Source organism: Solanum dulcamara, chromosome 10, assembly GCF_947179165.1.
Source record: "Solanum dulcamara chromosome 10, daSolDulc1.2, whole genome shotgun sequence".
Taxonomy (NCBI): Eukaryota; Viridiplantae; Streptophyta; class Magnoliopsida; order Solanales; family Solanaceae; genus Solanum; species Solanum dulcamara.
In genome coordinates, this window is record NC_077246.1 from 66,944,904 (window position 1) to 67,016,992 (window position 72,089).

The 72,089-nt window shown below is 33.1% G+C and overlaps 4 protein-coding genes, 2 long non-coding RNA genes and 4 other non-coding genes across 10 annotated transcripts in view; 5 read left to right on the forward strand and 5 right to left on the reverse strand.

The window, feature by feature from the left end:
- The window catches only part of LOC129870351 (microtubule-associated protein 70-2-like), a 7,334-nt gene extending 5,525 nt beyond the window's left edge, over positions 1-1,809 (forward strand). Inside the window, exon 11 of the mRNA XM_055945108.1 lies at positions 1,177-1,809. Coding sequence (XP_055801083.1) covers positions 1,177-1,216 — 40 coding nt within the window. The 3' untranslated portion in view covers positions 1,217-1,809. The remainder of the gene's footprint in view (positions 1-1,176) is intronic.
- Positions 1,810-3,267: 1,458 nt separating this feature from the next.
- LOC129870132 (two-component response regulator ORR21) lies at positions 3,268-14,052 on the forward strand. Its single transcript, XM_055944746.1, has 6 exons — positions 3,268-3,815; positions 7,006-7,158; positions 7,233-7,631; positions 7,716-7,792; positions 8,199-9,380; positions 13,704-14,052. Exons 1-5 carry the CDS (start codon positions 3,662-3,664, stop codon positions 9,378-9,380), a joined length of 1,965 nt encoding a protein of 654 aa, XP_055800721.1. The 5' UTR covers positions 3,268-3,661; the 3' UTR covers positions 13,704-14,052.
- Positions 14,053-17,212: 3,160 nt separating this feature from the next.
- On the forward strand, positions 17,213-17,422 carry LOC129871723 (uncharacterized). The gene has a single exon (XM_055946696.1). The coding sequence runs from the start codon at positions 17,213-17,215 to the stop codon at positions 17,420-17,422; it is 210 nt and encodes a 69-aa protein (XP_055802671.1).
- Positions 17,423-19,092: 1,670 nt separating this feature from the next.
- Positions 19,093-21,706, reverse strand: LOC129870469 (vacuolar iron transporter 1). Its single transcript, XM_055945276.1, has 4 exons — positions 21,365-21,706; positions 20,532-20,617; positions 20,319-20,433; positions 19,093-19,546 (listed from the first exon to the last, which is right to left on the reverse strand). Exons 1-4 carry the CDS (start codon positions 21,583-21,585, stop codon positions 19,249-19,251), a joined length of 720 nt encoding a protein of 239 aa, XP_055801251.1. The 5' UTR covers positions 21,586-21,706; the 3' UTR covers positions 19,093-19,248.
- Positions 21,707-38,254: 16,548 nt separating this feature from the next.
- Positions 38,255-38,337, reverse strand: LOC129871851 (small nucleolar RNA Z159/U59). The gene has a single exon (XR_008762321.1). It is a non-coding gene; the product is annotated as a small nucleolar RNA Z159/U59 (small nucleolar RNA).
- A 148-nt stretch (positions 38,338-38,485) lies between these two features.
- On the reverse strand, positions 38,486-38,570 carry LOC129871848 (small nucleolar RNA Z159/U59). Its single transcript, XR_008762319.1, has one exon. It is a non-coding gene; the product is annotated as a small nucleolar RNA Z159/U59 (small nucleolar RNA).
- A 1,721-nt stretch (positions 38,571-40,291) lies between these two features.
- Positions 40,292-40,364, forward strand: TRNAF-GAA (transfer RNA phenylalanine (anticodon GAA)). Its single transcript has one exon. It is a non-coding gene; the product is annotated as a tRNA-Phe (tRNA).
- Positions 40,365-45,944: 5,580 nt separating this feature from the next.
- Positions 45,945-46,522, reverse strand: LOC129871756 (uncharacterized). Its single transcript, XR_008762308.1, has 3 exons — positions 46,388-46,522; positions 46,198-46,261; positions 45,945-46,084 (listed from the first exon to the last, which is right to left on the reverse strand). It is a non-coding gene; the product is annotated as an uncharacterized LOC129871756 (long non-coding RNA).
- A 12,861-nt stretch (positions 46,523-59,383) lies between these two features.
- On the forward strand, positions 59,384-61,955 carry LOC129871470 (uncharacterized). The gene is made up of 3 exons (XR_008762259.1): positions 59,384-59,478; positions 60,867-61,551; positions 61,649-61,955. It is a non-coding gene; the product is annotated as an uncharacterized LOC129871470 (long non-coding RNA).
- Positions 61,956-70,607: 8,652 nt separating this feature from the next.
- On the reverse strand, positions 70,608-70,692 carry LOC129871850 (small nucleolar RNA Z159/U59). The gene has a single exon (XR_008762320.1). It is a non-coding gene; the product is annotated as a small nucleolar RNA Z159/U59 (small nucleolar RNA).
- Between the last annotated feature and the right edge of the window lie 1,397 nt (positions 70,693-72,089).

Genomic DNA, 72,089 nt, shown 5'->3' on the forward strand with positions numbered 1-72,089 from the left:
GGTGAACCATTATCCACTGAGTTTTGAACTGTGCACCATTGGCTTTAGTGATTTCTTGGTTATCAAAATTTTGTGTTGTTGAGGCATTAAACTATGATGGTAGTGGAAACAGATGATCGTATCACGTGTGAATATCTTTGCTTTAAAGTTATCTAACTTGTCATATTAAGCTAGCATTCGGCCATAGATTTTGGGGGTAGTTTTTGAAAATTTAACTTCAAATATCTATTTTACCATGAAATTTAAATATTTTCAAGTACCATTTTCTTTTTGGGGGGGACTTCCAATCACAAAACTTCAAAAAAAATTCAAGTAAAATGTATGTCCAAACACAATTTCAAAAACTCAATTTTTTAAGTTTCAACCTCAAAATATATGGCCAAATGGGAGATACTTGAGGCATATATTTGAAAAAATTATGGAATTGAAACATGTATGTAGACTTGTAGAGTGGATGGATAACACTGGAGAATATAACTCTTATGAACAATATTAAGATAGGAGCAGTCTAGTGAGCTTCTGTTGTGGTTTGCATATAGAGGACTTACCCATGTTTGCGCTGTTACTTCATCTGATTACTTATTTCCTTGAAGAAGTCTTTAAATGACAAACTCAGACTTGGAGTATAATTCTTTTTCTTTTTATAAATTTGATAAGTGATTTATAATCTTTATACCAGACAAAAGACTAACATAAGTTTTATCCCGGATGAATCCTTTTCAAAAGCAATTTCTGTTGCTAAAGTTGAATACAGGTTGGGGTTCTAAGGGCCCATAGTTTCTCTAAGATGGCAGTTTTAGGTAAACGTATAGTAACTGAACTGAAATCATGGATCTTCAATTTTGATCTGAATCATTTTTTATATGTTAAATGTTTAGTCTTTTATAGTTTTGGCAAGTTAAAACATGGTGCTTCTAGGCAATGCAGCTGCAGCCACAAGGGATAGTTGCTGTAGTTCCCAACTAGTAATTCACTAGCTAGCAAACTAAATTTCTCTAGGACTTCTATGCTTTCCATTCTAGCAACTCTCTATTTGCCGTAGTTCATTTTTCTCCTATTACTACTCACTCACCCTGGTAATAAGTGCTAGGAGAAGCATTGCAATGTAGAACTTCACCGTGCCAGTTATCCTAATTTAATTGATTTTAACTTCAAATAACATGTAATTATCTACAGGAATGTAGCACGGAATGGGTTAATGCGAGGCACACAATAAGATTCGAGGAAAAACCCATAGATGCAGCTGTAAGAAGCAATTCTGCATAGCCTTGCTGTGCTCCTTGCCTACTTTTACAATTCTCCTACTTCTTCTAATGGTTGCTTGTAAAATTGTAACAAGCATGCTGATGTCTGTACTCTCTGCGTTCTGGTTGTGGCAAGATAGAAATCTTTCCAAACATGGGAGGACAACAGGTGACATTTAGGCGTGCCTCTGACTTATGCTTGCAATCAGCAGCAATGGAACTCAAGCTACCAAAGTTGAATTAACAGTTTGGCAGAACATTTTGTATGGCAGTGGTTGTATAGATAGCTTGTTATTCTTTTCCATCTTGTTTGCAGTCTATATTTGTAATCTGCAGCTCAAGTGATATGTTATTGGTTCAGGTTTGGTAATATTCTAGTAATAAGATCAATACTAGAACTTTTTGCCTATTTAATTGCACGGTTTGCTCTTTAAATGGGTTGGTCTTTAAGTTTTGCCCTTCAAAATCGGACTTATGCCCTGCTACTTATGCCTAGTGGGGCATAAGTTCTCTGAGGGCACGTGACATGACTTGTGCAATATTATGATGCGAAAATTTAAGCTTATATCCCCCAAAACTATTTGTCTCGAAGGACAAAAATTAAAGACCAGCACAAAATTGAGGTAAAAGTGCAAATAACCCATTGCGTTGCTATAGCACTCCTCTCTATTTAGCCATCTATTTTATCTCTACAAAAATAGAACAAACTAAATGTGTTTAGAGAAAAATAACACGACAAAATCAATAATATGTGATGGAAGGATGACAATTTTACTAACCACGTATGAAAGGGCACATGAAAGTAAACTTGGTAAGTTTAAACAAACTACACGTTGAAGGGCTAAAAATATAAGAATTGCATAGATATGTTAAGTTTAAGCTTCGATTTCAAGAAGTGCGAAATAGAGGCATTTCAATATTTTTATTTACATTTCGTTATACAATCAACACTTAACATGAGATAAGGTAGGTAATGATTAGATAGTGGGCAATAATTGCTACGGAGCTATTGAATTTCAATTTATAATCTTCCAATTAAATTGTGATTTTTCAACATTTGAGTCACAGAAATTTGAATGTATAACTTGTCTTTATTTAAAAAAATACGAAATCTAATACTATATCAATAATATGTTTTAAGGAAATTATATGGCGGTTAATGATAATAATTGATAGCAATAGTGGTTATAAATGTCGATTGTGGATGACATTGGCTAATAATGACGTTGTGTAGTAGCTAGTGGTGATGGTGACTGACAATAGTGGTTGATGGTAATAGTTGATGGTGGATAATAGTAATAGTTAATGATGATAGTAATTGAGAATATACACTAATGATTGTTGGTGGTTGGTATGATAATGATGATTTGCTGTGGTGATTATAAATGAGATGGGGACAGCAACAATGATAATTATGGTGGTATGTGGTGTTAGTTGATAATGGGGAGGGGAAGGGGTGATAGTTGATAATGGTTGTGATAACTACAGTAGTAAATAAATGAAATTGATAAACCGTCATCTTTATATATCTTTTTGTATAGACATATATTAATCGTTCAGATCCATGAAGTGATTGTAACATATTAAAAAACATACTTAACAATTAAAATTTATAAATAAATAAATTTAATAATTAAAAATTGACTAATTAAGATTCGATTTTTTTGTACAAGCAAATGAGTTCCAAGGCACCCAAATACCATTATTCTTGACGCCTTGTTTGGATGGTTTTTACCCCCTATATTGTATTGTTAATTTAAATATAATATTTATTTTAGTTATTTTTAAATTTTATTATATCATATTGTATAAATTAATTCATCCTTAAATAACAATGACAAATCTTATTTTGTATGATGATTAATTTGATATAATCAAATTGATATCTTATCATTTTTTTTTCATTTTATCTTTACTGATTATTCTATAATCATCTTTTATTCTTTATGAAACCATTTTATTGTAACTATATCTTATACTTACTCTTTTGATACGTTTATCATTCAATAGTGCGGATACATAAGTGTGCGGATACTAAGTAAAGACTAAAGAGTTTTGTGAAGTTTACTTGTGCGTGTCTCTCGACTCCTCCTCGCGTCACACTTATCTTCCCCATTATTTAACACCTCCTTCCTCTTTACCCCCCCCCCCTCCGCTGCAAACCCCCGCACCCCCCTAGTGCTCTTCTTCTTCATCCTCCATTCTTCAGTTTATCAATAATCAAAACCCTAATTTCACCTTCCTTTACATTCCGTACACTGTATACCCTCAGCTCTGCTCTGGATCTGACATTCAAACACTACCATAGGATCACCTGTAAATGGAAGCAGCTGCAGTTCAGTGAAACCAGTGTCAAATTCTTTAATTTAAGCTACTCTGTGTGAAGGTGTGAGTTTTGTTCATTTTTGTGGACTTCAATGGTAAGTATGAGTAAAGACGGTGCAACGTGTAAGTCCGAAGCTACAGTAGTCACTGATCATTTTCCAGTAGGGTTAAGAGTCCTTGTGGTTGATGACGACGTCGTTTGCCTCCGAATTATTGAGCAAATGCTACGGAGATGTAATTATTCAGGTGTGTTTTCTTCAACCACTTCATTTCAATTTTTTAATTTTTTTTATTTAACCATGAATTAAAGGCCTTTACTTTATATTTAACTTAATCAAGTAGGCTTTGGTCTCAAACTAGAATTCCGTTTGCCGGTTTGCCATTTGATGGCTGCATTAATGAAGATAATTTGCATAAACTTGCATAGGTAAATACGTTGTTTGGTTGGTTGTATAAGGAGAATAAAAATAATCCTCTTTTACATTTAATGCAGTATTTGGTTGGTTGGATTAAAAAAAAATGATCTTGGCATTGCATTGTATCATTTGTTTGGCGGTGTTAAACTAATACTGTCATAATTTGTGAGAGAATTTATGTATTATTAGCGAGATGGAATATGGAATGAGAATACATGAATTAGCAATAGATGGATAAGAGTTTCTAAAGAAAAATAGGCAATCATTGCATAACATTTTTTTGCATTATTGTTCACCTCATAATAATATGATACAATCTCAAATTGAAGCTCACTGAAATTTAACAAAAGTTACAGTAGAGAAGGAATAATAAGCACAAGTCTTAAGAGTTAAACTAAACTAAGGTTACTTCATTTCTCAAAATATGATAACATTGGAATAAGAGGTTCGTATGTATAGACCTAACTAGCTGTATCAAAGAGGCTAAAATGGACTGCTAACCTAAGCCATGAGTAATTTATCTAAAATGAGCTAAACCACTTGGTGCTAAATGGCTGTTCATGTGAGTAGTCATGTGCTTGAAATTCATATCATATCATATCCCCTCTCCATCAAACAACCTTATCCTCAAGGTTGGTAACGTAGAAATGAAGAATCTAACTCCATCGGGATAAAATGGAAATTGTGAAATGTTGTTGAATGTAACAATGTTTGTCCTTGAATCCGGAATCAATCCTGATCCCCTGTTTCTCATTAAAAAAGTCCTTGAAGCAATATTCACCATGTGGGAACCGGGAAGCATGAATGCTTTCTCAATGTAATCAACAGTTCATTTGCAAAAGAAGATCCCAAGGGCCTTGTATTAAAAATAAAAAGCACTTCTTATACCTTGTGTAAGTTTTCACCACTGAACACCTCCAAGTAATCTAGGATGCCAATTTTCTTTAAATGAAAAAAAGGTGGAACAAGCTCCAGTGAATATTTGTAGGCTGTGAGAACCATCAGATCCATAGCAGAGGTCACTTTATGACGTATCGAGTATCCTAAAGGCCACATGAGTAATTAGTGCTCCAAGAACTTTCTGTCTTGAATGAGTAGCATATACACCTGCAGTTGGAATTGTAGTTACATTGGAGTGTGTTCACTAGTGTACAGGAGATGAGGTGGAGCAGAAGAGTAAAACACAAACAACTTGTACCAGCCACAACACTTCTGTTGTTCACTTGAGCAAAAGAGTTTGATACACCATGATAAAATTTATCTGACAAAGATACTAGAGAAACTGTAAATTTTGTACGCCTTCATTTTCCTCATCAGCATAAGAAATCTCACATTATATGAATAACATCTTCCCTGATCTTTGTCCTTGTTCTGATAGGTAATTATGTAAAGCCAAGCTAAAACAACTTATATACCATCGTTTTCAAGAATGTGGTTAGAACCTGTTCCAAAGCTTTCCTTGCCATAAATTGACAATTTTCAAGCATCCCTTGGATCACCAAAGAATTTCCAACAAGTTGGCACTGGCACCTCATAAAAGGGAAGGTTAAGCCTTTGAGCCACACAATCTAGAACCACTCGCATCGGTTGGGCTAGATCCTTAGGATCAGACTGGAAAAATGGAATTGCATCATGAATTAGCAGCAACATTTGAAACAAAATCTTGTGGAGTGACAAATTAATGACTTCCAAGAATCATGTTTATATCAACATCTCCATGAATTGCAGCATCAAAGTTAGGGGTGTGCATCGGTCAATAAAATATTTTTTTATCAGTTTTGATCCTTAACAGTTCGATTTTCGGTTTAACCAATAAGAAAATGCTCACAAAATAATTATATGACTTCTCCAACAGTTTGGCGAGACAAGACAATAATATAACTTTACGGAATGCTCATAAAATAAAAACAATAGTGACTAACATGAAAAGAACTCTACAAGTGCAACACAAATAAAAGAACTAGGATAATTATGTGAATTGAAGGCTAAAGGAAAAAGGTAGTAACCAATATGGTATTGATATTAATATTTAATATTTATTTAGGGTTAAAGTAGTAAATTACTATTGTCTTAATGGGTTATCGGTTTACCCAATAGCCCAATATTAAAAACCAATATCGAACCAATAACCCGATAATTTTTTATTGTAAAACCATTAAAAACCCATTAACCAATAACCCAATAGCAATAACCCAATAATATTTTTTTCGATTTGATTTTTGCACACCCCTAATCAAAGTCAGCTCCATTCTTGCCATACATGATATTCATGAATTCCTTAGTATATATAGGGTTAGGGTCTTGGAAACCATACCAACATCTTTGAGAGGCCCTCCGTTTGTTGTGGACTTCAAACTAGCTCCTAATTTCTCACCAAGAATGAGCTTTGCATAAGCCTTTGTAACAACCTTCTCTAAAGTTATCTCGTGGTTGGTCATAATAGAAAACTATCTAGAACAATGGCTTCCAGTTTTCTTGCATAAGCCCCTATGACAACCTCCTGAGACACTGAGAGTTGTTTTTCTTGGATTTTAACATTATGTTCCTTTAAGCCTACTTTCTCTGTAACTTTATATCTCCAACTCAGATATGCTAGCTTTATGTTTTTTTTTTGGATAAGGTAAAGGTTTAGTGGATGATAATAAAATCTCATGAGTCAACATATCCTCCTTTACCTGATAATAAAAGCTAGGCCTGGTCAAGCCCCTTCGCGGTCACGGCCTAATTCTTTGCGAACACGATCCCTCGCTAGGTGACCCTCTTCCGTGATTGTGGTCCAGACCTTGCGATCGCAACCCAAACCATACCTACAAGTTACAAATTACTATGTCAACACATGTAGATGCTCAAAACATGAATTGAAACAAAAATAGTCAAAACGAGGGGTCGGGTCTTTACACTGTGTTGGTCGAGTGTTATATTAGCTTAATGTTTGTTTTCATGCATATCTGTTGGTTATATAAATCAAATGTAATTTTGCACCTTTTGTTTAATACATTGACTATTTGAATTGCTTGCAGTTACTACTTGTACGCAAGCTATGGTGGCATTAAACCTATTACGTGAAAGGAGGGGGACTTTTGATATTGTACTGAGTGATGTTCATATGCCTGATATGGATGGCTTTAAACTTCTTGAGCTTGTTGGGTTGGAAATGGACCTTCCAGTAATAAGTAAGTGATGCCTCTTCTGCTGTGGCAACACGATGCCTCCCTCATCTGTAAACTAAATATTTTGTTGTCTACAGTGATGTCAGGTGATGGAAGAACCAACCTCGTCATGAGGGGAGTTCAACATGGGGCTTGTGATTATTTGATCAAGCCTATACGGGACGAGGAGCTAAAGAATATCTGGCAGCATGTTGTTAGGAAAAGATATAACTCCAGTAAAGAGCCTGAATGTTCTGGTAGCTTGGATGATAATGATCGTTACAAGCGAGGAAGTGATGATGCTGAATGTGCTTCTTCTGTAATTGAAGGCTCAGATGGAGTACTAAAACCACAGAAAAAGAAAAGAGAAGCCAAAGAAGAAGATGACACTGAAATGGAAAATGATGACCCAAGTACTACAAAAAAGCCACGCGTAGTCTGGTCAGTGGAGCTTCATCAGCAATTTGTTAGTGCAGTCAACCAACTTGGCATTGATAGTATGAACTTCGGTTTTTGACTTTTTCAGTTAGTTCAGATCTTGTTTTTTTATGTATTAATTTGCTTCCTCTCTTCCTTTGCAGAGGCTGTACCTAAGAGAATCCTTGAACTGATGAATGTTCCTGGTTTGACAAGAGAAAATGTGGCAAGCCATCTGCAGGTTCGAATCTCTATGCATGTTTAAGGTTGTCAATGTACCCTTTTTTTCTACCTAATGCTAGTGTTCTGGTTGCCTTTTCAGGAAAATCAGGTAAAGATGCTAGATACTTGGAACTAAAAGGCCCATATCTTCCTAATTCACCAAGACGAATCCACATCATGTAGATTTTGTGTTTATCACCCATAAACCTAAATATTAAATACTGTGTCCCCATGTAGTGTTTGTTTTAGTCACCCATAAACCTTGTTTGTGCCATAGTCCATTCAAGTCCTTATGGGCATGTCATGGTGCTATGTGATCCATCAATAATCTGTGTTAGGATGCATGCTGTTTTTGGCTTTCTGGTCATTAAATTCTAGTTTTAACAGTAGAATGTTTTAAACTATTTCTGTTGACTAATATGCAGAAATTTAGGCTATACTTGAAGAGGTTAAGTGGAGTAGTTCAGCAACATGGTGGCCTCCCCAGTACCTTCTGTGGGCATATAGAACAGAATTCAGAACTTGGTTCACTAGGGAGATTGGACATTCAAGCACTGGCAGCCTCTGGCCAAATTCCTCCTGAAACTTTGACAGCTCTTCATGCCGAGTTTTTAGGTAGATCAACAAGTAACTTGGTTTTACCAGCAGTGGAGCAACAGAATCTCCTACAAGCTTCCCTGCAGCAAGCAAAGTGCATACCTGTTGACCAAGTTGTGGCTTATGGTCAGCCTCTGTTGAAATGCCCTCCCAACATTTCTAATTATAAACATCTTTCTCAAGCTATCTTGTCTGCTGAAGATGTTCATTCAGGATTCGGAGCTCAGCGAGTAAAAAATATATGTATGGTCCCTAGCAGCAATCCCAACGGGCTAGCTGCTCCGAACAGCAACATGTTAATGGCAATGATGCAACATCAGCAACAATGGCAAAAGAAGCAGCAGCTGGAACTGCAACATAGACAATCTGGACCTCCTGAGGTCAACCATTCAATTAATGTGCAACCTTCTTGCGTTGTATTGCCCTCTCAGTTGCCAGGTAATTTCCAAGTGGGAGATTGTCCTGCTTCCATCAGCCGCGCTGGCAGTCTGAGTAAATCTTCGGCGATTGATTATGGAGTTCGCTCGCCAAAATCAAACAATTCATCAGGTGTGGTTCAAGTGTTAGACAGGGAACTCAAACCAGAATGTGGCTTAAACAGGCTCTCCAGTGAAGGTTCTCTCTCTCAGTCATGCTCGATAAATGCTGACAATAGTGTTGGTTTTCAGCTTCATAACTTGAGCTCCGCGTTTGGTTCTTCTAAACAACTGCCAGGCCTTATCCCAAACCATTTGGGCTCGCCAGTTTCATATGTTATTAACTCAAGCCAGGTTCTTGATCAGGGACGTATGAGAAATCCTGGGGTTGGTAAAGGTTCCTCCATTCCCAGTCGTTTTGCAGTAGATGAGTCTGATTCGTCAATGTGCAGTTTGAATACTGCAAAAATCTATCTTGAGGACACTAAAGTTAAGCAGGAGCCTAACATGAATGTCATGGAAAATGCTAAAGTTGGTCCAGCAAATTTTCAAAAATTTCAACCGGGTGATCTTATGAGTGTCTTCAATGACTAGGTAAAGCAATACCTTTTACCACCTTATGCATAGTTTGTCTCTAATGTCTAAAAGGAATGATTATCACATAAAACACATTATATTAGTTTCTTTTGGTAAATAAGAAATAAAAAATCGTATAGACTTATCAGTTTATACTATGATTGTATAAAGCTAAAGGGCAACACTGTTTTGGATGCCCTGAGGTTTGAAGTCATTTGTTTATCACAGAACAAGTCCCCTTCAGTCACTGCTTTAGTGGTTTAAGAGTTTCTCATTTTCCAAGTACTCCTCTTTCAATTTGTTTGTCTTACTTCCCTTTTTAGTTTGTTTAAAAAAGAATGCCTCTTTCCCAATTTGGCAACTCTTTAATTCCAACATCCCACATGGCATGTTTAAGACCACAAGATTAAAAGACATTTTGTTACATCACACATATCTTTTGTGAGAAATATAGGGGAAAAATATTATTGGATTGTGTATCTACATTATTACACAGAAGGGGAGTCTTGGAGTAACTGGTAAAGTTGCTGCCATGTGACCAGGAGATCACGGGTTCAAGCCTTGGAAACAACCTCTGGCAGAAATGCAAGGTAAAGCTGCGTACAATAGACCCTTGTGGTCGGGCCCTTTTTCGGACCCTGCGCATAGCGGGAGCTTTAGTGCACCGGGCTGCCCTTTTTTATCTACATTATTACACAAAGACCCTATTTATAGATACTACAATACAATCCTTTACCAAGAAGGATATTATTTACTATTTCTATTCCTATTAATATTCCTACTCTAAGTAGGATTGTATATACCTATTCATATTCTAACAGTCCCCCTCAAGCTTGTGCATACAAATCATATGTACCTAGCTTGTTACAAATATAATTAATACGAGGACCGGTGAGGGACTTGGTGAAGATATCTGCAAGTGGATCACTTGACTTCACAAACTTTATAACAATATCTCCTGAGAGTATCTTTTCTCTGACAAAGTGACAATGTTAATCAATCTCAATTTGCTTAGTCCTCTCATCAAACACTGGATTTGAGGCGATATGTCGATAAAACACAGAGTGATAAATTTCTGAATTGCAATGTTGAACTTCCCAAACTAAGCTTGAGAAGACTGTTTCAGACCATAGATTGAGTTGAGAAGACTGTTTTGGACCATAGAGTGACTTACACAATCGACATACAAAGGCTACCAGACTCCCCTTGAGCAACAAAATCAGGTGGTTGCTCCATATAGACTTCTTTCTAGAGATCACCGTGGAGAAAAACATTCTTAATGTCCAACTGATTAAAAGGCCAATGGAGAACGACAACTATAGATAGAAAAAGGCAGACATATGCTATTTTAGCCACGAGAGAGAATATCACTGTAATCTAGTCCAAATATCTGAGTATGCCTTTTTTTTTTGACGAAAGTAAATCTGAAACAGAAAGAAAACACTGCAGGAAAACTCAGATCTCTCAGAAACAATGTAATGACCGCTGAAAAATGCTCGAAATTTGGTATAAAATATGTGGAACGTCTCAAAATCAAGAGATGAGTAGATCTTAAAAATCGTAAAACTGGCCGGAACATGCTCATGCCCTAGATTATTAGATTTGATGGCTGAAAATGGACACAATCTAAGAAATAAAACTATATGGGTAGGGTCAGAATGATATGGGTAGGGTCGGAATGATGGCACGACTCTACTGGAAAACAGAGATTATATGGGTAGGGTCGGAATGATGGCACAACCCTATACAAATAAGAAAGTAGTCACTGAAAAGATGGCACGATGCTACGCAAATCAGACATGAAAAAGTAGTCACTGAAAAGATGGCACGGTGCTACACAAATCGAATATGAGAAAGTAGTCATCGGAATGATGCACGGTGCTACACAAATAGATATGAGAAAGTAGTCCAAAAAATGCATGGTACTACGCAAATTAAATATGAAAAAATAGTTACTGAAAAGATGCAAGGTGCGACGCAAATTAGATATGAGTAAATAGTCACCGAAAAGATATACGGTGACCCAGACTTTTGCTAACATAATCATTGGCCAGACGGGCGGCATATATGAGTAATAGCCGCCCGCCGGCAGCAGAAGCTCTTTAATTCTTTACCAAGATAGTAGAAGCTCTGATACCATGTGAGAAATATAGGGGGGAAATATTATTGGATTGTGTATCTACATTATTACACAAAGACCCTATTTATAGACACTACAATACAATCCTTTACCAAGAAGGATACTATTTACTATTTCTAGTCCTATTAATATTCCTATTTCTATTCCTACTCTAAGTAGGATTGTATATACCTATTCATATTCTAACATCTTTAATTTAAAACCACGAGATTCAAAAGTCTTCTGACTTTCTTAAACTTCGTGTCCCGTCAAACTATGACAAACAAATTGAAATGGAGGGAGTACCTTTTATATGTTACTATTACTACTTGGGGGTCACTTCTTTTTTATAACAAAATTTTCAAGCACCGAAAAAAAAGTATTTCCATGATTGTTGTGTAAGATATGTTTAGCTTTTAAATATGTACGTTTTATTTAAAACTGTAAAGAATTAAGCAATCGAAATTAGATTTCGCAATGCAGCTTAGATTTTTAGCCCTTGTACTAACCTCCCTCCCAACCTTAACCCCCCCTCCCAAAATAAATAAATAAATAAAAAAAAAATATAGAAGAGAGTTGCTTTGTTGCTAGTACTTCAGAGTTCAGACTGTCATTCAATTTGGATAGAGTGGGTATCAATTTTGTGTCAGGCCTTTTTGTTGCCCAAATATCAACTGATCGGCTCAGTCCTACGAGTTGAACATACTATTTTGACAGGATACTTATGGATTCTTATTTATGGGTCACCCTGCCCCATTAACCAATTGGTCTTCGTATTTTTAGTCTCTTCTGTTCCCTTAAAGCCCCCATCCCCTCAGGCCTCACCCAAAAGAAAAGAAAATAATGAACTTCTTGAACGTGATTTGAGAATTAAGTAGTTATCTGTGGTTTGTTTCATATTTACATTGCCATCATCCCATTTCCTCAGATTTATGGCAGATGCGCATTAATCCCTCATACGTATTACACACTGTTGCCAATGTATGATAATGAACTTTGTCATAGGGATGACATTGGTGCCTCTTTTGAAATGCCTTAATCCCCTTTTTCGGCCTCAATCCCTTTTTCTTTTCAGTAACTAATTTTTTTTATTAATTACCAGAGTATTTTTACAGTACCATAACTAACTAGATACAGTCAGTTACCAAAACTTTACAAACAAAGACAAAGAGCTAACAAACTAGAACATGAAGCTATGGACTTAATTCTGTATTGTAGACACTACAAATACTTGCAATATCTCGAGCAATGGGTTCCCAGTGTCTGCATTGTTTCTCAAAGATCCTCATATTTCTCTCTATCCATAGGCCATGAAAAACTCAGTGTAGATCATTTTAAAAACCTGAGCCCGTTGTGACTAACCTTTGCCTCTCTGAATGACTCCTGTCATGAATTGCTCTCAAGTATTCCCTGTGAGAGGCTGTTGATGGATCCAGTTTAGTAATCTATCCACCATATCTCTAGAGAAAGGACATGTAACATATAGATGTTCTCTATTTTCATCACAGGTTTGACAGAGGCTGCATCTGGATTCAAGCACCATTCCCCATTTGTGTAGTCTGTCAGCAGTTAATAACCTCCCATGCATTTGCAGCCATAGAGTAAATCTGGCTGTTGGTCTCACAGGATTAGAAAATAAGAGGCATTTCCATGGAACTCTTACGGTAGGGGCTAGGAGCTGTGTATATATTTGCTTTGTAAGGCTCATTCTAGCAGTAGAATGACAGCCCACCTGCTTGAACATTGTTCTGGACTCCAATACCTTCCTGAGCATCCAACAAGCTTGAGCTGGTGTTGAAATGCTATCCCACCGTCTCCCTTTGATGTAAAGCATGTACTCATTGAGTCCAGAGCTATGTTGTCGGATTCTTTAAAATGCACTACTTTTGGAGTATCCGATACTCATCTGTCAAACATTTTTAAAGAGTCCGAGCATAGGTCTAGAGTTTATCTTGTTTATGAGCAAGATCCAAACAGGTTTTAGCAATGGTTTCCCTGTTCCACGCAGTAAGATTGATCAGATTTAAGCCGCTAGTAGACTTAGTAGAGCATAACTAGTCCCAGGCAACTAATGCTTTCTTTGGCCTCAATTCCTTTAGAATAAGATCTTTGAGTATTGTTATGATGATAATTATTATGTACTATGGTTTTGGATCTTGTGTTGTCACATGCTTTATTTTCTAATGTTGGCAAATCGCTAATTTTAGTTTGATGTTCTGCAGGATTATTGTTTGTCCGTGGGAAGGTCTCAAATTCCCCATGAATCATAACATTTAGTTATGCCAGATAAGTCTGCAAGATTCCACTTTGAAGTCTTATATTTATCTTATGGTTGCACCTATAGTGCGAATTGCAGAAATGTAGGTAAAAAAGGCTATTTGCCTGTGTATTTATAATCTAATATTTAGGAAATGAATGTGAATGCAGTATAATATAATACTTTCTTTGTAAGTATTTGTAGAAGTTGCATGCATTCTTCTGCAATTTTTTTTTCCCTTTCCAGTACTTACTAGAAATAAATTGTGTTAAGAATTTCAACAGACTTCTAAAATATGTTATTGTGGGATCTCATTGGGTATGTTGTTCTAAAATATTCTCGACTGTACCATCACGTTATGATTGTGCAATTATTCAAGATTTAGTGTTGTGTAGTTTTGGTAATTGAGCTTTTGCAGATGAAAAGACTGTCAATTATGAAACTGAAATGCATGCCAATTGACTTTTCAGACTTCAGAGATTACACTGATTGATTAAGCTGTTGAAATGCATGGCAACTTCCTTTTTTCTTTTCATTACTAGCTTGCTATTAATTTCTTTTCATTATTAGCTTCTTGCTGAAACATGGAATTAATTACACTAGCACTATATTTGCAGAGAGCTCAGTATTCTGATAGGCATTTTGATTTACTGCAATGTGAAAGATTTGAGTCTGCTGAGCTTCTTGTTACTCCGTATTTTTAACTTTATATTAGAGATTATATAATCTTATCCAGTACAACTAGAAAAATAATAGAGAAATTGCTAGCTGCCTGCATAAATTTTCAATTGCAGAATAAGACAACAAATACCTGTGTAATTTCATAAGTGGTCACTGGAGAGAGTGGTGTTTGCACAACTTTCTCCCTACCTTTTGAAGATAGAAATGCTATTTCCGATAGATCCATGGCTTGAGTAAGCATATAAAAAATTAAAGTATGTAGGGCAAATCCGAATGTGAAGAAGTCATGTTGAAAACAATTAAGAAAAGAATGTGTAGCAACAAAAACAACAACATACTCAGTGAAATCTCACTAAGTAGAGCCTGAGAGGATAGAGTGTATCCTCAAGGCCGTTTCTGAACGATCTTAGGTTCAGGTGCATCAAATTCAAGTTAAAGAAGAACAAAACAATGAAGAAAGCATAGCCATTAATAAGAAATTCAGAGTAAAAGTCTACAAGAAAAAAACAATAACAGAAGAACATGTAGCAACAAGCCAACAACAAATAATATGCTAACTGAAGCAAAGGAAACAATAGATATTGATAAAAGAACTAGACGAACGCTTGACTATCTATTAACTTTTTGTCTTAATTTTTGACATTCAAATCTTCCAATATAGGGTAATGTTCTCAATAAGCTGTAGGCGTGTCGTTTAATTACTTCTCCTCCAAGATTTCTTTGGCCTGCCTCTACTTCTCCTGATAACTATAGTCGATCATTACACCTCCTCATTGAGGCATTCATGCATTTTCTTTTCACATGTTCGAACCATCTCAGTCTCGCCTCCCTCATTCTGCTCATCACGGTTGCCATAATCACCTTGTCTTGTATGTTTTTATTCTCGATTGGCTGATTCTAACTCTCTTATATACACATCCTTCTCAACATTCTCAATTCCACTAAGCTCAAAATCATTTCCAAAATACTCACCCAGATGCAGTCACAAATGAATGTTAATCTAAGGTACAAAAATGAGCATCTTGCAGCGGTATGAAACAAGACAGTTTTACCTGTGATGTAAAATTCGTGCAAAAGAACTCAGTTTTTGGCTTATATTTAGCATTTCAATAATTGCATCTAAAAAAAATGAGACTAAACACTTTGTTTGGATGGTTGTTACTTGTTGTGCTGTACTGTATTGTATTGTTAGTTTAAATACAATGTTTGTTTTGATTGTTACTTCAATGTTATTGTATCATATCGTTTAAATTCATCGTTAGATAACGACGAAAAGTCTCATTTTGTGTAACAGCCGATTCGTTGTGATCATGTCGCTACCTCAATATTTTCTTCTCATTATATCTTTATTTATTATTTAATAATTATATTTTAAACTTTACCGTACATTTCTATAGTAGCTCTATCATATATCCTATTTTTCTCATAGGTTTATCATTCAAATTGTTGATGTGTTATATTATGTAACGAGATAAAATGATAAAATCTATCCAAACATTATATTCATTAAAATATTACAGTACGATACATTATGAGACAATATATAACAACCATCCAAACAAAGTGTAATTCCTAAACTAATTTTAATCATATAGATTATTGTAGTTTAAATTAAAGATACGCAGATCTTGTGGCTTTAGTCATTGTCATGTGATGTCTTATTTATACTCTTCTTCAAAATCTACAAATTACGAGGTATAGGAATTCCCAACATCTTATAGAAAGAATATGCAATGTAGAGTTTGAAGAAGAGTATTTGCCTTTCATTTATATTGATTTCCCTTTTTTAATTTTTTTTTAGTGAAATAGTGTGACTATAACTACTGATAGATTTCATTGTCATAAAACGTAAAAGTTAAAATTAAAAAATTATCCAAAAAAATCGGAGAATACTAAAGAGTAGTAAATTAGAACGTGGCATTAAAGTTGGAAAGAAGCAAGGTTCATGTAGGGGAAATGGGACGGCTACCTAGTATCCAAGTTACTACTACATTTTGCTTCCCCACATTTCCTAATTCCTTTTATATTAAATTAATAATACTATATGTTATTTGTGTTTCAAATATTGAATAATATATCTTATTTTCAATATTTTAAATCTACATTTTAAGTGCGTTTGTATGTACATAATGTTTGGACGATTTGATAATTTGAAAAGTTTATTTACACCAATGATATATAAAACTCAAACTCTCATTTAATTTTACCATTATGGTGATTTACTCTGTTCAATTGAACCAATATATTTTTGACATAAAATTTAAAGATACACTAATAAACTAAAAATTTATAAAAAAATATTAATTTCAAAAGTAGAATAAACTGAATAGTACTTTCTTTATCTCATTTTACGTGAAAGTGTTACTGTTTGGAAAGTTAAATAATTTTTTTTTCTGATTTTTGTTAAAATTTTTTGAAATCATTAGTTATGTTAACTTGTACTTTAATATTTTTCGTGTAGTTTTTAAATGTATAAACCAAATTCATAATCACAATTAAATATTTTAACTCTCATATTCTGAATTCCTTCACACAAAAATTTAACAATTAAATTGATAAAATTCAAATCTTAAATTCGCTCGTACTAACACTCTCATTGTGAAGGGTGATGGTGTTCTTTTCTTCCATTCAAAGTCTCAAATTCTTTCACCTTAACATATATATATATATATATATAAGCAACTACTCCTATTTCCACTTCTCACATCATCTTCATTCCTCTCTCTCTTTTTTTAACTACATAAATTGACAATCTTTTTTTTTTTTTTGTCAACTAATTAAGGAAAAATAACAATGTTGGATTGGGGTCCTGTTTTGGTCTCAGTTATACTTTTCATCCTCTTGTCTCCAGGATTGTTATTTCAACTTCCAGGACATAGACATTGTGTTGAATTTGGGAATTTTCATACAAGTGGAGCTGCCATTATGATTCATGCTTTGCTCTATTTTGCTCTTGTTTGTGTCTTCTTTCTTGCTGTTAAAGTTCATCTCTACCTTGGTTAGTTAAAAAAATTTAATGTTCATTGTCTTCTCTTGGTGTTTTAATGTATTCATTTTGTTTGGATTGTTGTTACCTTTTTATATTGTATTTTATGGTATTTGTTACTGTGAGTAACGTGGTTGTTTTGATTGTTATTTAAATATTATTGTATCGTATTATTAAATTTGTAATTCTGTAATGATGAGAACTATCATTTTATGTAACGATCGAATATTTGACGTGTGACTGTATTGTTGTTTTATTATTTTTCCTCATTTTGTCTTTTACTTTTTGTTTAATAATTATATGTTTACCTTTTAATATGTTATTTTTCTAATGACTCTGCCACGGTACCCTACTTTTTCTTTGTAATATGGAAGTTTATTCTTCAGACTGGTTAGTGCGTAGTATGAAAGGATGGGGCACGATTTAATATGTTCAAACATTGTATTTATCAAAACAACATATTACATCTCATAATGAATCTCAACGAGCAATGCAGCCAAGTTGAACACTCTAAGAAGCCTGGTGTATCTAAAGTGATAGATGTAGGAAGGACCACAATGCCAATCACTAGAATAACAACAACAATAACATATCCAATATAATTCCGCAAGTGAGGTTTGAGAAGGATAGAGTGTATGCAGACCTTACTTTTATCTTGTAAGGGTAGGGAGACTGTTTCCAATAGTACACCTCATTCCGATTACTTCATCCATAAACCTTTTTTTCATTTCAAAATAGCGACTGTTTCCAATAGTACACCCTCGATTCAAGAAGAGATGAAAAACTACTTTTTGTTCCTCCGGTGAAAAGATTGTAAAAAAAGTTATTTGTTGCTCTACTTCAATTCTTTACCTCGGACAGATTGAAAAAGCTACTAGGAAGAACGATTTTCTTTTCTCATGCGACCTTCCAAGCAAAGGTGGGCTAAAGAGATCCATCCCAATACCTTAAAAGAAAGGAGGTGTCACCGGAAGTTCGTATTTTTGGAATTAAATGAAACATAGCCACCAAAAAACACTCTCTAAGATGGTGTAATATTGTCCGCTTATAGCCTGTCTCTTATCGTTTTCCTCAAAATGCCTCACACTTTTATAGGGATTTCCACACTCATAAATGTAACTTCTTTTCTTAAATGTGGACATTGTAGGTACATACACCAATACAAAAGCATGAGATGGAGCATTTGAACTTACAAACTGATAAAAACTTCCCCTTTTTGGCCTTTTATAGAACAAATATCAGATGCTCAATATCAGTAACCACAAGGTCATAACACATCAAGAAAATAAAGATGATGTTTATACAAATGAGCTTTGGGAGATGAGATATATACAATCCTAAGAAAAATGACATATCTGTGATTATAAGCACTGATTATATCCCCTCCAGGGACCCTCCGCGATTTGAGCGTACGGGCGGAGCTAGATAGGGCCGAGGGAGTTCATCTGAACTCTCTTCGGCAAAAAATTACACTGTTTATACATGGTTAAGATTATTTTCTAATATATATAGTAGGTGTTGAACCTCCTTTGGCTTCTTCGTCTACTTACTTTTCATATTTTGAAACTCTTAGTGAAAATTCGTGAAAATCCTAACTCCGCCATGGAAGGAAAGGTTGTCACAATTGAAATGGCCATTGGTATATGATGTGCTAAAATATACTTTTAACAATAAAAACAACAAAATGCACATTAACAGAAAGCACGATTCAAAATTAATGTCATAATATGTACCATATGACATGGTAGACAAAACAAAGCTAGTGAGAAAGAGCAGAGTTCTACATTGTCAAAGATGCAAACAAGAAAAGCTACATTACAAGAAACCATAAATGTCAAGTTCTCTAGCCTTGAACAGCCTTGGCCAAACCAAAAGCAGCAGCAGATGCAACTGCTCCAATTAGTGCTGTTTCAAAAGCACTCCTAAATGGCCTGTTTCCAGTGAAGTAGCCTTTGGCAAAGCCAAATATTAGTAAAGCCAGTATAGTTACCACAACAGAGGCGACGACAGCCTTTCTTGCAATAGGAATGAGCATGTATGGAACTAGAGGAACAAATCCTCCCAAGATGTAAGCAGTTGCAATGGTAAATGCACTCTGCAGCGCTCTCCTTGGATCCGGCTTCTCTAAACCAAGTTCAAATCTGTCATTCAACAACAAAAAAAAAATCTTATTATAGTTTGTCCGCACCATGAGAAGCCAAGGTCAAAGTAATTTCATCATATCCACAATTATGACAGATGGAATTTTTATCCAATTCCATCAAGAAACATAGAGAAGTAAAAAGAAAGAGAAATCGACAGTGACTATGTCCTTGCACAGACTTAAGGACCCTTCTAAGTCTAAACGACTTTACGGACAAATCTCTCAGTAAGTTGAAGGCATAGGATCAATGGTTAAATATTCCGAAAAGAAACCTTTTAACATGATCAACTTAATCAGACGTTTGATTCAACGATCTTTATGGATTGAAATTTACAACAACTTGCATAGATACCACATTTTAGCTATGATTGTTCAGACAAACCAGATAAAAAGTTACACTTATGCATCCTACTAAGTCAAATAAAGTTGAAAAACAGATCGATCAGCTAAATACTAAAATTAAATGGAGGGACCATAAAAGAAAAGCTAGAAACTATTCAAAGTGTTCGCTCCACTTTGAGTGGCCAACCATTAAGTAGGTCGCGATAAGGTTTCCCAAATTCATGATTTCTTCTGTGGTCTATGTTGATGTCAGACTCAAATGGTCTATTCTTTTCCTTCAACTCTCAAATGTAACTACGACAACTATGCCTCAATCCCAAGCAACTAATTGGTTTACAAGAGTTGGACATTGCATGAACAAAACAAGTATCATAGTATTGATAATAGAAAATCTTAACGTAGATGCACATTATGATAGCTAGACTCACTTCATCATAAAGTTGAGCCATGCCTGTGGATTCTTCCTCAAAGCACTCACCACCGGTGAATATTCATGTGGCTGGATTCCATATTGTGACAAAATTTCAGCAATCTCCGCTGCTTCTGCAATTTATAACCACGTACTAGCTCTGTTATGATAAAGGCCGACATTGCTTGCATAAAATTATGTGTACGCCACTGTATGCTATAAGAAGGTATACCTGTATCAGGTACAGAGATGATCTCTTCTTCCTCCCTCTTAAGCTCTCTCATATAGTGATCAGACTCACTCTTTGCAGCCAAATAACTGTAAAATAATCCATGTAAACAGAATGAATTAATGATTTGTATAAAACATTAATCAAGTAACAAAAACTCGATATGAAACAAGCACATGTATTATCTAACATATTAACTCCAATAAATGTCATGAAAAAAGAAACATTTGTTATTATTTCCAAAGATTTGTTATAACTAAAAAATTTAGACTAATCATTAACCAATCACAACTCCCACATTTTCGATTTTGAAGGTGGACGGAGTCTTACAACAGATGATGACGGAAATAGAATTTTCATTAAAGAAAGTAAAAAATAATAAATTAAACACACAAAAAATCCAAGATAACTCAATATTTAGTATATACACATTAAAAAAAAAATGTCTATCAATCTATACCGTATGATATTCCAGCGATTCGAACAAAGGTAGCTCCGCCACTACTTACGTCGCGATATTTTCGACATTCAACTTAAATAGATGTATGTGACATAAAAATACCTTTTTGGCACACATAATCACTAAAATTTCACCAAATGTTAAATTCTAATCATTAAAATATATGCATGAAAAAAATGATTTGTTAAAGATGTTCAAAAATTAATATATACACACCAAAAATAATTTATAAACTATAATGTAATTTTTTGATGAATAGTGTTTGTGTCACTGGACTCACTACAACCTTACGTCTGTAAATAGAAAGTTTGTTTCCGATAAAATCGGTTCAAAATCCCAAAAAAAGAAAGGAGAGAAAATAAAAATAAAAAAATACCCTCCAAGTCCCATGGAAATAGCACCAGCAGCAACTTCAGCAATTCCAGCCGTAAGAATAATAGAAGAAGACGCATTTGCCCCTGATAAACCCGCCGCTAATGCAAACGGCACCGTTAGTCCATCTGAAACTCCGATGATTATATCCCGGACAATCTCGCCGGCGGTGAAATGTTTTTCCTTGTGTTGATCCAATAAAGATTGCTCAGATTCATGAGCCATGTTAATTTTGCTACTATTCTAAAATTAATCGAAAAAAGAATGGAGAATTTTTTTTCTCTTCTGTTATATATTTTATTTTTTTTGGTTTCTGTTTAGTGTTGTTTTATAGGAGAAAATGGAAGATGATGTTTAATATTTGGAGCTTTATGGAAGCAGGTAAAGGTTCTGAGTATCTGTCAAAAATATTCTGACTTATTTTTAACGTAATCGAACTGAGATTCCTAAGAAAAACACATTTCTATATAATTTCAACATTTAATATTTTACTTTAAAAAGTTAATATTACCAAATAGAGTAATAAAGAAATTTAAAAATATCATCAAAGATGTGATACAAATGATCTTACTTCTTTTTTAACAGAGATTTTTGATTTGAGTTCTGAATATGAAATTTGTTTTAATAAAAAATAATTTTTTTTTGAATGAATATCTAATATTAATTTTAAAAAAATTGAATTAGTCATGCTCTAATACGAATATCGAATGAGATGATTTTTTTTTTATAAATGTTGTGAATATTTTTCTACCGTTTCATGTGATATTTCCACCTAAAAGATACTTATTGTAATTAGTTCCATATATTTGCACTATTTGTTTCGCTATCTTCGTTTTGTATAATATTATATTATATTGTACGATAAAATAATTTTTTAACTATCATCAAAATAAATAGTCGATTATATTATAATAAAAATACAATAGGTAATTACAACCATCCAAAATTGTCATGTATCACCGCCCCAAAAAATAATATTAATTATTAATTAAAATTAATTATCTGCTTATATTAAATTCAAAACTGAAAATTAAAAAAATATTTTTAAAAAAAAGAATTACCCCAATTAGCCAAGTGGCGAGTTAATAAAATGAGATGTGTCAACGTTAGGACAAATTAATTAGTTAAGTATTTCTTTGAATTTGAATTTGAATTTCAAATTCTGCAATACAAATTAAACAAACTGTAAACTCACAAAAATAAATGTAATATCCCACGTTTGCAATTTTTTAAAGGAAAATAAATTCAAACCTTTAAAATTGAAAAAGGTGTAGCCAAAAGAAAACTAGCAATCATTTTTTTTTTCATTAGTATCTTTTTAGAATAAGCCATTTAAGGTGTTTTTTTTTTTTTTTTTTTAAAAAAAGTTTCTTTATCCATTTGAATTTTGAGTTAACAGATTAAACTTTTGTAATTAATGTTTCTAATACCATAAATAAATAAATTTTCTAAATATCATATAGTTGATATATGATTTTTAAAAATTGAAAGTTAAAATTTTAAAATTTAAAATGCCCAATTGCCCACTATTGAAACGGTGAAGATAGTGAAATATTGATAAATGATAATGATTGAATTTATACATATAATTCGGAAAACACTTATTTATATTCAATATTCATATCATTAGTATATTTGTACATTTATTTTTTCAAAAAAATTATTATATTAGTTGGCAAAAACACCCAATATAAGTAAGTTTTTTTTGTATACAATCTATTAATTAATTTGATTCCAAAAATTTGTTGATTCTTCGAATATCTCTTGTAATAGGAGAAAATATTTTTCTTTTGGATTTTCCCTTTCTTAGACAAGTATGATTCTGATTACGTGTACGATGTCAATATTAATTATCTAAAAAACGTAAGTTTTGTTAAGATAATATTTATTTTAATATGTATATATCGTACAGATAAAGCATGGCGTGAACGTCTAACATATATTAGTAAAGAAAATAATATTTATTAATAAGGAAATAATAGTCCCTTCTTTTCATTTTACTGTATTACTTAGTTAAACGTGAAGCTTAAAAAATAAAATAAAAGATTAACTAAGAATATATATATGTGTGTGTTATTTCCTTTACTAAATATATGTTAGACGTTCACTCCATGTTTTATCTGTACGACATATATATCAAAGTATCATTTGGCTTTTATCATTTTAACATGATATTATGTGATTTACATAACTTGTTAAGAGTATATCACTTTAATTTTAGTTAATTAATTCACATATTCTCTTAAATTTAATCACTAATTATTGCCAACCGATCGTTTGTAGTGTAAAGCCATGAAACATAGACCTAACTCAATTTCAAAAATTAGGAGAACAGTCACTCATATTCATATAATAAGGAGAACAATTGTAAGACATCGAAAGTCGGAAAATTGGAATCAAGAGAAAATCCTCAAAAATGTTGACTAGACCCAAGTTTACAACCCACTCTACGAATCGTAGAGATTCTTACGACTCGTAGAAACAAGTCGTAGAGTGAGTCTCAAGGGACAATCCAGAAAAAACCTCAATTGACACCCTATGACTCAACACGACGAGTCGTAGAAGTGTCTATGATTCGTCAAAGCTAGTTGTAACACAATTTCAGAGGCTATCAGACCTGCAAAACGAGTGGTTTTGACGACTCGTAGAGATGTTTACATGTCGTAACCACGAATCGTAACCAAAGTTCAGAGACTCTAAAATTGCAGATTTTAAGAGACCTTCAGGACGAGTCGATTCGACGACTCGTAACAATGTTGACGAGTCGTAATCACGACTCATAGAGGCAATCTTCAGAGGCATAATTTTTCAGAGTTTTTCCAAAACTCCTATGACTCATAGAGTCATTTCGTAGGGTCAAATTTTGAATTTAATGAAGGGTAATTGTGTCTTTTTCCAAGTTCAGTTCAATGAACCTAAACACTCTTTTGACTGAATTCAAGCCTATAACTACCCAAACCTTTGAAATTTCCCTCATCCTAAATCATTCATCTAAATTCTCTTAAGGCAAGAACTCAATTCTCCCAAGGTTCCTCTTCAAGTTCCAAGCTAGGGTTTCAGATTTTCATCAAGGTTTCTTATCCAATTCTAAGTGAATTCAATCAAGGTATGTGGGGATTGATTCATGGTCTCCTTTCATCCATGGAGTTCCAAGGTTTACTCAAAGTTTTCTTCAATTTCAATTATTATTCAACCCTAGTTTTGATGAATTGCGTTGGGCTGTTTCAATTTTGTTTTAGATGATTATCAATGATCTGTATAAGCATGTTTTTATATGAATTGCATGATTTTAAGTTGAATTATGAATGCCCATGCATAAAGCTGCCTCAATTATGATTTACAAGGTTCAAAGATGATTTTCATGAGTTGATTATGAGTTTAATGATTTTCAAGGAAAGTATATGATTTAAAGTTGAGACTTATGATTTAATGATGAAAGTTATGGTAATCCAAGATAGTTATTATGGTGTGATAAGTATAATTCTTACACAATCATGTTTAAGAAGGTGATAAGGACAATTTTCACCGAGGTTATGAATTTCTATGAATCACTAAAGTTAATGAGTTATTCTTAATATGTTTTATAAAGATGGATTGATAGCTAATTACTATATTTCCCTATAATGTTATGATCATATTTTAATGAATTTTATTGGGATATTGACTAAGCACTAAAATGACTTCTAGGTGGGGTTCGGTCTGGTAGCGTAGTTGGTTACCCAAGAGAATCTTAGTAGCAACCTAAAGTCCCAAACTACGTTGCCCACATAGGTTGCCTTCATGGCTTAGCTAGTAGATCCACACATATAGCTATTGAGTTAAAGTTGTTTCTCACGGAGTCTACCTTGGCAAAGTAGTATCTCTCTTCTCGATGTGGGAGTTACATCAGATTCCATGTTATAGCTCGCATGATCTTAAGATGTCGGTTAAAAATCTTATCTCACACAAGTTGAATGTAAAGATATGAGATTTACTATGCAGTTTCATGATGCATTGACCATAAATTTTCATATGTTTTCAAATGCTTTTAAGCTGTATTCATGTTCATTATAATTTGTCATGCATCTCATGTCATATTGCTCACGTTCCTTTACTTATTCATGCATATCTCACATACTTAGTACCTTCTATGTACTAACACATATTTTGCCCACATTGTTTTATAATGTAAGGGCGGACGTCGACCATCCTATTCGTGGCTAGAGTTACTTTAAATATCAAAGAAGTTGGTGAGTCCTCATTCATCGAGGACATGACTTTTCTTTCATGTTGTTTACTATGCCTTCTCCTTATGTTTCGGGTGAGGTAGGAGCTTGTCCTAAGCACCCATCAAAGTCTAGAATAGAGGCATGATTAGACGCATTTGATGTAGTCCGTTTTGGACGTTGATTGAGTATTTCTACTTCATAGACTTACACTGTGCAATGTTTCTTCCGCTTTCTTTATCATGTTTACCTTATGTATGTGAATGTATGCTAAGATGGCTTGATTGAGATTCTTTGGGTTTTCGATCACCGTGTTACTGCTTGGCCCTAGTTCGGATCGTGACACCAATCAATCCATCTTCATCAATGTGAGAGATTTAGCACATAGGAACTATTCATAATAACGAAGGTGTAAAATGAATATGTTTATTTAGATGGATTTTGTTGATCAAATGGGGCCTGCCATGCGGCACTATTTATCATTTTACCAATACTATTGATATATATAATTTCTTTTGTCTCAATTTATATACTTATTTTTTTTAATCTATTAAAAATGATATATTTTTATATTTAGTAACAATTTAATTTTTAAATGCATATTTTATTCTTAATAAAATGACTTATTTATACCACAAATTTTAAAATATTTTTTAAAAAAATTTCATGTTAAATGAAACTACCTCACATAAATTAATACGATAGAGTTAGATAATGCCAACATCTTGCCTATGGCAAAGCCCACGATGAGCTAGGGTGGCCTGGGTCAAAGTCATGATCAAACATGACGCTTGCGTGGTGGACTTAATTAAGAAATAAAGTTGTGCCTTTGTTATCAGTTATAATTTTTGACATAATGATAAGCGTTGATCATAACAAGTGGTATCAGAGTCAAGGTTATGGATTTGATTTCCAAAAGCATTATGCTGTATGAGAAATTGTTAGATAATGTTAACATCTTGCCTATAACAACGAGGGACTTAGATGATCCACATTAAAGTTTCTCTATTATTATCTATAATTTTTGATATAATGATAAGCATTTGATGGTAAAAAATTTGCCAATATAGGAGGTGATAGCTAATGGAGTGAAATGGATGGATGAGTGGCAGGTCAGTGGCTATGTACTTTTGCTTTTTTATTCTGTTGTCTTTTTGTTAGTAGTAAGAGTATCAATCTTCATTTTGAATATGAATAACTTTTTATCTTACTTTTTTTTTGTCAATAATAATGCTGCGCATGATGATATAAGGACAAATCTAGACTTGCCCCAATCTTTTGGGGGTAGGGTGGAGAAGAAAAAAAAGGGACAAGACATAAAAATATAAGTAATTATGGTAAAATTGTTAATTATACTCTTTAATTATGTGGGGATTTATAATTTTTCTGAATTTACATTTTGTATTATTTATCATTTCATTAAATTTATAATAATAATAAAAAAAACTTGAATTAATCCAAATTTCAATATAAATACTAAACTCCAGTTCAACAAAAATTGCATCACCACTCACAAGCTACGAATGTATTTAATTATAATATTAGTACTAGTAATAAAAACTGGAGGTGATTAATTCACTCAAAGTCCAACTTCAGTAACAAAATGTTTTTCATCAAAAGCAATTTATTAGTAAGATTTTAAATTTAAGATCTCTTACTAAAAATAAATGAGTACCAGTAGGCGTTTGATCATGCGATTTCATATCATGATATGAAATTATGACATGAAATTAACATTTGAACATGTGATTTTACATTTATCTCATCTCATGATTTCATATTATGAGATGAAATCTCAAATTCATCAAAAATTATGATTTGAGAATTTCAAATCATAATATGAGATTTTTCAAATATAAAAATTGACTCACAAATTAATATTTTAAAAAAATAACCCATATTTAATTTATATATATCTACTAGCCATTTATTTCATATGTAAATAAAATTTATAATTCATATCATTACTTTTAAAACCGTGTATATCACATATAACGATTATTCTCTCAAATATAAAATTTATTTTTACTTCAAGTCAATTCTTAGTTTACCATTTATATTCACCAAATTCATTATTTTGATCAAATTTATTACTACTTCATTCAAATCAATGTTTAATAATAAAAAAGTTTCATCATTATATTGAATGAATAAGACCAATTATTATGATCTATGACATTAATTGCAAAAATATTTTTTTTAGCTATTAACAATTTGAACACTACAATTTATGCTTAATTTTATTTTTTTTGTTGAATTAATTAAAGTTTGATCAATAAATATTATATTTTTTTTTGATAATGTATAATGCAATTTTGTAAACTTTTTTTTTATTTGGTAAGATTGTATAAGCAATAGGAACAATTTTAATAATTTTAAAACTTATGAAATTTTTATGTTTATAAGAAAAACATACAACATAAAAAAGTCTAAATCATATATTCAAACAAAACTTTAACTTCATTTCATAATTTTATATCATAATTTCTTATCCCATATCAAACTAACCCTTACTATTTTATTGCAATATATGGATGGTTCCTCTTATCGGTTATCACAAACTCCTTTTCATCAGTGAAATCAGAAATGTATGCACATGAATAAAAACCTGCAGCAGATGCAAATGGATCTCACTTTTAAAAGTTTATATCTTGGGGAAATAAAAAAGTTTGAAGAAATTTAAAGGTCTAAATTTAAAAAATCTCTCAAAAAATTAGATAAATTTTATGACTAAATATATTTGATTTATTTTATTTTTTCTGAAAAGGATGCTTCCAAATTCTTGTTTTTTTTTTGAAAAAATGCGTCCCAAAATTTAAGCAACGCAGTTCATATCTTTTGGTTCTTTTTATCGAAAGTTTATATTATCTTTTAAATATATATTTCATTCTTCTTTAAAGAAAAGTATAAAATTAGTATTTTAATTCATTTTGAAATTTTAGGTGCTCTGATTCTTTTCTCCAAGGGCTCCAACCTCTTCATTATTTACCGTGGACTATTTACATTATTTTATTAGCTACGAGTAAATTAGTGATGAAATTTTTAATTAATTTTTTTAATAGTGAATACTACCGTAGATATTTGTCTGCATTAATGTTTATATTACACTAAACAGTTTAATCTCAGCATTTATAAATTAAAATAAAAATACATATCATTTAGTTATATGAAAACATGAATAATGGTGGAGAACGTTATAGTTACGACTTAGGATTCGATAGAACTCAATAATTTTAGTTCAAATATTATTATTTTTATTAAAATTTATTTAATAATATATAAATAATTTCCAGAATAAGGAAAAAAAATTATAATTCCAACGTAAGAAGTCGGGAAAAGAAGATGGATGACTAATGACTGCCGTATATTGACAAGGAAATAAAGTCCTTAATTGCGTGCCAAAATATTCATTATATATAGTATGGACAAATATATATACTTCATCACCAACAAAAATAAATACCGCCAAAGTCCAAAAAAAAAGTTCAATTTGAAAGTACAAAAAGACACGCAAATTAATCTACCAAGTCCATCTTCCGTATTCATATTAATATCCGATTAAATTTTTACTTATATTAAAATATCTCATATTACTTTCTGACAAATATAATTTTACACTCAAAAAGATTAAATTCGAGACTTTTGATCAAAGATGAAGGGACATATATTTATCAATACACCACCTTCTTTTTTAGTAGTAAATTAACAACCAAATCTTTATGCACTTGATGTGTAAATAAAGCTGCAGTATATGCACATGGACAGTGGCTCTCTGTTTTAGTATAGTCACTGCATTTTGGAAAACAACATTTCACTCACCAGAGGATAGTTTTATAAGTAAGATGTGAAAAAAATAAAATTTGTTTTTGGTATATCCTTAATTTAAAAAAAGTGCAACCAAAGCATATTGAAAGAAAATATAAAAAGATAAACAAAGCATAGGAAGCAAAATGTAATAATAAAAATTTAAAAATAAAATACTACGTAAATATTAACTAATATTACTAAGTAGACATTTGACTATAAGAGTTGGAATCTTAATATCAAATTTTGATTTTAAATCTATTTTTGTTTATGAATCTGCTCAAAATGTCAGAATTGTTCCATTATTACCAACAGAATAGAACACCCTTGTTCGGAAATAAACTTCACAACTTCAAATTATGATTTCAAGTGTGAGATTCTTTCAATAATAGAATCTGAAATTTAAATTATTTTTTGAATATAAAACTTACTCATAAATTTATAGTTTACAAACAAACAAACAAAAAAGATTCATAGTTTCAAATTTTGCAGGAAAAAAAACCGCACGCTCAACGTTAAAAGATTATTCATACTATATGAGAAGATTTTATCAAATAATTGATAGTCTATTGTTGAGTTATTGGACTAATAAATTTTAATAAAATTATATGTATTTGAAAATTAGTAATAACATATGATGGCAAATATTTATTTATAAAAAAATAAAAATTTGATTTATTAATTCGACGTTTTAGAATATTCTAATATCTTATTTACGAATATATGATTTATTAATTTGATTGTATAAGAGTTGATGAAATTTTGATAAATTATGAGGTTTTTATATATATACGAAAAAAATATAACTTAAAAAATTAAAATTACTTGTTCAAAAGAATTCGTAAATTATACTTTTAACTCTGCCCCAGGCTCTCTGTTTTAGTATTGTCGCAACATTTTCAAAAAATAATACTTTGACTCTGCCCAAATATCTAAACTCATTGTGGATCATCAATCGAGGTTTATATGAGTGATTTAATCGTTTTTTAAATAATATATAAATAATTCTGAGATGAAATTGAAATTTTAACTTCAAAGTTTTGAATTTTATAATAACGATTTTAAGTGATAATAATTGATTATAGATTTCATATTTGCTCATATTTAATTAATTTATTAACATTAATATATTATTTGAGCAAAATTTATTAAATTGGACTTACTTTGTATGCAGATTACTAGCTCGGCTCTGAATAAACTTTGCTCCCTCCCTTGTATTTTGTTTACAATCGAGACAGATTTTGTGTACATTATATAGATTATATTTTATAAATATTTGATTGTGTGAATCAAATCATTAAAATAGTTATGTTTGATAAGGTATAGGATATCATTTTGAAAAATAATTACTCAAACCTATTGTGAAAGAAATCACAAGAAGAAAAAAGTATTATATGTCATTGTTTTTAAAAGAATTTAAGGGAGAAGTTGATCCATTTTTCATTGTTATGGAGCAATCATTCGTAAACAAATATTTTTGAGTTATTTAGCTAGTTGAAGAGTATTTTTAAGTCAAAAACATATCGTATATCGTTACAAAATAGGTCTTAAGGGATCAAAATTTAAACAATAGCAACAAAAAATTATATTTGTGCCACTTATGAGATATGACTATACTTATTAGGAAAATCCGTATTGTCTACAAACTCAATATCTGTTCATAATTTCTTTAAAGTGGTGTTAGTTAAATGATTTTGAAGTTTTGATAAAATAAGCTATATGGTAGTAGCTCATTAAGTGTAAAATGAATCCTGATAAATGAAATATTAATATTAATAAATTTTAAGTGGTGTTGATTAGATATTCATGTGGAAGTAAACTATTTCGTTCTTTTTTCTCAAAAATCTTATGTGAGGGGTGCCACTGGAATGTCCGTAGTTGAAATTTATTTCTTTATCAATTATCAATTTTTTACTCAAATTAATTACAAAATTTATATAAATATCATCAACATTCAAAGTAATAAAACTATAACTAAGAGTATAAATTTAAAACTAAAAGGCATAGATAAAGTGGGTCACACATGTTCAAAGAATTATACACTAATTAAATTAGAGTGAAACAAAAATAAAATATTACTATTATTTTTTGCTTTTCTTCCAAAATATCTTTACTGAAGCAGGCAACGTCAACGCCCTATTTTCTGCTAGAGTCTCAAGAGAGGTATCAATCAAAAGAAGCCCATTCACGGGTTGAGTAATGCTTTGCATTGTAAATCACTTAGGCCCAGTTTACAGTGGCGCATAAATATTGGAGTTTTTACTATTAACAAATATTGAACGTAAAATAACATTATTATTGTTAAGTGGAGTGTCCACATATAAGTGGAATGCCCACCATATTTTTATATTAAAGTGGGGCCCACTAAAAGTGGGCATCCCACTAAATTAACACCTATATATACATTACCATGAATTGGTAATTGATAGTCGTAAAGAAAAAAAAACAAAATATTCTGTGCTTTGCTTCTTCTTCAGTTCTCCTATTTACTCTCTCTTTCAGTATTAAATTGTTAATTTAGTCTCATTTTACAACACGTTATCAGCACGAGGCTCCGACTAATTTTTCAAGGTAACAAAAAGTGGTAAGAAGTTTATTTAAATTTATTTTCATAAAATGGCAAATATTTCAAAAATTGAATTTGTTGCTTTGGATATCTCTGGAAAAGATTACTCTTCATGGGCACTAGATGCCGAAATTCATCTTGAATCGATGGGTCTGGCAGACACCATCAAAGATGATAACACGGCATCTAGTCAAGACCGTGCAAAAGCTATGATTTTCCTCCGCCACCATCTTGACGAGGGTCTTAAATTACAATATCTTACATTAAAAGATCCCTTGAAATTGTGGAAAAATTTAAAAGAAAGGTATGACCACCTGAAGTTGGTCATGCTTCCACAAGCACGTTATGACTGGTTAAATCTGAGACTGATGGACTTTAAAAATATAACTGAATATAATTCTGCTTTATTTAGAATTATAGCTCAGTTAACTTTATGCGGAGATGAAATCACGGAACAAGATAAACTTGAAAAAACGTACTCCACATTTCCACCCGCGAATATGCTCCTGCAGCAGCAATATCGCGAAAAAGGCTTTAAAAAATATTCTGAATTACTTTCTCACCTTCTTATTGCTGAAAGACATAATGAACTATTAATGAAAAATCATGATAGTCGGCCAGTTGGTTCTTTGCCACTCCCTGAAGTGAATCAGGCAAATTCTAACCAACGAGAAAGAGGCCATGGCCCCAGTCGTGGTCGTGGTCGTAATCAAAGAAGAAATTTTAATCATGATGCTCGGCTGGCACCGAGAAATAACCAGCAATATAAAAGGCAGGGTAAAAAGCCAGAAGCTTTACCGAAGAATAATTCAGAAACAATATGTCATAGATGTGGAGGTGTGGGGCACTGGTCGCGGATTTGCCGGTCATCAAAACGCTTGGTTCAGCTATATCAGGCATCGTTAAAGAGGGCAGAAAATAATCCAGAGACAAATTTTATCTCTGAGGACAATATTGAGCCCATGCATCTGGATGTAGCTGATTTCTTTAATTTTCCAGAAGTAAATATGAATGTTGATAAGCCAGATAATATTTAAACAATTATCTTTGTTGTTGTATTTATTAAATATTATGTTTGTATTTTTCTAGATCCATGTAATAAAATAAAATTTTGTATAATAAATTATGTATTAATTATAATATTTACTTTCTTTCTTTGTGAAGAAAATATGGAAATGCGTCAAATCTTGTTTGGATCAATGATAAATCACGAGGATATTTGTGTAATTGATAGTGGAACAACCCATGCTATATTTAAAGACGAGAAATATTTTTCCAATTTACTTAGAAGAAAAGCTAATGTTACTATAATTTCTGGTAATTCAAAAATGATAGAAGGCTCCGGAAGAGCTACTATAATTCTGCCTAAGGGAACAAAAAATGTTATAGAAGATGCACTATTTTCTTCTAAATCCTCACGAAACTTGTTAAGTTTTAAAGATATCCGCAGAAATGGATATCATGTTGAGACACTAAATGAAATGAATATTGAATATCTTGGTATAACCAAGTATGTCTCAGGCCAGAAATATATTTTGGAAAAATTACCAACTCTGTCATCTGGCCTATATTATGCAAAAATTAGTGCAATTGAAGCAAATATGATCGTAAACCAGAAGTTTACTGATCCAAATATATTTGTGCTATGGCATGATCGAATAGGTCATCCTGGATCAATAATGATGAGACGAATTCTTGAAAATTCAACTGGACATCCGTTAAAGAACCAGAAGATTCTTACAAATGATGAATTTTCATGTGCTGCTTGTTATCAAGGCAAATTAATTGCCAGACCATCGACCCTGAAGGTTGGCATCGAATCTCCTGGCTTTTTAGAGCGTATACATGGAGATATATGTGGACCTATTCATCCACCTAGTGGATTGTTTAGATATTTTATGGTCCTAATAGATGCATCATCTAGATGGTCTCATGTGTGCTTATTATCATCTCACAACCTGGCGTTTGCGAAATTGTTAGCACAAATAATAAGATTGAGAGCGCAATTCCCAGATTATTCAATTAAGGCCATTCGCCTTGATAATGCTGGAGAATTTACATCCCAAGCATTTAATGATTATTGTTTATCAATTGGGATAAAAATTGAACATCCTGTTGCTCATGTTCATACTCAAAATGGCCTTGCAGAGTCATTTATTAAGCGCCTACAATTAATAGCAAGACCTCTACTAATGAAAACAAAATTGCCAATTACTGTTTGGGGTCATGCTATCTTACATGCAGCAGCACTTGTACGTCTCAGACCGACTCATTATAATAAATACTCCCCGTCACAATTAGTATTTGGTAATGAACCAAATATAGCTCATTTAAGAATTTTTGGTTGTGCGGTATACGTGCCTGTAGCACCACCACAACGTACAAAAATGGGCCCTCAACGAAGGTTGGGCATATATGTTGGGTTTGACTCACCCTCCATAATTCGATACCTTGAACCGTTGACTGGAGATTTATTCACTGCTCGATTTGCAGATTGTCGGTTTGATGAAACAATTTTCCCGCCATTAGGGGGAGAGAAAAAGGAACCCGAAAAAGAAAAAGAAATTGCGTGGAAAGTTTCATCACTATCACATTTTGATCCACGCACCCGCACATGTGAGCAGGAGGTCCAGAAGATCATCCACTTACAGAAAATAGCAAATCAAATGCCAGATGCATTTACTGATTTGAAACGGATAACTAAGTCACATATCCCTGCAGTGAATGTACCTATCCGAATTGATGTCCCAAAAGGATCATCTACAAGTATCATAGCTTCTGAATCTCAAACACGCCAGAAGCGTGGTAGACCGTTGGGCTCAAAGGATAAAAATCCTAGAAAAAGAAGCGTAAGAAATAATAAAGATGATACTACACAGGAACTTCCTGAAGAAGGTCAAGGTTTGAGTAATCCTGATATTCCTGAAGAAATCAGTGAACCCGATACTCAAGTGAATGAAGAACTTTCAATAAGTTCTACCGGTGATGAGATAAATTTAGATCGATCAAAAATTACGGTGGATAATGTTTTTGCGTATAATGTTGCAATTAACCTCATGCAAGATAGTGAAAGTCTTGAACCTAAATCCGTCGAAGATTGTCGACGTAGATGTGATTGGCCAGAATGGCAAAAGGCAATTCAATCAGAATTAGACTCACTTGCTAAACGTGAGGTTTTTGGACCTGTAGTCCAAACCCCTGAAGGTGTAAAACCAGTTGGTTATAAATGGGTTTTTGTTAGAAAACGAAATGAGAGAAATGAAATTGTAAGATATAAGGCACGCCTTGTTGCACAAGGATTCTCTCAAAGACCCGGAGTCAACTATGAAGAAACATATTCACCGGTTATGGATGGGATAACATTTCGATATCTCATCAGTTTAGCTGTACATAAAAATCTTGAAATACACCTAATGGATGTGGTTACAGCTTACCTTTATGGTTCACTTGATAATGAAATTTACATGAAAATCCCAGAAGGATTAAAATTGCCTGAAGCATGTAAAAAGTCTCGGGAAGTATACTCAATAAAACTCGAAAGATCATTATATGGTCTGAAACAATCAGGGCGTATGTGGTATAATCGCCTAAGTGAGTACTTAATAAATGAAGGTTATATTAATGATGTTATTTGTCCATGTGTTTTTATTAAGAAAACGGAATCAGAGTTTGTTATACTCGCCGTTTATGTTGATGACATAAATCTCATTGGAACCCCTGAAGAGGTCCAAAAGGCAATTGAATATCTAAAGAAAGAATTTGAAATGAAAGACCTTGGAAAGACAAAACTTTGTCTAGGTCTACAAATTGAACATTTAGCAGACGGAGTTTTTGTCCATCAATCTGCCTACACTGAGAAAATCTTAAAAAGATTTTACATGGACAAAGCACATCCATTAAGTACTCCAATGGTTGTTCGATCACTTGAAGTAGAAAAAGATCAATTTCGACCTCCAGAAGAGGATGAAGAAATTCTTGATCCTGAAGTACCATATCTCAGTGCTATTGGTGCACTTATGTATCTTGCTAACGCAACTAGGCCTGATATAACATTTTCTGTTAATTTGCTAGCAAGGTATAGTTCTTCCCCAACGCGAAGGCATTGGAACGGTATCAAACACATTTTGCGATACCTGAAGGGTACGATTGATATGGGTTTGTTTTATACTAACAAAGGTTACGCAGACCTTATTGGTTATGCAGATGCAGGTTATTTATCAGACCCACATAAAGCTCGATCTCAGACAGGTTATCTGTTTACACACGGAGGGACTGCTATATCATGGCGATCTACAAAACAGTCCATTGTTGCTACTTCTTCAAATCATGCTGAAATAATAGCAATTCATGAAGCAAGTAGAGAATGTGTGTGGTTGAGGTCGATGATACAGTTCATCAAAGAAAGATGTGGTCTGGAAAATAATGTTAAAGTACCCACAATTATATTCGAAGACAATGCCGCGTGTATAGCTCAATTGAAAGGTGGCTTCATAAAAGGAGACAGAACGAAACACATTTCACCAAAATTATTCTTCACACATGATCTTCAGAAGAATGGTGAAATTGATGTACAACAAGTTCGTTCAAGTGATAATCTTGCAGATTTATTCACAAAGGCATTACCAACATCAACTTTTGAGAAGCTAAGGCATAAGGTTGGAATGCGCCGTCTCCAAAATATCAAATGAAGCTTTCATCAGGGGGAGTAAATACGCGCTGCACTCTTTTTTCCTTCACCAAGGTTTTGTCCCATTGGGTTTTCCTGGTAAGGTTTTTAATGAGGCAGCAATCAAGGCGTATTATCAGATATGTAGACACAACATCAGAATAACTTAGTATATTATTTCTTGTAAAGTGTTTTTATGTAAACACATTACACGTGGACATCCAAGGGGGAGTGTTAAGTGGAGTGTCCACATATAAGTGGAATGCCCACCACATTTTTATATTAAAGTGGGGCCCACTAAAAGTGGGCATCCCACTAAATTAACACCTATATATACATTACCATGAATTGGTAATTGATAGTCGTAAAGAAAAAAAAACAAAATATTCTGTGCTTTGCTTCTTCTTCAGTTCTCCTATTTACTCTCTCTTTCAGTATTAAATTGTTAATTTAGTCTCATTTTACAACAATTATGAAATATTGGTTGGATCAATATGTCAAGTGAAATATGGAGTGGAGTACTTGTTTTTATCGAGCTCAATCAATATTTTATTTTCTCGAGTTTGTCACGGAAAACTTACGAGAAATCTCACTAGTTTAGTACTAGTTAATTACTTAGACATATTCTAATTTACAATATTATAAATTTTATCAAATTTTAGTGCGTCCAGATACATCCAAATATATGTATTTGGAAATATATCAGGTCAAAATTAGGTGTAATCTGTTCTAGATACACCATATTCAAGTGGATTCACATGTATTTGAAATATATAGACAATACTCTCCTATCTATCTGGTATTCACATATATTTTGGTTATGTGACTATCTCGCTAGCCTCTTTCTCTATTTTAATATATCTGATAGCAAAAATACGTGTATCTAATTATATTTCCTCAATATATAAAGGACAACCCGATGCACTAAAGCTCTCGCTATACGAAGGGTCTGGAAAAGAATCCGACCACAAGGATTTATTGTACGCAGTCTTACCTTATATTTCTGCAAGAGGTTGTTTCCAATATATATGATAAGAAAATCTTAATTAGTGATAAAATGCATAATTATTTAAAAATATAAATAGAATTACTATATATGATTTGAATGTATGCCTAACAAATAGTTCCCCTTAATTTTAGTCCTGTTTTAATTGTGTTTTTGGTAGTTACTGTTAGTTCTCAAGTCTATTTTGTTAATTAGATCAAAGATGTTTCACTTAGCAAACTTAATAGACAAAAGAATTTTTTAGGTCAAGAGATCACCTTTATACATAATAAAGAAAAAAAAAGAAAAAAATTAGCTAATTGTGAGGGGTAAGGATTTGTTGTATGTAATATTTGTTTTTGATATTTAGAAAGTTTGTATTTTGGTAGTACAACTTTACTATGTTTGTTTTGTGTAAGTTTTTTTTTTGTCAATGATTCTAGTTAACTTTGTACAAGTGAAAGGTCAAGCATAAATTTGCTTGAACAAAACTAGATATATCATTTATCTTGGTAAAATAATTGATCTCTCCATACAAAGAATTGCCTAGTTATTAAATTTTGGATTGTGCCCAATGTAATATGATTTTCATTAGTGTTTTATGTATTAATTATATGATTATTAAAGTCTCAAAACAAATAAAGAATACAGAAAATGATCTTATTAGTGACTCTTCAGTTCAGGTCTCCAAAGATTTTTTTTCAACATGATTTAATATCAGTAAATGTTACTAATAATCATCATTAGAATACAAAAATAAGATCCATCTTAACAAATTCAACCACCAAAACCAAAAAAATAAAAATGATTTTAGTAATCTAAGATTTTGTCATTAAAAGAACAGACAAATTCAAATAAACAGAAGATTAATTTAAAATAGATTTTAAGAAAATGTGAATGTCTCTTCAGTTCAGGTCTCCATAACTTTTCCGCATGGTTAATCTCGGAAGAACGAAAGTTATATTTTTGATCATCATCAGAGACAAAATTCAGCAAGTTAGCATTAAATTGAACAAAGAGGAAACCAAATTTAACCGAGCTTCAATGAGAACACCATACGCTAAATAAAAAAAATTAAAATTTGCCTCTTCGGGTGTCCATAGATGAATTAGGATCATCTAGAGATAAAATTGAGGAAGATAGCATCAATCACACAAAAAAAGAGGGAAAAGGGAATTGAAAAACAAGGTATAAATTCAAATTTAATCGAATTTCAATCGGAAAAAAAACCTTATGCTGCAGAAATCTAAGAGAATTGAAGGAGAAAGGGCAATTTGTGTTACCCTGGCCGCCTATCGTAGTGCGGTAGAAAAAACTAAAGATTTGGTGGCTAAATTTATAGGCAAAATGACCGTGGAGAGATTATAGAGCCCTAGACAGTTTGGGCTTATTGGTTGTTTGGGCTCTTCACCTTCTTTCGGCCCATATTAGCCATAACCATATATATTTGTTATTCCTTTTTGTTTAACCTTTTAGATTTTGTTCCTATTTTAAAAAGTTGTACAAATATAGTTTTTTCAAATTGATAAATATTAGACCTTTATATATATATATATATATATATATATATATATATATATATATATATATATATATATATATATATATATACACTTATATATTTTAATTTATTTGTCTTATTCTTTTAATCCATTTAAAAAAATACTCTCTTTCCCTTTTAATTTTAATAGCTCACATGAAATGTTTAAGACAACAAGATTAAAAAATATTTTGATTGAGTATTTTTAATTTAACATCACAAAATTCAAAAGTTTTATTTGTACATTCTCTTCGGAGAGATTTCAATTATTTTACTACCCATGTCAAGTGAAAATCAGACAAATAAATTAAAATTACGGCAATAACATTTTTTTCATAAGTAACATTTTTTACTCTAAAAAAATATTTGAACAATGTATTAGGTGTAGCTCTATCCAGCTAACAAATGACCCCTAAAATTATTACTACTATATAAAAGCGGCTAGAAGCATGCTTTGATATGCATGTTTTTAGTCGAGGATATTTCTGTATATTTAATACTTTTTTTATTTTAATTTTTTTATCTAATTCTTTTTTTGATGTGTTATACATTCGAAAATTACGTTAAAAACATAATATTTGGTACGCTGACTATTCATAGCTTATTTTGTGCCTACCATGTACGTCTTCTTTTTGTTTGGAAATAATCTAACTTTTTGATGCATTTCAAATATTTGACTTATTGAGCTTTACCATCTCTTCCTTAAATCATACAAAAACAAATTAAGGAGTAAATTATTTAATTGGTCCATACTTCATCGATCAAATTTTATTATTTGATCTAATTTTTATCCTGTAATAAGCAATTCAATGATGATAATTGATATGAATGAATGAGCATCTTATTAAATTTGTCAAAAAATATGATAGACAATTATACATAGGTCTTTTAGAACAACCTCTTTATTTTTATAAGATAAGAATAAAATCTATACTTATTCAGATCTCATTTGTAATATTACGCTGAATATATTATTATTGTAAAACTTATGTAGAGTAGCTTAATTAATACAATATGTATATCTCCAGCTTTACAAACACCCTAAACATTTTCTCTTAACATGAGAAATTGGAATACTTGATGACCAGAATTACAAATTACATAAATTCGATACTCCAAAAATATTCAGGTTGTTTTAAGGAAATACAACTAAATGTTAGTAATTGCGGGGATAGCTCAGTTGGGAGAGCGTCAGACTGAAGATCTGAAGGTCACGTGTTCGATCCACGTTCACCGCATTTTTAATTTTCGTTTCCTTTACTTGTCTTTATTTCATTTCCCCCCTTTTTTTGGCTACGTCGACTATGATATTTTTTTATTTAGAATCAGTTCCTCGTCCAAGCAGCATAGATTAATAGTACTCTGTGCTTTTGATTTTATAAAAGGATTTTGACATATGTCAGAAACTAAAAATTGTAACATGATTTTTCTTTGTCTATAAGACCATACTATTAACAGTAGAATGAAAGGGAGAGACAATAAAAATAAGAATTAATTTCTCAAATGGCGATTGAACTTACAGTTCTGTGTGAGATTATTTCGTAGAACATAGTGGTCATTTCGGTCGTAGGTCTCGCTCCTATTGTTGTATTATCTTGTTTCTTATTTGATACTGCCTGCCAGTCGGAATCCATTTGGACATATAGATCTCTAGTCAGAACTAGGCAAAATGGGAAATATGGTTTGTGGTTGCTTTTTTCACTTAATATTCTATTTTGTGTGGAGGTCTTGACATCAATTGACTCTTTTGGAGTTTTCAAGTTAATGAAGTTGCCTGCTAGTGTGGTTGGCTCTCTGATATTGAGAGGGATAATTTCAGCTTGATTCAGTTTGTATGTCAAGTCCCACATTGACTGACGGAATGTGTTATGGTCTCCTTATATATTCGTGGATGGTACTTCTCTATTGAGCTTTTTTGAGGTTAAGTTAGGCTAAGAGTTATAATTGACATTGTATTAGGGCTATATCTATCCATCTCGTGTTGTGTTTCTCAATGTTATACCCCGTGATATACTATTCATGCTCCAATTATCCAGTCTTGGGCATGTGGGGAGTATCAAATCTCACATTTGTTGAGAGAATGAGTAGTTATGGTTTTGGCCATTATCTCCTCACGAGTTTTGGTGGGGTTGAGTTAAACCCAAGGACAGTATCTTTACATAATGAAATATGGAATTGAATTAAATCCAAGGGCCATTGCTTTCTTGCTGCCTGGTTACCTATAAAATTCCCTTATTTCACATAGGTACTTTTCATCTTTGTCCTGATTCTAGTATGATGTCCTAGAAGGTGGACATGCAATTATGAGCTTATTTCTTACCGAAATCGACTTGCAAAAAGTATTTTTCAAATATTAAAAAGACGGAATACTCTTTATATGGAAATTCCATTATTATCTTTGGATACACCTAATATGTCGAAACTCATTGCCCATGGATAAAGAAAAAATGTTTAAACATCCAAAACAACAAAGATTAGTGCAAACTTATAATAACGAATTCGGATTGTAACCAAACTTACCTTCTCTGGATGGAAGGGGTGATCAGGATAAGTGATATGCAAAATGCGAGATGCTTCTGGGACGTCACACCCACATGTTACCCGACTATAATGGTTGGGTTTTACAGAACTTTTCACTTAAATGTACAAAAGCAAGTATTATTAACAAACAAACTCATAGGGAGCTAAATTCCTCTTCCACTATGATGTGATGGATGCTTTAACAAATCCCTTTTTGATCTCTGAAATTGTCGGCTTCATGTTGCATAGTAGCTATGCCTACTACTCTTTTCTTTCTTTTTGGGGTGTTTGGAGGGAAGGCGAATTATCTTAGAAAGCTACTCATGTTTACACATTTGTTTCAATGCAGAATTTACTGGCATCTGTTGGTTATCCAGAAGTAACCATGTTTTCGGACATTAGTGATTTCAGATCATGCGTACTTAATGTTATAAGAAGCTTACGCCATCCACCCATTTTTAGTTATAACAACATGAGTGAAGACAAGATCCCTATGCAGGCTGGAACTGGCGAGTTGATAGACCTAGGTAAGAATGCCTTAAATTGCGGTGGAGTACATTCTTCTAGGAATGAGAAGGGGAGACCACGTTTAATCACCAGTGCTGCCGTCAAAGTGAACCAAAAATCTGTGCTTCTCCTTACTGCTAGTCTATTAGCTACTGCGTTGTTTGTAGCAACTTTTAGCATCCCCTGTCTCATTGCCATGGTTAATCACATCAATGACTATGATACAAGTCAAATATTCCAAGATATAAGAGATTCAACTCTCACTTTACCATTCATATTATTAAACTCGGCAGTTTTCGTAGTATCCTTAGCTATTGTTATCTCCATTCTACACAGTTTTCCTATGAAGCCGTGGCCGCAGATCACAGTATCTATGTTTTTTTTCTCCTATATGTCCTTGATCATGAAAATATTACCATGGGCATCCATGCTTGTACTTTTGTTTTCCATCCCATCATTAGTATTGGCAGCTGCTGGAAAACTGTTCAAATTTGATGAGTGAAGACTTTTGCTGTTCTGCTACTTTGGTAAAGAATCAGCTACTTTTTAGATATCATGGTTGTTTCTGAAGGTATCCTCTCTGATGTATCTTACATTTGCAGAAAAGAATGATATGAGGGGTCTGCTTAGTTACACTAATATTAGCATGTATAATAAGTTAAATTATTTTAAATTCCTCTACGTGATTATATCCCTAATAAGGTGGAAACCCGTTAGTTTGAGAGTTAATGGTTTTGTTCAATTTGGCCTTGACAGTGACACACAAATTCTTAATCATGCCTAATGTTTGCATGGCCATGAGGTCACCCTTACTTCCTAATCTTCCTACTTAATATAATTTTGTCAGATCTTTCATATTAATCATGTTTAGATGCTTCACATATTGACACATTTACAAAATTGTTTTGGTCCTTATGTTGCCATTTATTTGTTGAAAATTTCTTTATTACATCAACATAGAAAAAAATTGATGAAATTCTCCATGTTAATTTAACTTGGACGTATTTTATTTTTTTAACAATAATTTTATTTTGAGTCGAGGGTCTTCCGGAAATAGTCATCCTACCTTGATAGGAGTAAGGTTTGCGTATAATTTACGCACGTTGTGAGATTTCACTGGATTGTTGTTGTTGTTGTAATAATAATTTTATTTGACGTAATTAATAATAACTTGAACTATTTTATTTCGACTTCACTTTGGTAATTAGCTATGTCTTTGACACATCCTTGCGGTTAAAATAATGGGTAAATTACCCTTTTACACATATTAAGATGCTATATTTACTTTTATTCCCTATTACACAAAATATTTTCCAAAATCAATAATAGCGATACAATAGTTATTAGAATTCATCAGATTCACAACAAACGTGACAAATGAGACGACACACTGTTATTCAATAAGCAACAGTATCAGAAAGTAATACCTGCCCCATCAAGTGTGCTAGCTGATACAAACGTCCCTTTATAAGGTCCATCAAGATGCGCACCGTCAACAACAACTTCTGGTCGACAAAACTGAAACCCCCTCATCAAGTGCCTTAACGCTATGAACAAATACATAAACTCATCAGTTGATGACTTGTGCATACTTATGTACGAATTTGGATATACGATTTTTAGCATATGTATGTATACAGGCAGCTGTCTATATCCATCAGCAGGTTTTCCCCTTAACATCTCCAAAGCATGCTCTTTTGAACGCCATGCCTGTTGATAGGTAATATCAATTCCATACGCTGATTTAATATCCTCTCATATATCATTAGGGGTGAGAATTCTCTTATGATTAACCAATTTAGGTGCTGTGAATGCACTAACAAAAGCCTTTGTAGCATGAACTTTGTTGAAAATCCTATCTCTCAGTGCACATGAATGTTCACTATTGAAATATCTAACTTTGAATATATCAGATTTTTTCCAACATGAAGCTTTCATTCTCCAACAACAGTCGTCTGAAAAGCATACTAACACATAACTGCATTTTTATAAAAAAAAATTACATGTATCATACCAATATTTTTTCATATATAATATCACCAAACAAAGTGACATTCTGATAGGAAGTGTGTCAATGCATGTACTTGATACATGCTTCTTAGTATGTATTATGAACAAAATATAAAAATGAAAGCATCTGATACACAGAGTCATATGAATCTGATACATACTGACAGCATTATTTTTTAACAGTATAACTACCATCAATTTTTAACTGAGTTACAGAAATAGAGTTTTGATGTATCATGACAAGAAAAAATATTTTTTTTTAAGCATGTATCAGATACACACATTCATATGTATCTGATACATACTGTTTAATAATATCCAAAACCAAAATTTTCAAATGCAGAATATGCGCATACCTTTTACTGTCGGATCTTTTAACCTTGAAATTAAATTCATTATTGATTTTATATTTGGCCATTACGTCAACTAGAGTTGCTTTATCCTTATAGAATTGACTCTCCTTCACTTCCGCACCATTTGTATCAGCTATATAGTTTGTCAAATCCAATTCTGCTATATAACAATTTGCGACATTATCAGATTCTTATAAACCAAAAATGTGGGACTCATTCGCGTTTGATTCGGCACAAACGATTGCTCCAGATGTACTGTCGAATGATTTTATCTCACACCTTTTTATATCAGAGCTTGATATGCACAAGGGATAATTTACGAAACCAGGCTCTTTCTTCTTCAACTCTATGTAAAGATTAACACCCATATCATTACGAATATATATTGGCGATGAGTTACCTTCAACTATGTATCGGATTTCAATATTTTTCTCTGATTCATCCACACTCAATTCAGCAGCGATTGTTGCTTTTAGATTTGAGTAAGATACATTGTCACCGACAACGATTCCATCACTTTTGTATTGTTCATAACTAACATCAGATTGCCAAACTCCAGAATGTATCAGTAGTATCGGGATATTCATATCGATTAATTGATGAAACGCGAAATTTACTTTGAATTGATGCTCTGTTGTTTTCCTCGGAGTCGATGCTCTGATTTTTGGCTTCAAAATTCATGTACATATCTGTCGCCTTCTTTAACCAATTAATCTCATTAATTAGATCAGTAATTAATATAAAGAGCCAATCATACCTTATCACAATCTTCTATCCATAAATAGCTGATGTGCATTAACTATTCTGTAGCTAAAGTTGATGTATCAGATACATAACTTATGTATCAGCAAAAGTGAAAAAATAATTGAAATCGACTTCGGTTTGAATTGATGCTCTGTTTTTTCCATTCGAGACGATGCTCTGTTTTTTGGTTTGAATCTTCATGAACATAACAATTGCTTTTTTTAACAAATTAATCCCATTAATTAGATCAGTGATTCAATTAAATAACCAATCATAACTTACATTAAGATACTAACCATAAATAGCTGATATGCATTAAATATTCTACATCTAAAGTTGATGTATCAGATACATAACTTATGTATCAACAAAACTGAAAAAAAATTGAAATCGAATTTGGTTTGAATTTATGCTCTGTTTTTTGGCTTGAATCTTCATGTACACAACCGTTATTTTTTTAACCAAATTAATCTCATTAATTAGATCAGTAATTGATTTAAAGAACCAATCATACCTTATATTAAGATACTATCCATAAATAGATGATCTTCATTAATTATTCTATAGATAATTGATGTATCAGATACATCACTAATGTATCAGAAAAATTGGAAAAAAAAGGGATATCGGGTAATTTTGGTACAATGAGGGATGTATAGTAATTAAATTTTTCCATTATGTGATTTAGGTAAAGTTTACTAAAATAATAACTTCGGGCCGAATTCACATAGTCATGTGACGGGCGATGTATACAAAATTTGGGCCGAGAAACTTCTCACAATTTAAATGCAGAAGGCAGAGAGCTCAACAAGTGCGAATTGGCTCTGAAAATGTTAGAGAATTTATTAGTATGTAATTTTCTCATCCATAGAAAAGAAATAATATAGTGCCTTTTAGTAACAATACAAAACAAAAGAATCTCTATAATTGTAATTACCCTTCTTCCATAAAACTTTATAATCATGAGCAATGACATTAGTAGCAGTACAACTTTTTGTCTTCTGCGACACAGTTAAAGTTTTAATTATGATTCGATCGAACTCAGTAATTTTAATCAAAATTTTATATTTGTATTAAAAAATTCACTTAATATATATAAATATTTTATCTAGAAGTCAATAAGCTACCTTTTCTTGAAACCAGAACCCGAAAAACTCATAATTCTGAATCCAACCCTATATAATTATCCATCAAGCAAAGTACAAATCTTGGACGTTCAGTCCATCACATGAGCCCTCAAGTTGTATTTAAAACAGTTATCATGGATTGTAGGAAGGTGTGGTGTGAAGTGCTAAGTAGGTCGTCCACATATATAGTATGGTGCTTCGTACTTAAACTAGTACTAAAATAATAAAACACAATCTTGAGGTGTTTAATTCATCAGATATGCACGTTCATAAAACAAAGGATATTTTAGTAATACTTAAATCTTAAGTTGTCAGATAATATTCTTCTTTTTTAATTTTTTGTACTTATATATTTGGACAAAAGTTGACAGTCCTTGGATCATAATCAGCAAGCCACACCTAGGCACCTATCAAATCACTAAAGAATCTTCCTCATACTAGACGGTCTTTACCAGGAACTTACCAGCATGCACAGCAGAGCAGAGTATCTTGAGGATTATAAAAGAAGACTCTCAAGTACGATTGATGGGCTTAAGTCCAATCTGTCTGGCCTCGCTTATGCGCTTACACCAACAACTAAAGATGGGAGGGGGGATGTAAGAAAAATTACCAACTTGATCCTTAGCCCGAGTATCATATTTGGTTATTTACAACTAATTTTTACCAGGCATCTATCTTTCAATTTATGGTTTTGGACAATCCCTTCTAATGAACTCGTTTTAGGTTGAGTTAGGCCGAGCCGTTTTATCACATGGTATCAAAGTCAAAACCCATTGATCGTCCTTCTCAATGTTGAACCTCTGTGTTATGTCATGCACGCTCCAGTTGTCCATCCGGAACATGTGGGGGATTTTCATGTCCCACATTGACTGACTGAATGTGTTGTGGTGTCCTTATATGTGAGCTATAGTTAGGCTAAGAGTTATAATTGACATAGTATTAGAGCCTACTGCTATTTTCTTTCTATTTGGGGTGCTTGGAGGGAAGGCGTATTATCTTAGAAAGCTACTCATGTTTACACATTTGTATCAATGCAGAACTTTCCACGAAACTTATCAATTGTAGCTGGAAGAGTAATCTATTTAAATAATTTAATTTATATATATTAACATAAATGGAAGTCATATTTGTTAATGACTAATTGATGATCGTGCATACAAATTTTGTGGTCCCTTATATCATGGTGCAACTAAGATAATGACAATATGCAGACAATATGCAACCATATCAAATTAGTTGTCATGTACGTTTCTCGAAAATCAATTGTGTAAATTTTGATCAACAATGTAAAACATATATTTTCATTAAATTGTCATGAGAAAAGGTTTCAATTTGTTATATATATTTTTTTTATAGTTTTGGAATATCTAAATATATTTTAATAATAAAATATTAAGTTAATTTAATTTAATATAATTGTAAAAAAAAAATCGAATCCACTCTCAAAAAGTAAATCATGACAACTAATGTGAAGAGGAAAGAGTACTATATTTTAATACTATTCCATAATGAATTACTAATTATTTTAAGTGTATCACTTAAATTCATAACTTTAAATTCATAACATGATGATGCGAATTAACTCTTATTCTTTAAACACTTAATAAACATATTAAATCACTAGGAAATATGACCGCGCTTCGGACGTCAAAATATATGTGATAAAATTAATTTTCTTTTTGATTAATTATATTTTAATTATATTGTTCGATCGTATTATTATCTATTGATTTAATTGTATCATATAGATTATTTTGAAATGATGAAATATAATAAGACTTGTCAAATTTAGCATTTATTATATGATGAATAGAGCATTCTCAATGAATTAGTCAGAATATATGCTATATTAATAAATAATTTCATTTCTATTGCATTGAATGAGCAATCGGTAGTATGTTTTGATGGACCTTCGTGTTTTTTATTGGGATACCAATGAGATTGAACATTAAAATTGTAATATCTATCATGGGTACTTTTCGTGAATGTGTATGAAAAAAATTTCAATGTAAAATAATAATAAATTAATAAATAAATACATCAACAATATCCTATCATTCTTTGTCAGATTGATCTATAAAGAATATATTCTCTAATAAAAAATTATTTCATTTATATTACATTGAAATCAATACATGAATAACGTCATGTTATTCTTTGTTAGATTGATCTACTAATAAATTAATAAATAAATACATCAACAATGTCCTACCATTCTTTATCAGATTGATCTATAGAGAATATATTCTCTAATAAAAAATTATTTCATTTATATTACATTAAAATCAATACATGAACAACGTCATGTTATTCTTTGTTAGATTGATCTATTAAAACTCCTCTGTATATTTTTATGAAACTGATCTTTTTGTATGAGGGGAACTAATAATTCATTTTAGTCATATAGACATCAATGTAGTTTTTTTCATAAGTCTAGCTTAAAAAATACTTCTTTCACACCCTAAACATTGTGCTATTATTAAAATATAATTAAAAAATAATAATAACTTGCTCTTGATCATAGATTGACCAGAATCATTCCACTAACAAAAAAAATAATACTAAGAGTAATAAATAAGAATCTTATTTTCTGATAACTTTGGAGTTTGGGGTTTCTAATGGAAGGATAATTATATTGAAGTGGGTGAATGATGGGAGGGAAGATGAAAAATGTAAAGTTAAGACTAATTAATCACATTTCAAAATTATTGTGGCCTAATAAAAAGAAGAGTTACTCCATTCACAATATGTATTAGCAAATGCTAATTATCTAAATATGAGTGTTAATTTTAGTATTATGAGAATTAATGAGGCGGAGAGAAAAAATTAACAAAAATATTTAAAATTAAAAATCCAACATATAAACATTTTGGTATAATAGTAAAAATAAATAAATAAATAGAAATAAAATGAAAATTGCAAAAGAAAAAAAGAAAAAAAAGATAAATATATAAGATTCTTTTTCAAAGTGAGATGCCATATCACTTTTCTAATATCGCTTTTAGAGGCAAGCTGCCAACGGAGGAAAAGCTAACTGCATTCGGCTATGATTCCACTCCATGTTGTTGCTGCCACATTTCAGGTCCGGATACCATAGAGCACATTTTCAGCACTGGCCAATTCGCTAGGAATATTTGGCGCTACTTCTGAGATTCCCTAGGCATAAGGCATGAAGCCACACCCCTCAAACCTCTTGTTATGAGTTGGTGGCTTCGCAAGTACCGCACAGAAGCTCACAAACTTATCCTCCACTCCACCCCAATATTTATATGTTGGAATTTGTGGAAGAATAGGTGCGCGAGCAAATACGGGGGGAAGAGTTCTAGTTTGGCGAGAGTGAAATTTGCAGTTTTCAAGAACATCTCAAATCTCCTTAGAGTTGCGTACCCCTATATCCATTGGCCTTCGAACTATCCACACCATCTCTTGTATAGATAAGTGTACTCATGAGATGAAGATCACCCAAGTCTCATGGATTAAGCCACAACTAGGTTTCGTCAAGCTGAACACTGACGACAGTGCGTTGGGTAATCCAGGGGCAACTGGGGGGTGGAATCTTAAGAGATCACATGGGTAAAATCATCTTCGCCTACGCCATACCGTTAGGGGAGGGAACCAACAATCAAGTCGAACTAGAGGCGGCAGTTTATGGGCTTAAATGGTGCATTCATAAGGGCTTTCAGCACGTTATCCTAGAAGTTGACTCGGAGTTGCTCACTAAATGGATCAATCATCAAACGAAACCTCCGTGGAGCCTTCACCAGGTAACTCATGACCTTGTTGTTATTTCCAAATTATTTGCTTTATTTTCTTACAGGCATGTATACAGGGAGGTAAACTTTACTGCGGATGCTCTCTCCAAGCACAGTCACACTCTTACCACTCTAGGCCACTACACCACCCTCTAGCAGCTACCTCCTGGTACTCGAGGATACTACATGTTAGATAGAGTCGGCCTGCCCAGCTTCAGACGGAGGAAGACCAAACGGATTAAAAAGCCTCCATGATCTACTATTTCGTTTTGCATCCTTGGATTGAGCACCCAATTACAGTGTTTGTTATTCTCCATGTTATATCGTAGTCATGTTATTTGATGTCCCTCGTTTACGCTAATTTTATTGTATATAGCATTTATGAGGATTCATTCCCATTTTTATTTAGATTTTTCCTTTATTTTTATGTAAAAGGAGAGTCTCCCCTATTTATGCTTTCCTAGTTTCTTTGTGTCGAGAGGAGTCCTCTCCTTTAGGTGCATAGTTTTTAGGTTTTCTTTTCGTGTGCATGTATCGGGGATGAGTTGACTGACCTTAGTAGGATGGCCGGCTTATGAACCACTATAGGATTGGAGGTTAGGTCTATGCCCCCTTCCTGTGTTTTTTTCTGTCTTATGTATAATACAGCTTGGGGGTGAGCGGCTTAACCCTTGGCCGCGCACGAGAGGTGGGAGCCTCGTGTAGGGTCTATTCCCAAAAAAAAAATTTTAAAAAATAGTTATTTAGTCATATTCAACTCCATAGTTTTTGGAGACCAACCTAAAATGAACACTCGGAAAATATTTTTTTCAATCTCACTGAATTATATGTTTTAATTTTTACCCCGACATATATCAAGAAAAATCAAATTAAAATACTTTACAAACTCAATGTTCTTGGAAATTTTACAAAAGCAATGTAATTAAAAGTTATGGTACTTTATGGATATTACAATATAGAGAATAGTATTACTCCCAATAAGAATAATTAAGTTAGCTTACGAAAAATAAAAAAATTGTAACATTTAATTTTAAAAAAATATGGATGGCTAGTAATGCAAATTTGCACAGAACACTTAAAGTTTTCTAAACTTGAAATGCAATGATGTGAGCCATTCAAAATTAGTGATCCGACTTTCATTCAAATCCTTTAGATGGATGTGTGGGCATAACAGGAACGACAAGATTAGAAATGAGGTCATTCGGGACAAGGTAGGAGTGACCTCGGTGGAAGATAAGATGCGGAAAATGCGACTGAGATGGTTTGGGCATGTGAAGAGCAGAGACACAGATGCCCCAGTGAGGAAGTGTGAGAGGTTGGCCATGGATGGTTTCAGAAGAGGTAGGGGTAGGCCGAAGAAATATTGGGGAGAGGTGATTAGACAGGACATGGTGCAGTTACAGTTTACCGAAGACATGACCTTAGATAGGAGGGTGTGGAGGAGCCACATTAGGGTAGAAGGCTAGTACATAGTCTCGTTATTCTTCCCTATTAGTAGGCGCATTAGCACACTTTAATTTCTTTTGTGGAGGACTCATACTAGGATAAAAGGCTAGGTGACTTATCCTTACACCATAGTAGTTGTAGTTCTGCTCATTGTTTATTGCCATTGAATTTCTGCATTGTATTGCTGTTTATAGGTGTGGGGCCGTTGTACTTTGATTATCTTATTTATTTATAGTAGTTAATGCCTCTTTCTTTTTGTACTATTCTACCATAACTTTCTCACTTTTGTTATTCCTTGTTTTTATCTTGTTTTTGATATGCTTGTCCCTATCCGACTTTTTATCTTGTTTTTCTCTCTTGAGCCGAGGGTCTTTTGGAAACAGTCGCCCTACCTTTCAAGGTGGGGGTTAAGTCTGCGTACACTCTACCCTCCTCAGACCCCACATGGTGGAACTATACTGAATTTGTTGTTGTTGTTGTTGTTGTTGTTTATAAACACTAACACCGAGAACATTATATGTAAAATTTTATAATATAACTTTATTCTTGAGAGGTACATATTATGTATTTTTGGAGAAATATCTAATTGAAAATACTAAAATGAGCACCAAAAAATGTATCTATCTATCTATATATTTGTAAATCTTTTAAAATTTTACTTTATCAAATTAGTTCACCATCGAAATGAATCTTGCACCGACATAAACTTCTTTCTTCATTTTGATGAACTTGTACCAAACTAATTTCATCATTTCTCTTTGACAAATTTTCAACGCTGTCATCAAACTTCCTTCGTCATCTTAATTAAACTTGTGTTTGACTATTATGACATTAAAAGAAATTCTGAAAAATATATGTTTGATTTTATCAAAGTGATGGCCATATATTGCCATGTCACCTTTAATTTTCTCTATATGTCTTTTCTTTGGTCCATGAAAAATGTAAAAGAAAGAAAAAGATATGAACTCATAAAAAAGAAGTAGAAAGCAAAAATGACCATCTAACAATTCGTTAGGCGATTGTTATTTATAGATTAGTTAAATCATAAAATTAGGTAAAAGAAAGTTGAGGAGACATGTTATTTAAGTAGAAAATGTAAAGAGATGAAAGTTTTTTTTAACTTATGACATATAATTAAATTAATAAGTATAATACAATTTAATATTATTCTTAAACAAATTAATTAATAAAAAATTGAAGAAAAAATTCAAAAAAAAAAAGAAGAAAAAAATAAATGTAAATGGAGGCCATAGAGGCTTACCATATCACCTTTTTCTATGTTTCTCCTTTAGATTCTATATAGATTGTGATTTTATGCCTTTTGCTCCATTCCAAATGTATATCTGTAATTAAATTTGTGAGACAGTGGTAAAATGGTGACATTATTGAGTATAATCAAGTACTTGATTTACATGTCACACGTATGACTTTTTATTTCAGCACACTCGACATATTCTAGAAACATTCCTCATTATTTTATATAGGAAAAGGGAGATTTCTGCACTTGTACTCTTTGAAAAGGGTTATATTTGCCCTTAATCATATTTTTTTATATATTTATCTTTATCATCCAACAATAAGTACATATTTATCCTTGAACTATTAAGTGACATGTCCCCCTCTTTTATCATCCTACGTGGTACTTACGTGGCATGCGTACATTGATATTTATTTATTCTACTTATAATTTCCTCTTAATTTGATTATTATATTCAATCCAATATTATACCAACCCATTGAACCCATAAAATCCACTCCTAATACCCTTATTTCACTGTCACTTTCTGACACAAAATCACATTTTTTTGATACAGAGTGAGCTATGTGTGACGATCCATCACGCCACATAATCGCCACGAAAGTGCCACATGGCATAAAATTACCCACGTGAAAGCCTTATATAGGAAAAAGGTTAGTCCATAGTTGAAGGTTCTAGAGACATGTGGAGAATTCTCTTGGAAGACTTTGAAATTTCATGGATTTGCATGAAATGTCCTTAGAATCTTCTATTTGTGTAGAGTATGTTAGAAAGAGGACTTATTTATAAATATAAAGGGACTTGTATAGAAATTATTATTTACACTTTAGCCCCTAGGGAGTAGTATAAATAGAAGGGGTCATTCATTTGTAAAAGCCATCAAAAAATCAAGCAAGGTCATTCATTTGTAAAAGCCATCAAAAAATCAAGCAATCTTCCGAAGTAATACAAAACCTTCTTCATAAAAGCTCTCTTGTTTTTCTTACAATCTAGCATTTCCTTAGCGATCTAGTCTTAAAGGCTTACTTTAGCTTGCAAGATCGTGAAAGATTCGTGCGTAAATTGTCAAGTGCCGCACAGAGATATTAGTTAAAGTCTAAGTCCGTGATGACATGGTATCAGAACAAGGTTGCTATTAAGTAAAATGGCAACTGAGGGAGACATTCACGCCCCTACCACCACCAACGTCAAACAAGATGTTGGAAAAAAGTCCCGCAAGGAAAGGAAAAACTCTAAGAGGAATGAGGAGATGTCGCTCGAGCCTACACAAGCGAAGCCCTAATATCCTACTCACCCTTAGCCATTGAGGTGAGTGACAACGACCGATGTGAGGAGCTCGTGGACGTCACGCCCGGCATGAAATGGATCGCAAGGATGGATGCTGCCCGGCAGGACGTAGAAATATTGGGCAAGCGCTTGAACAAGTTCGATGGCAAGTTTAAAACTCTGGAGGACTTCACCATGGAGAAGAATGACAATATCAAGAAGGAGTTAGATACAAGGCGGCTGAGTACGAGATGAAAGAGACAATTATTTTCTTGGAGTGTCGGTTTATGGATGCGCTAAGCACAATAGAGACCATGAGGGATGAGATTAAAGAGCTCAAGAAAGATATTGAGGCTGGAAGATGCGTGACGTCCGATGCGGGACAGGAAGGCCAAGATTGAGGCTCCCAAGCCACCTATGTTTAAAGGTGCCCGTGACGCACAAAATGTGGAGAACTTCCTTTGGCACTTGGAGAATTATTTCAAGTTCAACAAAGTGAAGACTGACGAGGTGAGGATCAACACAACTGTTCTATACCTCTCGAAGATGGCCATGCTATGGTGGAAGTGCAAGGAGCCGGAGATAGGGAAGGGGCTATGCACTATCATTACTTAGGATCGGTTCCGAGAAGTGTTCAAGAAATCTTTCTTCGCCAACAACATCATCTATGAGGTGAAGCACAAGTTCAAGGAGCTAAAGCAGACGGGTAGCATAATGGCTTATGTGAAGGAGTTCACTACTCTCACACTTCAGATTCCCAACCTCACGGAAGACATGTTGTTCCACTTTATGGATGGGCTAAAAATATGGACCAAGACGGAGTTGGAACGCCGATAAGTTAGGACTATTGATGAAGCCATCACACAAGTCGAAGATTTGACAGAATTCAGGTATGATAAGCATGGCCGGGGAAGATGAGAGGAAATGATAGGTAGTCATAACCAAGGTGGGGGAGATTGTGGCGAAGAAAAATAGAAACAACCCCATCCCAAAAACCATGACGCCTATAATTTTGATGGCAAGAAGATTGGATGACGAAATGATGTCGATAAAAAGGTACAAACGACAAAGAGGAATGGATGCTACATATGTGGAGGGACGCATAGCTATGCAAGGTGTCTTGAACAAAAGAATCTTGGTGCTATCTTATGGGAATGGAAAGAGAAAGATGTTGCTCGGTAGGCCGTAGAGATATTGGGCAAGCGCTTGAACAAGTTAGATGGCAAGTTTAAGACTCTGGAGAACTTCACCCTGGAGGAGAATGACAACATCAGGAAGGAGTTGGATGCGCGCAAGGCGGCTGAGTACGAGATGAAGGAGACAATTACTTCTTTGGAGTGTCGGTACATGGACGCTCTAAGCACAATAGAGACCATGAAGGCCGAGATGAAAGGGCTCAAGGCAGATGTTGAGGCTGGAAGATGCGTGACATTCGATAAGGACAGGGAGGCCAAAATTGAGGCTCCCAAACCACCTATGTTTAAAGGTGCCCATGATGCATAAGAAGTGGAGAACTTCCTTTGGCACTTGGAGAATTATTTTAAGTGCAACAAAGTGAAGAGTGATGAGGTGAGGATCAACACAACCTTGCTATACCTCTTGGAGATGGCCATGCTGCGGTGGAAGCGCAAAAATTCAGAGATAGGGAAGGGGCTATGCACTATCACAACTTGGGATCGGTTCTAAGAAGATTTCAACAAAGCTTTCTTCCTTAACAACGTCATCTATGAGGCGAAGCACAAGTTCAGGGAGACGGGTAGCATAAGGGTTTATGAGAAAGAGTTTACTACTCTCACGCTTCAGATTTCCAACCTCACGGATGAAGACATGTTGTTCCACTTCATAGATGAGCTAAAAAAATGGGCCAAGATGGAGTTGGAACGTCTATAAGTTAGGACTATCAATGAAGCCATCACACAAGTTGAAGCTTTGACAAATTTTAGGCATGACAAGCATGACCGAGGAAGAGGAGATGAGACAAGAGGTAGTTATGACCAAGGTGAGGGAGATTGTGGCGAAGGCAAAGAAAAACAACCCCATCCCAAAAACTATGACGCCTATAAGTCCAATGGCAAGAAGACTGGATGATGAAGCGATGCCGACAGAAAGGCACTGATTACAAAGGGAAATGGATGTTACATATGCGAAGGGCCGTATAGCTACGTAAGACGTCCTGAACTGAAGAATCTTGGCGCCATCTTATAGGAATGGAAGGAAAAAGATGCACAAGGGCAAGAATAAGGTTCAGACACAATACAATTAGGCCTGATTAGACTATATAGAGCTATTAATAACTAATCAGGAAAGCCAAAAGAGTATGACGCGTAGTATGTAGACATCATAATCAATGGACGACCCGCTCATGCTATGGTCGAGACAGGTGCAGAGGCCAACATTATGACTAAGTCAGCAACTACGAAGTTGGGGCTAAGTTACAGTCCAAGTAACACGCGCCTCAAGATGGTCAATGCATTATTGACACCCGTATGCGGAGTCGCTTATGGAGTTGATGTTGGGCAAGTGGCAAGGTAAGATCAACTTTACCTTCGCTCCCTTAGATATATTTGATATAATCCTTGGACAGGAGTTTTTTTAGCGATGTCACACGGTGATCGACCCCTACCTCCAACAACTCTTGGTTATGGAGCAAGAAAGATTTTGTATGGTGCCCCTAGTTAAGGTGCTGAGGACAGAAGGACTATCCCAACTATTGGTCATACAATTTGTGAAGGGCCTAGAAGAGGGAGTACCGATGTTCGTAGACACCGTTGCAAGTTTGGGAGAAGATAATGGTGCTAGAGAGACATTGCCACCTTGCATGGAAAAGGACGTGATGCCGAAGGAGTTTCCAAGATATTTATCTCCAAGGCGCCAAGAGAAAAGAAGGCCAATATTGACTAAACCAGGCAAAATCAGGGACAACAAGTAAATGCCATGTCCCTCGTCTACCGAAAGGGACAATTTTTGGAGGAGGCCGCATAGGAATAGTATGAAGACTTGTGGCAGTTTAAAGATAAAATTTAAGAGATTATGTAGTAGTAATGCACCGTGGTGATCGCTACATCAGGTGGGGGAGAGTGTGACTATCCACCATGTCTTCACACCATATAATCGCCACGTAAGTGCCACATGGCACAAAGTTGCCCACGTGGAAGCCTTACATAGGAAAAAGGTTAGTTCATAGTGGAAGTTTCTAGATACATGTGGAGAATTCCCTTGGAAGACTTTAGAATTTTATGGATTTGCATGGAAAGTCTTTTGAATCTTCTAGTTGTGTAAAGTAGTCTAGAAAGAGGACTTATTTATAAATATAGAGGGACTTGTATAAAAATTATTATTTACACTTTAGCCCCGAAGGAGTAGTATAAATAGAGGAGGTCATTCATTTGTAAAAGCCATCAAGAAATCAAGCAATCTTCTAAAGTAATACAAAGCCTTCTCCATAAAAGTTCTTTTGTCTTTCTTACAATCTAGCGTTCCCTCAGCGATCTAGTTTTAAATGCTTACTTGAGATTGAAAGATCGTGAAAGATTCGTGAGTAAGTTGTCAATTGCTGCATGAAGGTCTTAGTTGAAGTCTAAGTTCGTAACATATGGCTGCCTATCGAATCGGGCCATAGCCTCCGGCTGCCTTCTAAAAAAGAAGTTAGGAAAATAGAAAAATCTTCCAATATGAACAACCCTAGCTTATCGTAATCAGCAAGCGATCATCGTAATCAACAAACTAAAGGCTCAATTGGATGAACAACCCCAACTTATTTTTGCATGGAAAAGTGACAATGAAATAAGAGTATCAAGAGTGAATTTTATGGATTAAATAGGTAGGTATAAATATTGGATTGAATATAATAATTAAATTAAGAGGAAATTATAAGTAAAATAAATAAATATCTATTTAGGCATGCCACGTAAGCACCATATAGAATGATTAAAGAGAAGGACATGACACTTAACAGTCTAATGGCAAATAAGTGACTGAAGTTGGATGGTAAGCAAATATATCAAAAAAATAAGACCAAGGGCAAATATAACCCTTTTCTAATGGTGCAAGGGCAAAAATGACCCTTTTTCCTTTTATATACTAGTAAATAGGTATGTGTTTCGCACAATTTGAATTGAAAAATTAGTATATAATTTATTTAAACATGTATATTATGATATGCTTCTTATTAATCTAAAACTTTTTTGAAATACCAAAGTATAAAAGACATATATATTTGGCAAAACTTTTGAAAAAATAATATATAAGTAAAAGATAGACATGAACAAACTAGGAAAAATGAGCTAAAAGGGTTATTTGAGAGTGAAATGAAGGATAGGGGATTTCTATTTCTTTTTTCTTTTCTTTTGTTATAAATATTTAATTAGGAGTTAATTATGAAGAGATGGGTTGTTTTAAAATATTTGTAAACTTAGGATAAAAAATTAAAAGATCAAAAACTTTTAACAAAACCCAAAATTCCATCCATTTTCTCCATTTTCTAAACCCATTTCTTCCTCTCTCTATTCTCCTCTCCTCTCCTCTCTTCTCTTCTCTTTTCTTTTCCCCAATTCTTTCTCCTTTATTCGATTTTCTCTGTTCTCCTCCTCTCTCCTCTCTTCTCTTCTCTTCTCTTCTCTTTTTTTTCAATTCTTTCACTCCGATTTGATTGTGCAAATTATTTAAAAAAAATTGATGAAAAGAGAAGAGAAGAGAGGAGAGGATATGTTGTTTATATAAATAGGAGTTGTTCAAACAACCAAGAGATGTTGCCTAAGTTGTTTAGTTCAAACAACAGAAGTTGTTTAAACAACCAAAAATTGTTTAGTGCAAACAACCAGAAGATATTTAAACAAATCTAAGTTGTTTAGGTGTTTTTTATAATTCCTTAGTTAAAACAATGAGAATATTTTAAATATCAGCTAGTTGTTTGGAGAAATATGAAAATATTTGCTAATTATTTTGAAGATCGAGATATGAAAACATTTATTAGTTGTTTAGACAAATGTTTAAATATCTGCTAGTTGTTTAGAGGTGATGATGACGTGAAGGAGGGGAGGTTTGGGGGAGGATGGGCTGAGGGGTGGATGAGGGGCAGGGAAAAAAGGAGAGAAAGTCTTTTATAAATTAAAATTTTTTATGAGTTTTTAAAATATGTGTCATTATCACTAATTAAAGAAGAATACATTTTATTTCATTTTCAAGACTTGTGTCCTATTTTTTTAATTTACAGTTTTAAAAGTCTCTTTTAATTCACTCGCCAACAAACTCAAACAGGGAAATAAAACAATAAATACATAATTTTTTTATATTCTACTTAGGTTTCTTCCAAGCGGTGCTTCTCAGAAGCTTTAATATTAACATTTTACATCGCCTTCATCAATCTGGTTGTATGTATCTCCTTCATCTTTTGTCTGCTCAGTGATTTTGGTTCTTCATTTAATCGGTCGAATTTATTTCTTTTTTGTGCATCTTCGGCGTGTTTGAGCGAACTGAATTTGGGGGATTTTTGCTTCTTATTTTTTTGAGCCGCCCTTGTTTGACACATGCCAGAAATTAAAAATTCTAGTTATAAGCATGTCATGATGGGTAGTTTTCAAGTTAATGAATTTGCCTGCTAGTGTGGTATGCTCGATGATGATTTTAGCTTAATTACACTTAGATTCAGTTTGTCTGTCAAGTCCCTCATTGGTTTAAGGATCAGATAGTGGTCTCCATATCATATATCTTCTTTTTGTTTTAGAATTGTAACGAGTATACAAATTTAGCACTAGGGAAGTGTCAACCGTATTTACAGGGAGTAAGAAGATTATAATCAACTATCCACACCTAGGCACCTCTAAAATTACTAAAGAATCTTCCTCATACTAGACGGTCTTTACCAGGCACCTATCTATCAATTTATGATTTTAGAAATCCCCCTCTAATGAACTAGTTTTTAAGGTTGAGTTAGGCCGAGCCATTTTATCACATGGTGGTATCAAAGCCAAGACCCACTGATCCTTGTTGTTGTCTTTCTCAATATTGAACCTTTGTGTTATGTTATCCACGCTTCAGTTGTCCCATCCGGAACGTGTGGGGGATTTTCATGTCCCACATTGAATGACTGACGGAATGTGTTGTGGTCTCCTTATATGTGAGCTAGTGTTTGAGGTTAGGTTAGGCTAAGAGTTATAATTGACATGGTATTAGAGCCATATCTATCCATCTCTTGTGTTGTGTTTCTCAATGTTATATATATTATTCACACTCCAATTATCCCGTCTTGGTCATTTGGGGAGCGTCAAGTTTCACATTAGTTGAGAGAATGAGGAGTTATGGTTTTGGCAATCGTCTCCTCATGAGTTTTGGTGGGATTGAGTTAAACTCAAGGACCGTATCTTTACATGATGAAATGTGCTATTGAATTAAATCCAAGGGCCATGCTTTTCTTTCTGCCTGGTTACCTGTAAACTTCCCTTATTTCACATAGGTGCTTTTCAGCTTTATCCTGATTCTAGTATTAAGTCCTAGAAGGTTGACGTGCAATTATGAGCTTAGTTGTTGCTGAACTCGACTCGCCAAAAAATATTTTTCATATATTAAAAAGAAGGAATACTCAACCCTGATCAAAAAAGAAGAAATACTCTATTTATAAGGAAATCCCTTTCTGATCTCCGAAATTCTTGGGTTACATAATAGCTATGCCTACTACTCTTTTCCTTCTTTTGGGTGTGTGTGGAGGGAAGGCGTATTATTTTAGAAAGCTACTCATGTTTACACATTTGTATCAATACAGAATTTGCTGGCATCAGTTGGTGATCTAGAAGTAACCAAGTTTCTGGATATCAGTGCTTTCAGATGATGCTTACTTAATGTTTTAAAAAGCTTACGCCATCTACCTGTTTTTAGTTATAACAACATGAGTGAAGACAAAATCCCTAAGCAGGCTGGAATTGGTGAGTTGATAGACCTAGGAAAGAATGCTTTGAGCTGCAGTGGAGTACATGCTTCTAGCAATGAGAAGGGGAGATCACATTTAAACACCATTGCTGCTGTCAAAGTGAACAAAAAATATGTTCTACTCCTTGCTGCTAGTCTATCAGCTACTGCTTTGTTTATAGCAGCTTTTAGCATCCCCCGTCTCATTGCCAATGCTAATCACATCAATGACTATGATACAGGTCAAATAATCCAAGATATGAGAGATTCAACCATCACTTTACCATTCATATTATTAAACTCGGCAGTTTTTATAGTATCATTAGCTATTGTTATCTCTATTCTACGCAGTTTTCCTATGAAGCCGTGGCCTCAGATTACAGTATCTATGTTTTTTATCTCCTATATGTCCTTGATCATGAAAATATTACCATGGGCATCCATGCTTGTACTTGTGTTTTCCGTCCCATTACTACTATTCGCAGCTGCTGGAAAACTGTTCAACTTTCACGAGTGAAGACTTTTGCTGTTCTGCTACTTTGGTAAAGAATCAGCTACTTATAGATATCATGGTTGTTTCTGAAGTATTCTCTCTGTTAAATATAGATTTTGTGGATCTGATATATCTCACATTTGCAGAAAAGGAGGTGAGGACCATGATATATGAGGATCTGCTATGCCATTTCCAAGTATTGTTGTTTAACTGCTTTAATTTAAATATACAAGCAACAGCTAAATCCAAGCCTTTGAGAGTTGTATAAAGAGTGTTTTTACTATTGTTGGTAGATTATCACATGTATGAATGTACAAGGATTTGTGTGCTGCAGAAATGGTAGATGCACATACCAGTTGAAACTATTTTGTCTAAACTCTTGTTAAGAATAGCCATTGTGGATGTGCTGAATGGAAAACATCTTCCAACAGATTACTTTGTTTCATAAGATAATTCTCTCTGATTTATTTGTCCTTAAGCCTGTTGAGTTTGTATATGGCTTTGACATTTTCATCATGGTGATGGCAATTGACAAGTAGGGTTTTTGCGGTTCAGTTTGAGTCGGTTTAGGGTTAAAATTAATTTGAAGCAGGGTGTTCATGGTTCCATTTAGGTGGGTTTAGGGTTAAAATTAATATCAGATCAACTTAAAAGGGGTTTTAAATTACTTAAATCAAATCGACTTTTTGAGGTTGGTTTTTAATTTATTTATTTGCAACAAGCAGCCTCAAGAGGTTGGCTTTTTGCCAATTTTTTTTTAATGTTTTATCAAAAAAATAAAAATGAAATAAGTATTTAAAGAGTAAAAATAAAAAGTTACATGGTCTTAAATCAACAAGTATCAATGGTTTAGTGGTAGAAATATATCCTACCATAGAAATGTGGGTGTTCGAACCCATGTTGCGCATTTTATTAATTGTAATTACAAAAATTGTCTACATCATGAGGTCTGTTGTAAAATGAGACTAAATTAACAATTTAATACTGAAAGAGAGAGTAAATAGGAGAACTGAAGAAGAAGCAAAGCACAGAATATTTTGTTTTTTTTCTTTTATGACTATGAATTACCAATTCATGGTAATGTATATATAGGTGTTAATTTAGTGGGATGCCCACTTTTAGTGGGCCCCACTTTAATATAAAAATGTGGTGGGCATTCCACTTATATGTGGACACTCCACTTAACACTCCCCCTTGGATGTCCACGTGTAATGTGTTTACATAAAAACACTTTACAAGAAATAATATACTAAGTTATTCTGATGTTGTGTCTACATATCTGATAATACGCCTTGATTGCTGCCTCATTAAAAACCTTACCAGGAAAATCCAATGGGACAAAACCTTGGTGAAGGAAAAAAGAGTGCAGCGCGTATTTACTCCCCCTGATGAAAGCTTCATTTGATATTTTGGAGACGGCGCATTCCAACCTTATGCCTTAGCTTCTCAAAAGTTGATGTTGGTAATGCCTTTGTGAATAAATCTGCAAGATTATCACTTGAACGAACTTGTTGTACATCAATTTCACCATTCTTCTGAAGATCATGTGTGAAGAATAATTTTGGTGAAATGTGTTTCGTTCTGTCTCCTTTTATGAAGCCACCTTTCAATTGAGCTATACACGCGGCATTGTCTTCGAATATAATTGTGGGTACTTTAACATTATTTTCCAGACCACATCTTTCTTTGATGAACTGTATCATCGACCTCAACCACACACATTCTCTACTTGCTTCATGAATTGCTATTATTTCAGCATGATTTGAAGAAGTAGCAACAATGGACTGTTTTGTAGATCGCCATGATATAGCAGTCCCTCCGTGTGTAAACAGATAACCTGTCTGAGATCGAGCTTTATGTGGGTCTGATAAATAACCTGCATCTGCATAACCAATAAGGTCTGCGTAACCTTTGTTAGTATAAAACAAACCCATATCAATCGTACCCTTCAGGTATCGCAAAATGTGTTTGATACCGTTCCAATGCCTTCGCGTTGGGGAAGAACTATACCTTGCTAGCAAATTAACAGAAAATGTTATATCAGGCCTAGTTGCGTTAGCAAGATACATAAGTGCACCAATAGCACTGAGATATGGTACTTCAGGACCAAGAATTTCTTCATCCTCTTCTGGAGGTCGAAATTGATCTTTTTCTACTTCAAGTGATCGAACAACCATTGGAGTACTTAATGGATGTGCTTTGTCCATGTAAAATCTTTTTAAGATTTTCTCAGTGTAGGCAGATTGATGGACAAAAACTCCGTCTGCTAAATGTTCAATTTGTAGACCTAGACAAAGTTTTGTCTTTCCAAGGTCTTTCATTTCAAATTCTTTCTTTAGATATTCAATTGCCTTTTGGACCTCTTCAGGGGTTCCAATGAGATTTATGTCATCAACATAAACGGCGAGTATAACAAACTCTGATTCCGTTTTCTTAATAAAAACACATGGACAAATAACATCATTAATATAACCTTCATTTATTAAGTACTCACTTAGGCGATTATACCACATACGCCCTGATTGTTTCAGACCATATAATGATCTTTCGAGTTTTATTGAGTATACTTCCCGAGACTTTTTACATGCTTCAGGCAATTTTAATCCTTCTGGGATTTTCATGTAAATTTCATTATCAAGTGAACCATAAAGGTAAGCTGTAACCACATCCATTAGGTGTATTTCAAGATTTTTATGTACAGCTAAACTGATGAGATATCGAAATGTTATCCCATCCATAACCAGTGAATATGTTTCTTCATAGTTGACTCCGGGTCTTTGAGAGAATCCTTGTGCAACAAGGCGTGCCTTATATCTTACAATTTCATTTCTCTCATTTCGTTTTCTAACAAAAACCCATTTATAACCAACTGGTTTTACACCTTCAGGGGTTTGGACTACAGGTCCAAAAACCTCACGTTTAGCAAGTGAGTCTAATTCTGATTGAATTGCCTTTTGCCATTCTGGCCAATCACATCTACGTCGACAATCTTCGACGGATTTAGGTTCAAGACTTTCACTATCTTGCATGAGGTTAATTGCAACATTATACGCAAAAACATTATCCACCGTAATTTTTGATCGATCTAAATTTATCTCATCACCGGTAGAACTTATTGAAAGTTCTTCATTCACTTGAGTATCGGGTTCACTGATTTCTTCAGGAATATCAGGATTACTCAAACCTTGACCTTCTTCAGGAAGTTCCTGTGTAGTATCATCTTTATTATTTCTTACGCTTCTTTTTCTAGGATTTTTATCCTTTGAGCCCAACGGTCTACCACGCTTCTGGCGTGTTTGAGATTCAGAAGCTATGATACTTGTAGATGATCCTTTTGGGACATCAATTTGGATAGGTACATTCACTGCAGGGATATGTGACTTAGTTATCCGTTTCAAATCAGTAAATGCATCTGGCATTTGATTTGCTATTTTCTGTAAGTGGATGATCTTCTGGACCTCCTGCTCACATGTGCGGGTGCGTGGATCAAAATGTGATAGTGATGAAACTTTCCACGCAATTTCTTTTTCTTTTTCGGGTTCCTTTTTCTCTCTCCCTAATGGCGGGAAAATTGTTTCATCAAACCGACAATCTGCAAATCGAGCAGTGAATAAATCTCCAGTCAACGGTTCAAGGTATCGAATTATGGAGGGTGAGTCAAACCCAACATATATGCCCAACCTTCGTTGAGGGCCCATTTTTGTACGTTGTGGTGGTGCTACAGGCACGTATACCGCACAACCAAAAATTCTTAAATGAGCTATATTTGGTTCATTACCAAATACTAATTGTGACGGGGAGTATTTATTATAATGAGTCGGTCTGAGACGTACAAGTGCTGCTGCATGTAAGATAGCATGACCCCAAACAGTAATTGGCAATTTTGTTTTCATTAGTAGAGGTCTTGCTATTAATTGTAGGCGCTTAATAAATGACTCTGCAAGGCCATTTTGAGTATGAACATGAGCAACAGGATGTTCAATTTTTATCCCAATTGATAAACAATAATCATTAAATGCTTGGGATGTAAATTCTCCAGCATTATCAAGGCGAATGGCCTTAATTGAATAATCTGGGAATTGCGCTCTCAATCTTATTATTTGTGCTAACAATTTCGCAAACGCCAGGTTGCGAGATGATAATAAGCACACATGAGACCATCTAGATGATGCATCTATTAGGACCATAAAATATCTAAACAATCCACTAGGTGGATGAATAGGTCCACATATATCTCCATGTATACGCTCTAAAAAGTCAGGAGATTCGATGCCAACCTTCAGGGTCGATGGTCTGGCAATTAATTTGCCTTGATAACAAGCAGCACATGAAAATTCATCATTTGTAAGAATCTTCTGGTTCTTTAACGGATGTCCAGTTGAATTTTCAAGAATTCGTCTCATCATTATTGATCCAGGATGACCTATTCGATCATGCCATAGCACAAATATATTTGGATCAGTAAACTTCTGGTTTACGATCATATTTGCTTCAATTGCACTAATTTTTGCATAATATAGGCCAGATGACAGAGTTGGTAATTTTTCCAAAATATATTTCTGGCCTGAGACACTCTTGGTTATACCAAGATATTCAATATTCATTTCATTTAGTGTCTCAACATGATATCCATTTCTGCGGATATCTTTAAAACTTAACAAGTTTCGTGAGGATTTAGAAGAAAATAGTGCATCTTCTATAACAATTTTTGTTCCCTTAGGCAGAATTATAGTAGCTCTTCCGGAGCCTTCTATCATTTTTGAATTACCAGAAATTGTAGTAACATTAGCTTTTCTTCTAAGTAAATTGGAAAAATATTTCTCGTCTTTAAATATAGCATGGGTTGTTCCACTATCAATTACACAAATATCCTCGTGATTTATCATTGATCCAAACAAGATTTGACGCATTTCCATATTTTCTTCACAAAGAAAGAAAGTAAATATTATAATTAATACATAATTTATTATACAAAATTTTATTTTATTACATGGATCTAGAAAAATACAAACATAATATTTAATAAATACAACAACAAAGATAATTGTTTAAATATTATCTGGCTTATCAACATTCATATTTACTTCTGGAAAATTAAAGAAATCAGCTACATCCAGATGCATGGGCTCAATATTGTCCTCAGAGATAAAATTTGTCTCTGGATTATTTTCTGCCCTCTTTAACGATGCCTGATATAGCTGAACCAAGCGTTTTGATGACCGGCAAATCCGCGACCAGTGCCCCACACCTCCACATCTATGACATATTGTTTCTGAATTATTCTTCGGTAAAGCTTCTGGCTTTTTACCCTGCCTTTTATATTGCTGGTTATTTCTCGGTGCCAGCCGAGCATCATGATTAAAATTTCTTCTTTGATTACGACCACGACCACGACCACGACTGGGGCCATGGCCTCTTTCTCGTTGGTTAGAATTTGCCTGATTCACTTCAGGGAGTGGCAAAGAACCAACTGGCCGACTATCATGATTTTTCATTAATAGTTCATTATGTCTTTCAGCAATAAGAAGGTGAGAAAGTAATTCAGAATATTTTTTAAAGCCTTTTTCGCGATATTGCTGCTGCAGGAGCATATTCGCGGGTGGAAATGTGGAGTACGTTTTTTCAAGTTTATCTTGTTCCGTGATTTCATCTCCGCATAAAGTTAACTGAGCTATAATTCTAAATAAAGCAGAATTATATTCAGTTATATTTTTAAAGTCCATCAGTCTCAGATTTAACCAGTCATAACGTGCTTGTGGAAGCATGACCAACTTCAGGTGGTCATACCTTTCTTTTAAATTTTTCCACAATTTCAAGGGATCTTTTAATGTAAGATATTGTAATTTAAGACCCTCGTCAAGATGGTGGCGGAGGAAAATCATAGCTTTTGCACGGTCTTGACTAGATGCCGTGTTATCATCTTTGATGGTGTCTGCCAGACCCATCGATTCAAGATGAATTTCGGCATCTAGTGCCCATGAAGAGTAATCTTTTCCAGAGATATCCAAAGCAACAAATTCAATTTTTGAAATATTTGCCATTTTATGAAAATAAATTTAAATAAACTTCTTACCACTTTTTGTTACCTTGAAAAATTAGTCGGAGCCTCGTGCTGATAACGTGTTGTAAAATGAGACTAAATTAACAATTTAATACTGAAAGAGAGAGTAAATAGGAGAACTGAAGAAGAAGCAAAGCACAGAATATTTTGTTTTTTTTCTTTTACGACTATGAATTACCAATTCATGGTAATGTATATATAGGTGTTAATTTAGTGGGATGCCCACTTTTAGTGGGCCCCACTTTAATATAAAAATGTGGTGGGCATTCCACTTATATGTGGACACTCCACTTAACAAGGTCAGTATTTTCAAAAAACAAAAATTAAAATTGACGTTCCAAGGTCAAAAAAATTTCTCCATCTTTAATTTGGGGTCGGTTTTTGCCTGAGGTCAGTTTTCTAGATTGGTTTTATACATTTTTAATAGTGAGTTTGGTTATGGCCCGTTTCTTTTGGTTCATTTTAATTCAATTATTAACTTAATTAATTTTACGTCACTTAAATTCAACAACGCCAATCTTGGCAAATAAATTCTAGAAAAAAAAATGTTAAAAGGTGTTTTATTAGCTTTAGATTTGAGATCAACTAAGCTCAAAGAATAGGTTAATAAAGCCGTTTTAGGTACTCAAAATTTTGGGATCCTAAAAAATAACTACTTACATTAAACGTCCCTCTAATATGATTTTTAAAATTAAATGCTTAAATTCTTTGTATCATGAAAACTCAATGTTTACACCTCTATAAGAATGATAAAATTAAAGAGTTACTAGTGAAAATGGTGTAGTTTAAAAAATACATATAAAGTGAAACATAACTCAATTAAAGCATATTATTGACGTAACTCGCATTATTGTTTTGTACATCAAATGGGTAATAATTATTCCCTCTGTCCCATATTAGTTATCATGTATATTAAAAATAGTTGTCCCAAATTAATTTTCAATTTAAACAATCAAGAGAGAATTAACTATATTTTTTCAACTTTACCCTTAACAGTAGTTATTCTAAAATTAAGAGGCACATAAATAGATAAAGATCAAAGAATTAATAAAACGTATATTAGTCAAATAACTCTCCTAATTAATGTTTTCTTAAGGATTGTGCTAAACCTTATCATGACAATTAAAATGGGACAGAGGGAGTACTATGCAGTTTAATAACATATTTGACCAAACTTCTCAAAGGTCAAGTGTTTATTCATTCTTTTAAAAAGAATTTCTTATTTTTGAAATCACAAGCTTGTTCCAATTGAGGATAATTGTGTATAATTAAAGAAGATATCATATTTTATATGATTAACTTTCTGCGAAATGAGTACATGAGATCATAATTTAAAATTTGAATAAAAAATATCTAGTATCCACACTTTATCATATGTTTAATTGGAACAAATAATATTTTAAATGTCTAAATAAAATTTATTGACAAATTTAAAAAAATATCAATGTGTTATAACAATATACATGTAATATATATGGTGTATAAGCTTAAAACCCATTTTCCTCTCCTGGCTGTTAATCATCGTATTAGTCACGATGAAACGGTTCAATAGAGTTATTAAGAGAGAGAAAAGCACCAATCGAGAAATGATCCAAGTTTTAAAAGAGAGACAGATAGGCATAAAAGGGAGAAAATTGAAAAGATTACGAAGGGTTTATCAAAATTGAAATTTATAATTAATGTAATATAATATTTAGCTTAAATTGTTACAAAATTGTAAAAAATGTTGTTTGGTTGTGAGTATTATCATATCTAAAAAAAAGCATAATTAGTGCCTATAAATCATTAGAGAATATAATAAAAATACTCTTTACGATTAAGAACATGTTCAAAATAGTCTTTTAAGTATACATTAAAATAATTTTGACCTTTCAATTCTTCTCAAATAATTAAACCAATTTTATTTGTTGGTTAGACTAAAAATTGGTGAAAATTTACATCTAAAGGCACGATTTTTTTTTATAGTTTTTAATTTATTTCTGATGCAACTTTTTGGTGTATAGTATATTAAAAAGTATTTCATTTGTCCCATATTAGTCAATTATTATATTAAAAATAGTTATTCTATATTACTTATATGCCTTACTAAATCAAAAAAATATTAATTAAATTATTTCTATAATTCGCTGCAATTAATTCTTTTTGAAAAATTCACATTTATTTGTAAAGTTCAAGAAAGATTCTTAATGGTTAATTAGTAAAACTATCTTTTTTATTTATGATTTCATAAATACCGTATAAAATAAAAAATGATCAAATAATATAAGACAATGTAGTATCATTTCATTTAAAAAATGTCATGTCATTATAAAAGATATATATGTTTAAATTAAAATGTAGTACTACCTCTAGTCCATATTAATTAAATTTATAAAGGCAATGCATCCTCTTTAAAAAAAAAAAATAGAACAAATATTGAACATCACATAAAAAAGCAAAAATGAAAAAAATAATAATAAATCAACAATTCTTGATTGTTGAACAGTTAATTTATTTTTAACCTTAAAACAGATTAAAAAATCGAATTACTCCCTCTAATCCATAATAATTGAATTTTTTACCCTTTTTTCAATATTCAAAATAAATTAATTATTTCATATTTCAGAGAATTGTTAGATTTTTTTTTCATTTTTTTCTCTGTATTTTCTAGTTGACAAGTTAGAACATTAAATGATAATATTTATGAATTTAATTTAATTTATGTCCTAAAAAATTTTCTTCTCAATGAGTGTACATTAAACATATATAAATCTATATAACAAATTTTCCCCAGCAAAATAAATTGTTTCATATATACGATACTTGAGAAAAACGCTTTAAAAAAAATATATTTTTATTTCGACATACATTTAATTTTTTTTTTAAAAAGGCTTTGTTAGTGAAAACAATTCACCAGAGAACTGATCCGAACTATTTTGAATTGATCCAATATATAACATCAAAACACTATTTTAATTTTTTTATTTCGGAAAAAAAAAATCATGTTCAAATAGGTAATAAGAAAATTCAAATAAAAAAAGGAAAAAAAATGTAAATATGAATTTGTCTCTTCAGTTCAGGTCTCCATAACTTTTCCGCATTGTTAATCTCGGAAGAACGAAAGTTATATTTTTGATCATCATTAGAGACAAAAAGAAACTTTATATTATAAAGTCAAATAAAATATATATGAATTATAATTATGTACATAGAAAAACAAAAATTGATCAATAGTTTTGACTGTTCAAATCTCCATATATGAATAATGATAATAATAAAAGGGAGAAAGAGAAAAACAATTTAGCACGATAGAGTTGAAGAGGAGCGGAGATGCAACTTTGCAAAACTTGGTAGCTGTATTTATAAGGGCAAAGCAACAGTGGAAATTATTAGAGCCCTAGTCAGCTTGGGCTTATCAGTTGTTTGGGCTGAAATATGATGAAAAGCCCAAGCTGACTAGGGCTCTAATAATTTCCACTTGGGAATTCAAACAACTGAAAAGCTATTTTGGTTAATAAATATTGTGGAATTCAAACAACTGAAAAGCTATTTTGGTTAATAATTGGCACTTTTTAGCCTAGAAGTAATTAGCAATTTTAAGACAAATAAAAACTGGCAACTAATAACCAAACAGTAAAAGAATCGAAAATTTATAGGTTAATTTTTATCAAACGTGTATTCAATCGTCATATAGCTTCCACAATATTTATTAGTAAACTTTACCTAAATCCCATAATGGAAAAGTCTAATTACTATACATCCCTCATTGTATCAAAATTACCCGATTTCCCTTTTTTTTTCAATTTTTCTGATACATTAGTTATGTATCTGATACATCAATTTAGCTGTAGAATAATTAATGAAGATCATCTATTTATGGATAGAATCTTAATATAAGGTATGATTAGTTATTTAAATCAATTACTGATCCAATTAATGGGATTAATTTGGTTTAAAAAAATAACGGTTGTGTACATGAAGATTCAAGCCCAAAAACAGAGCATAAATTCAAACCAAATTCGATTTCAATTTTTTTTCCAGTTTTGCTGATACATAAGTTATGTATCTGATACATCAACTTTAGTTGTAGAATATTTAATGCATATCAGCTATTTATGGTTAGTATCTTAATGTAAGGTATGATTGATTCTTTAATTGAATTACTGATCTAATTAATGGGATTAATTTGTTAAAAAAAGCAACTGTTATGTTCATGAAGATTCAAGCCAAAAAACAGAGCATCGTCTCGAATGGAAAAAATAGAGCATCAATTCAAACCAAAGTCGATTTCAATTATTTTTCCAGTTTTGCTGATACATAAGTTATGTATCTGATACATCAACTTTAGGTGTAGAATAGTTAATGCACATCAGTTATTTATGGATAGTAAATTGAGATAAGGTATGATTGGCTCTTTAAATCAATTACTGATCTAATTAATGGGATTAATTGGTTAAAGAAGGCGACAGTTATGTACATGAAGTTTCAAGCCAAAAAACAGAGCATCGACTCCAAGGAAAACAACAGAGCATCAATTCAAAAAAACT

Coding starts and splice junctions, on each gene's coding strand:
- LOC129870132 (XM_055944746.1), top strand. CDS start 3,662: ATGGTAAGTATGAGTAAAGACGGTGCAACGTGTAAGTCCGAAGCTACA. Junction 7,159..7,232: donor AATGGACCTTCCAGTAATAA/GTAAGTGATGCC, acceptor TGTTGTCTACAG/TGATGTCAGGTGATGGAAGA. Junction 7,632..7,715: donor CAACCAACTTGGCATTGATA/GTATGAACTTCG, acceptor CTTCCTTTGCAG/AGGCTGTACCTAAGAGAATC.
- LOC129871723 (XM_055946696.1), top strand. CDS start 17,213: ATGTTGGATTGGGGTCCTGTTTTGGTCTCAGTTATACTTTTCATCCTC.
- LOC129870469 (XM_055945276.1), bottom strand. CDS start 21,585: ATGGCTCATGAATCTGAGCAATCTTTATTGGATCAACACAAGGAAAAA. Junction 20,618..21,364: donor ATTTCCATGGGACTTGGAGG/GTATTTTTTTAT, acceptor ATTATTTTACAG/TTATTTGGCTGCAAAGAGTG. Junction 19,547..20,318: donor TGGCTCAACTTTATGATGAA/GTGAGTCTAGCT, acceptor GTTGAATGACAG/ATTTGAACTTGGTTTAGAGA.